The sequence below is a fragment of the Pempheris klunzingeri genome, chromosome 21 (genome assembly GCF_042242105.1).
Source record: "Pempheris klunzingeri isolate RE-2024b chromosome 21, fPemKlu1.hap1, whole genome shotgun sequence".
In the NCBI taxonomy this organism is placed as follows: Eukaryota; Metazoa; Chordata; class Actinopteri; order Acropomatiformes; family Pempheridae; genus Pempheris; species Pempheris klunzingeri.
The window spans coordinates 1,033,648-1,086,805 of NC_092032.1; the positions used below are offsets into that span (position 1 = coordinate 1,033,648).

Here is a 53,158-nt window from a genome sequence, read left to right on the forward strand (position 1 = left end):
CAGTCAATAGAGTTTTTTGCACCGTGGAAGAATCAGGCAGTAATACTCTATCAATGTGTCAGCTGACATCCACACAGGCTTTCTGACTTATTACCAAAGAGCATTTTTTTCCTTTTCCTGTCAATTAAATAGTGACAGGAAACAGGGGGGGGGACATGCAGCAAAGGTCCCAGGCCCCACTGAGACTCGATGGGACAGGCTCCACCAGGTGAACTACTGGACATTAGACCAGTGGAAATCTGTAGTTTGGTCTGATCAGTCCAAATTTGAGATTTTTTGTTTCCACCCTTAAATGTCTATGTTAGACAGAGAAAAGGTGAGCGGATGGTTGTATATTTGCACTATTCACCTGTGTACATTTTGTATATTTGCATTATATTTTGTAATTTGTATTTATTTTCTTTTTTTATTTCTTTTTCTTTTCACCGGCATTTCTCATTGTACATTGTCTGATGTAGCTGTTGTGGACATGCGAATTTCCCCTTTGGGGGATGAATGCATCTTAAATCTTAAATGGTTTCTACATGTGTGGGTCCACCGTGAAGCATGGAGGGGGAGGTGTGATCGTATGGGGAGGGGGCTTCGCTGATGACACTGTTGGTGATTTATTCATAATGACAGGCACATTTAACCAGCAGGGCTACCACAGTGTTCTACAGGAACATGCCATCCTATCTGGTTTGAGCTTAGTGGGACCATCATTAGTTTTCCTACAGGACCATGAGCCCAAACTTTCCTCCATCGCTCTCCTCTTTGACCAAGAAGGAGAGTGATGGAGTGCTTATGCTCCGCCCAGTGATATAACCATTATAAATCAGTACCCTTTCCCCCTGATCTCTTCCGCATTTGGGAAACTCCAGCACGCAAAGATTTTCACCAAATTGGACCTCAGAAACACCTATCATTTGGTCAGAATGCAAGAGGAATGGAAGGTGGGTTTCAACACTCCTACAGGTCATTATTAATACCTTGTCCTTGTTTGGCCTCACAAACACACCTGGCTGTCTTTCAGGCATTTATGAATGATATTTTAAGGCACTTCTTAAATCACCTTGTGTTCCTGGATGACATTTTGATTTACTCACCTGACAGAGTTTCTCACAAACAACGGTTCCTTCAGGTAATTCAGGGCCTCCATGAGAACCATCTTTATGTCAAGGCGGAGAAGTGTGAATTTCCCACTAGCACAGCCTCTTTTTGGGGGGTAGCCAAAGGTCAGGTACAGATGGACCCTGCTGAGGTTAGTGCAGTGGCTAATTGGCCAACCCCAGACAGCCGTAGTCTGCTAATTTCTACAGGCACTTTATAAGAAACTAAAGTGCCACGGCAGCCCAATTATATGCCCTCACGTCCCCCATGGTGCCTTTTGAGTGGTCCCTTCAGGCCAAGAAGACTTTTCCTGACTGAACAAAATGTTCAGGTCCGCCCCCATTCTCACCATTCCAGTTCCTAGTAGGCAGTTTGTGGTGGAGATGGGTGCCTCCAATGAAGGGGCGGGGGCCGTCCTCTCCCAACACTCCGAGAAAGACTCCAAGCTCCATCCCTGCACCCCCCTGTCAAGGAAACTGTCTCCAGCTGAATGCAATTACATTTACGGGTTTAGACTGATCATAAGAACCTTGAGTATATCTCTAAAGCTAAAAGATTCAATTAGAATAAAGTCTCACTAGGCCAGGTGGCTCATGTTTTGTATTTGCTTTAATTTCATTTTGTCTTACAGGCCAGGGTCCCAGAATGCAAAGCCCGATGCCCTGTCCCGCCTGTTTGACCCTGACCCTGTTGCCAAGGTAGCAGCGATAACTTGGCAAGCAGTGAGAGTCCTGCACCAGGTGGCTGTCTGCCAAATGGGCTGTTTGTGCCTGCAGATAGGATAGATAGGTGATCCTCTGGGCTCGTACCTCACTGCTCTCCTGTCATTCAGGGGTCAGCCCTGTTGTCCTTTGTGTCAGAGAGCCAGCGTTTAGTCATATCCCTGAGCTTTGAGCCATATTTTCCTTTGTACTTTGTGTTTTTTGGATTCTTGTGTTTTAGTTAAACTTTTACTCTTTTGAGAGTGAATCTTTCTTATTTGTGTTTTCTCCTCACAAGAGTGATTTGCTGTTGTACTTTCTGACAAGAACTTTTCATTTGGGTTCATGCGTCAAGAGTCTGGTCATGACAGTCATGTTGTGAGCAGGAATGTGTTGAGACGTGCACATCAATGTTACAAAGTTTACATGTGTTAGGGTGGTGTCAGAAGAAAGGTGTGTTATGGCATGTTATGCCTCTTTTATGGTATCACATGTAGTGAGCTGAGAGGTGAAATAGTAGTCTTTATTTTGTCTGAACATTTGCTACTGCTAATAATATGTAGTACTTAACATTTTTGTTCATGTGTTTTCATCAGTGCAGAACAGCAGGAAACACAAAGTACAGCTGAGCTGATGGGAATGTCATTAGTTTTGCAGGTATTTTGGACAAGTGAAAATGTAACCTGATGATGGCGCTACATTAGAAGTCAGATGATCACCAAAGTTATACCCTCTGAGGACGATTAATGTTTGTACCAAATGTTCTGCTGATCCATCTGACAGCTGTTCAGATATTTCAGTCTGGTGGTGGACTCACCGACTGATCCGCGCTGCTGAACATAAATGGTGAACTGCAGCAGGGTCTGGTGTGTTGGATGTTATTTTGATGTACAATCTTTCATCCAATGTTCATCTAAATGTGAAAGAAAATTAATAACAATATTGACAATACTCCACACCGTATCTGAAACCTTCAGTTTGTACAAGCCAGGGTAAAGCTAAGGAAGGACTTTGTATAAAGACCTCAAAGGTTCCTAAAAGGCCAGATTGTGGGAAACTGACTGGGTTGAAAGAGAAGGAAGGGGGATTTAAAGTGGGACGGCAGTTCAGTGAAAGAGACGTTCTATAGTTCTTCTCATCAGAATAAATACTCCTCCAATGCAAAAGTCAGAACTGTATACAACACATTACTGTGATGTGCTGGGTGTCTCTCCACTGAGCTCCTGACGCAAGGCCCCCACCTCAGCCAGCGCAGCCCGTAGCTCTGGATGATCAGCAGCCTGTCAGTTACCGGAAATCATAAGTCCGCCTCCGCCCTCTCATGGTCTCAGCCACCCATGTGTCTGCCAGAGGACTGCCTCCCTCCTCCCTCCTCCCTCCTCCCTCCTCCCTCCTCCCTCCTCCCTCCTCCCTCTCCCTGTGCTGAGGTGCATTCAATTACAGCCTGAAGAGGGGGATGGCTGGAACTCCCATGCTAATAAAGTCCAGGCCTTCCAGGCTAAGAGCGTTTCCACAGCCTGCAACACTCCTCCTCTTCCAGGACGGGAGGCATTTGTCATGGTTCACTGGATTCTACAGTTATTTCTGTCCAGCTGAAAACAGGACACACCAAAGCAACAAAAAAACACTTGATGAGTTCAAGCAGGATGGTGACATGGGAGACATAAATAAGGGCACTGATTAGAGCGTCTCTCATGAGGAGGAAACACAATCAGCTGTCAGCTGCAGTGGCTGGACACAGTGGAAGCCCAGAGCTCTTCGGTTCTGGGGAGAGGCCAGTGTTAAGTGTTCAGGTCTGAAGCAGTGGAGGGGTGCTGGAACTGTGGAACTGAGGAAAGGATACTGTGCACCATTTATTTACAGTATTTGGCACAAAAGCTCTCTGACATGTTTCTGGCCCCTAGCAGCATGTGAGCAGTGGGAGGGTACCCCTGGGTTGGTTTCTGCTTGCAGCAGGCCAAGCCTGCAGGCCTGCTTGTGTTTTTATGCCTTCCCTTTAAGGGCCCTCTGTGGTTGCTGTGGTTACCATGCTTTTCTGGACTCTCTCCCTATAATTGAGTCTTGCGTTTTCACCCTGGATTCCGTAGTCCTGCACAAAGCAGTGATTATTCCTGAGCAGCAGATTGGTCCGGGGGGGGGGGGGGGGGGGCTCTTTGAATGCATGCCATTACAGTCCCATTGGCTGCTCACTCTTTGTCTTCATCACTGGGTGCCTGACTGAAGCCACAGCACAGACACGAGCTTGTTTGATCAGCCCATCACAGCGACAGATGACTAAATGTAACCAGGAGGACACAGGGTGCCACTGCTCACCACACATCACTAAAAAAATCCTCATTTCATTAGTCAGCGAACAGGATTAACAGCATGAAAACTACTCAGATCAGTGAAAGCACTGAAGACACCAGTGTACTAAGAGCTTCTACATATACACTACTCAGAAAAAGTCAGGGATATTTGGCTTTCAGGTGAAATTTCAGGATGAACCTAAAATGCATTCTAACCTTTCCAGGTGAACTTAATGTGACCTTCTCTAAACCTTTGAATGCACATGTCCAACTGTTCAGTGTCTCAGTACTTTCTGCACAAGTTGCTGTTCTCTAACAAGAAGCTTAACAGCAACATTCACAACAGGTTTGATCCATGAATCGACCAATACATTTCCTGCTTCAGTTAGAATTGGTATTTAAACAGTCCTCCTCATCAAGCTGTTCACATTCTGACATCATGAGACCAAGACGACACCTAACAGTTGATCAGCAGCACCTCAACACTGGAGGCTTCAAACAGGAAGTCCTCAGACGGAGGTGTTCACTGAGCTTAGAGGGTCACAGAGTGTCATCAGGAGGTTGGAACAGTGATACAGAGACTGGAAGAGTCACAGAAAGGAGAGGAGTGGACGTCCTTTGGCCACATCCCAATTTATTGAGACACTGAAAATGTTTTGTTGTGGTTTACCTACCACTGTTGGTAGATTTTCTTTCAATAAATTAAGATGAAGAAATTACCATTGCATGCTTCTACTTAAATGCCCTGCTTTCATGATATAATATCACTGTAGCATTCACTTTTTACATTTTCCATATATTTCACCTGAAAGTCAAATATCCCTAACTTTTTGTGAGTAGTGTATATATGTAGAAGCTATATACATATACAGTGGGGCAAAAAAGTATTTAGTCAGCCACCAAGGAATGGGCCAAAATACCAGCAACAGTGTGTGAAAACCTTGTGAAGACTTACAGAAAACGTTTGACCTCTGTCATTGCCAACAAAGGGTATATAACTAAGTATTGAGATGAACTTTTGTTATTGACCAAATACTTATTTTCCACCATAATTTGCAAATAAATTCTTTAAAAATAAATTCTGGATTTTTTTCTCATTTTGTCTCTCATAGTTGAAGTGTACCTATGATGAAAATTACAGGCCTCTCTCATCTTTTTAAGTGGGAGAACTTGCACAATTGGTGGCTGAGTAAATACTTTTTTGCCCCACTGTATATATGAAGCTATATATAAATGAATCTGTCTCTTTTGTTCTGTTTTGAAGTAACAATCGGTGCAGGAGAGTGATATATGTGTCCTGCTGATGCCATCTGTAGTCCATAGGCTGAAAGCTGTGATAGCAGTTGCTGGTATGACATTTTTCTCCATGATGGAAGAACAATGCTGACTCAGATCAGCCGATTGTTTCTCCATCCCGTGGAAAAGGTTATCAGTGTAGAGCAGAAGACCAATAAGAATCACTGAACAATGTGGAAATGTGGGTGGTGAGTCAAACTTTGAGCTGCTCAACTTTATGAAAGTTGTATTATAATATATTGTAGCTCCTTAAATCCCTTCTGATTGAGACCATTGTCGGTGTCCTAGCACTGGTTCATCTGCATCGGTGTGTCACTTTAACCCGGCCTGCGCAGCTCTCTTCGCTGTGTTGTTCATCTCAGCTGCACCACTGTGGTAACATGAAAATACATCAAGAAACAGTAAAAAAAAAAAAAGTTCAAACAATGTAATGGACAATACATTTGCACTTGAATAATATCAATGACTCCTATCTGTAAATTTGGGCTGAGCTTGACACATGTGAGTAATTGTCAACAGTGTTTCCACTGCGAGCTGCCATGTTGACGGCATGATGCTCCGCTAACTGCTTCGTGGAAAATTCTGGACTGAAATCTGAGCCGTGTGTCTACTTGGCCAGCCCACTGAGCTTTCCGAGCAGACAGTTAGCTTGTCTGACTTTCCGACATGTCTGGAAACCAGCATGTGTTGGATTGATCTTTTGTTGAGTCTTTTCAACTTCCTTTAGTTCAGTGTAAATTCATGCATTTTACAGTTCCCCTCTCAGCTACTCTTAAAGCCTGTGAACAGCAGCCTCCTGCTGTAATGTTTGTTTTGCTGAGTACTTGGACCTCATTCTTCTCTCGGTGAGCTTTTGTCCAGAAAACCCTGGGAAAGAGGTTCACCCAGCTGCTCTCCAAAGTTCTGAGGGAAGACTTGAAACAAAAAGGATCCAGCAACACTGAGTCGCTTCATAGCAGCTCAGATATCATCAATACATTATCAGTTGTTTCCTCATGACCTCCTCACAGTGTGGCGCACAAATGGATTTTACTGAGGAGCACCGACAGAAAAGAAACGACCTGATCCACATCTCATAAAATCCTACACACACACACACACACACACACAGATCAAACCCGGTGGTTTGAAGCTTCAAGCTTTCCACTCCATAAAATGCAGCATGACCTTCTCGTATGTTCTCATACATGCTGAAGCTGTAGCCATGAATGTAGCACCCTCTTCTAATATGGCTGGACATGTGACGTGTTTGTGCAGAAAGGCTTTGAAGAATTGAAGAAATTAAGGCTTTATTTATAACATACCATTGTCTTTACAAACCATAAAAGAGTGGACTGTTTACAATGAGTCATTGCAATAAATACAGTTTGGGAATAGAAAGGGAACAATATGAAAATATACGTCATGTGATGGAATGAGGAAGCCTGGCAGTAAAATAGAGTCAGCGTGGGTTTGGTCCTCTGCACTACCTGAGCAGCCATCATGCTCATTACAGGAAACAAAGCTATCTAGTGATTACATGTAGCAAAGAAATCAAGGAAAACCAGTATCACAAACTGTGGCTGGGTCTATGAATACAAACAGAACGCAGACACATCGGCCTATTGTTGAGGACTACATGTGGGAATTCCTTTGACATGGGTCATCAGCACAGTTTCAGTCCAGGAAAACAAAGAGGAATGCAGCAGCTTCACCTGACGCTGCCTCACCGATCCACAAAGTTACCACTACTTCAGTGATCCATCACTACGACATCTTTTAAAACGTGGCTATTAAAAAGAATGCTCTTAAACTTACAAAAAAGAAAAAACATTTTCATCACCGTTTCTCATTATTCTATGATACTACAACTTCTTACAACCTTTGCTGCTCAGAGCAAAGAGTTGAGGTGAAGAAGGAAAGCACTCAAGGCAACATTTCATGTTATGCTTCAATAGTAGACGACTAGTGAGGAAAGCAAAAGACTTGCTCTGTTGTTAAAATACACTCATTAATACTGCTCTGAGGGTGGGCGTCTCCACTAATAGTCAATGCCCTGATCGTTGTAATGGGAGCTGTAGTCGTCATGGTAACCTCCGTGGAACTCGTCCTCCTGGAACTCGACCTGATAGTCACTGTCGCTGATCTCGGAGCCGTTGGTGCCGGTGCCCTGGCTGCCGTTGGTGTGGATGACCGGCTCTGTTGGGGGGGCGCAGTACTTGGGGTCGTAGACCTGTCGACCCAGACCGTACACACTCATACCCCTCTGGGATGCCACCTTGTTGGTGCCCATCTGGAGGGAGATGGTGGAGTTGTCCAGTGGTTGCTGCGCCACCTTCTGGTCAAAGATGTCCCTGCGGGTACCAGGGGCTGACATGCCCGCCTGCAGGAGAGCCCAGAGCAGCAGAGGCTTAGCAACATGATAGCACAATGGATTACCAAGGTTATACAAGGTTTTGTTCCACGACTAGGCAGCGTGAATATAGAACTGTGTCTCCAGGCTTTGTCAGGCCTTGGGTGTAGAGAAAAAACTTGTTGGTATTACATTGTTGGTTTTGGTCTCCTTGGAGTTTTTCATTTACAACAAATGAGTCTCCAGAGAAGAGCGGACTAAAAGAGGAGTGTGTCTTAACCTGGCTGGCTCCTTTGTTGGTTCCCATCTGCAGGCTGATGGTGGTCTGGTCATAGGGTTTGTCAGTCTGGGTCTTTGGATCGTACAGATGTCTTCTGGTTCCATAAGCAGTCATTCCCGCCTGACTTGCACACTTGTTTGTTCCCATCTGAGGACAAAAGCCCAGAGATATGATCTCACCAAATCAATCAGGCTTATTTTAAACCAGTGGGACTATCAACATTTTAAATGGAGGCTGTTCAAACCCCACTGTCCATCCTGTTTAAAGAGCTCCTAGTTTTACCCTCGTCAGACAGGACCCCAGGATTGCTTGCTCTGTGGCAGAAATAAAACTCTCCAGGGAAAAGGCTGAATCTATGAATTTCTCTGGCACTAAAGTGGTTATATCTAAAGCTACAAAACATCATCTAAATATCATTTGATCACCAGCCATAGTTACCTGCAGACCAATGACACACTGACCAGCCTTGATCTTCTCATCATCAAAATGTCGAGCTTGTTTGTCTGCATATTTCACTCCGATGTCAATCTTTGTGTCCATACCTTTGGTCTTTGCCTAACAGAGAGGACATGCTGGTCAAAGGACTGATGGGGCATTACATTTATTTCCAGAAACAATAGAGCATGCATGTGTCCGTAGGCTGTGGCCCTCTGTGCTGTGTTCTCTCACCATGCTGGCCAGTGCGAGCAGTGTGGTCTGGACTTGAGTCATGTTCCCATTTTCAAACAGGTCATTGGCCTCAAAGATGTCATTGGGTTTTAGGCCATAGGCCAGGATCGCTTTGATGAAATTCCCAAGGTTTTCCAGCTGTAGAAAACAACAAGAAAAAAAGGAAAGAAGGGGTGAGTGGGGGCTGGGACTCCAGCAAAATGAGGAGGAGCCAATAAGAGCACAAATAAAGGCGGCAGTGAAAAGCAATGAAAGCTCCTGAATGGGTTCACTCAGAGCCTGACGTGCTGTGACTCTTTATGCTGCTGACTTCTGAGCTGCTGTCATGAAGTGACTTTTTACTATCAGCAGACACTGAAAGCCCTCAGTTAGAACAGGTCTCACCTTGTGCCAGTTCAGCTGTGAGAGGTTGATTTTCTTTACTGAACCAGGCTGCAGCTTATTAATCAGCCTGAGAGGAAGGAAAACACACCATGTGTTAGAACAGAAAGAGAACTACCACACACACACACACACACACACACACACACACACACACACACACACACACACACACACACACACACACACACACACACACACACACACACACACACACACACACACACACACACACACACACACACACACACACACACACACACACACACACACACACACACACACACACACACACACACACACACACACACACACACACTTAAACTTACTCGCAGAGGATGACTCCATCCTTCAAGCCTTTCTGGAAGTTCTCTCCAATAGACATTCCCGTTACCTCTTCAATCCAGAAGCGGAGCTCCTCCTCCTTTTGTGGATCATATTTCTGAGCGATCTGAAAGATAAAACATGATGCTGTGTCTGCATTCCATTTTGGAATAAAATCAATTAGAGCTACTACGTTCAAGGATCACGAGGCTACCTCACCAGTCAGCAGCACTACGGGATAATAACAGGCAGGGGAATTTGGAGTTCTGCTTTGGAGTCTCTTTGTCCTTTCATGTGACACCAGTAAACTGAAGAGAGAGTAAAATGAGAATCCACAAGAGCACAGGAGAGGCACCACCTGATACAGAGGCCAGAGGCTGGCAGCAGCAGCACCGAGACCCTAACAGACCTGATCAGACCAACTGCAATGCAGACCTGACCAAAGCAGCGGCCAATATTCCGAACAGGAAAGGAACATGAGGTGGACAGTGGCTCAGGAGGTAGAGCAGGGCGTCCACCGATCACAGGAAAGGAGACACTTTGGATAAAAGCACTTAGAAATGTAGGCGTTTACCATGAACATGACAGACAGCCCCCCAACCCAAATGCTTCACATCATTGGATGCAAAGGGTTAGGAGCAAGGACCAGAGCCTGGAGGGGTCTGTTTCATGGTCCTGAACCTCAAGATCAGACACCGACCTCATCACCCATCGTTCCCACAGCAGTGTTCACTTCACCGCACACCGACCTGCCCCGCCCTCTCCCATGAGGCTCTACAGGGGGTGCTGGAAACTGCACAGCACATCACCAGGACAGGCTACCATTCATAAAGCACCTCTACACCCAGCAGGGCAGGACGGAGGCCAACAGGATCATCAGAGCACCCCAGCCCCCCAGCCACAGTCTGCGTAGGCAGACGGGACTACAGCATCTGGTCCAGCACCGCCAGGATCGGGGAGCTTCAACCCACAGGCCGTGAGACTGTTGAGCTCCTGAGTTTGTTCCTATGTTACTTCACTCAGAGTGTTTCTGCTACTTAACACCACCTCCACACTTATTGGTCCTGTACATCCATGTTCTGCTGCCCTGGGTCTGCCTGCTAACTTACCTGGTCTGTTGACTTGTTTACATCACAGCATAAGAATTCATTTTACTCTCAGTGTATTTATCAATCACATAGATGTATTCATATACATAACTATCTCCAATCAGTCTTACTCACAGGCTGCCACAGTATCATATTTTACGACATTGTATTCCTTTATTTTAGCTGCTGCACTGAGAGATCAAAACCACATTTTTATTCATACTGGTCACTAAAAGATCTCCCCGTAATGTGATTTCAATCCTCATTCTGTGCGATATGCATTCAAAGTTCATCTGCAGCTAGCAGGAGGCTTCAAGTGCATCAGCATCGTCAGCAGCTACTGTCAAAGAAAAGCTCAGCTGACAAACCCCAAGCTGAGTACCAGCCTGTCACAGAGCCACAGTTCACCTCATCAATACAAGTACTGCAAAGTGGAATATGAAGGAGGACTGTCACAAGGGGAAAACACCACAAACAGTTAATTATTCTAATTTCTTTATCATTAGTGAGTTATTATTTCACTTCATCATTCAGTCTTCCATAAAATGTCAGAGCACAGAGAAACACGACCATTAGAATCCCTCAGAGCCCGAGGTGACCTCTTCAAACGTCCTGTATTGTCTGACCTAACAGTAGATACCAGAAGATATTCGGTTTACAATCATTGCTTGAAAAATGACTCAAAACTAGTGTTTTTGGTCATTGACAATTTGATTCACTCACTAACTGCCTCAACTCAACCCAAACAAACACTTGTACCATTTCGTCCAAACTATGTGACATGAAGACTCATTTCCAACATTTCACACTTCTTAAAACTTCTCTCCTTCACGTCAAAGAAGAGTTTTTCATTTCAGCTACAGTCCATTAGTGGTGCATCAGTGGTCCTCCTCTACAGAATCAGCCTGTCCATCAGTGGTCCTCCTCTACAGAATCAGTCCGTCCATCAGTGGTCCTCCTCTACAGAATCAGTCCGTCCATCAGTGGTCCTCCTCTACAGAATCAGTCCTTCCATCAGTGGTCCTCCTCTACAGAATCAGTCCTTCCATCAGTGGTCCTCCTCTACAGAATCAGTCCGTCCATCAGTGGTCCTCCTCTACAGAATCAGTCCTTCCATCAGTGGTCCTCCTCTACAGAATCAGTCCGTCCATCAGTGGTCCATCAGTGGTCCTCCTCTACAGAATCAGTCCATCCATCAGTGGTCCTCCTCTACAGAATCAGTCCGTCCATCAGTGGTCCTCCTCTACAGAATCAGTCCTTCCATCAGTGGTCCTCCTCTACAGAATCAGTCCATCCATCAGTGGTCCTCCTCTACAGAATCAGTCCGTCCATCAGTGGTCCATCAGTGGTCCTCCTCTACAGAATCAGTCCGTCCATCAGTGGTCCTCCTCTACAGAATCAGTCCTTCCATCAGTGGTCCTCCTCTACAGAATCAGTCCGTCCATCAGTGGTCCATCAGTGGTCCTCCTCTACAGAATCAGTCCGTCCATCAGTGGTCCTCCTCTACAGAATCAGTCCGTCCATCAGTGGTCCATCAGTGGTCCTCCTCTACAGAATCAGTCCGTCCATCAGTGGTCCTCCTCTACAGAATCAGTCCTTCCATCAGTGGTCCTCCTCTACAGAATCAGTCCGTCCATCAGTGGTCCATCAGTGGTCCTCCTCTACAGAATCAGTCCATCCATCAGTGGTCCTCCTCTACAGAATCAGTCCGTCCATCAGTGGTCCATCAGTGGTCCTCCTCTACAGAATCAGTCCGTCCATCAGTGGTCCATCAGTGGTCCTCCTCTACAGAATCAGTCTGTCCATCAGTGGTCCTCCTCTACAGAATCAGTCTGTCCATCAGTGGTCCTCCTCTACAGAATCAGTCTGTCCATCAGTGGTCCTCCTCTACTGTAGCCTGTCAACAGTCACGGTTCCTTCAGTGTGATGCTCAGTTAAAACAAGGCGTGCTGTTGTGTAATGAATAGATGAAGAGTGGGACCTTCATATGCCCTCCCCCACCCTCAGTCCTTTGTGTTCCAGACTCAGTGGAAAAGTGGAGTTAAAGGTTAGATCTTCTCTGGTCACAGCATCATCGCCAAAGGCGGTGTCATTTAGGAATTAATGTGGGGCATTTTGTGCCTGTGGAGCCTGACAGCACAGAGGAACTCACTGAGAGGCCACAGCGCTGGAATGATTACAGGGAAGGGTTTTTCTCTCTTCACTTCTTGCAGAAGTTATTTTCGAGGAAGATTGCCAAAAACTCTTAGAAAAAAAGTCAGGCATTGGAAAAAGGGATCTAATTCTCTTGGTGGAACCATTAAACTGAGCTTCTAAGGGAAAAATCTGGAAGGTAACAATCTGAGCCTGCTGGAAGTGAAAACCAGACAAACCCCCTCCCCATTTCATCTCTGTACCCAAAAGCATTTCCTGATGACAGCACAAAACTGCACACATTTGGAAAATAGGTTCTGTGAAGTCAGTGCTACTGGCCAATGCACTCAGAATGCACAACCGGAGTTCATGTAGTCTGAACTGGGTGCAGTCAGGAATTCAGCCACACATGAAGGGACCTGAACCACTGAGAGCGATAACAAATCATCCAACCACAGAGCTTAATCAGCATGAGGCTGATTGGCATTTGTCACATCATACACATGACCAAGTACTGAGCCGTGGCTGAGCAAACAGAGAGGCTGCTTTTCATTAATGTATAACCAACTGTGAGCTTCAGAAACATGCAACATACCACATCCTGCGCTGAGAGGATCCATGTCATCAACTAGGAGGACAAAAGTCCGACTTTCAGCAGAGACCAAGAACAGATTCAGGGTTTAAACTGATCACTATTTCTTTACCTGCTTAATCTGTCAGTGAACAATGTGTTCATCAACGGTTTAGTCTATGAAATACTACGACCACAACGACTTATCAAATCACACTACAACATCTCAACGTCATCTTGTTTCAGCCCAAAGCTTAGAAACAATCACATGACAGAATGGAGCAGAAACTCCTTGGTGGAACCATAGTCTTCAGTATTTGCTTGATAAATAACATGAATGATGAATCTTTTTTTTTTTCAAATGCTACTATTAATTCAGTGCTTAAACGACTGAACAGTTAATCACCAAATTCAAAACAGAGGCTGTCAGAGGAGACTAGCCGAAGCCTGACCAGCTGTCAAACAGGATTACGGTCTGAAAATATCTGAAAAGCTTTGAGCCAGCAAACAGAAACCTGATACGCTGTACAACTGGAGCACAACTTAAAGTTGCTGATTTGATGCTGGTCCCTCTGCTAATGACAATAACTCATTAAACATGTTCAACAGCTACAAAGCACTCGTCACTGAGCAGCGTTGTGACAGGTGGCGTCACGCTGTGCTGTGACAAAAGCTGAGCCTGAGTGATTCTTGCTGGGTAACCACAGGCAGCACTCTCAACAAACTGGTCACTCTGGTGAGAAAGAAAAGAGAGGTAGAGAGGTTCAGACCACCTCCACACAGCTGGCTGAACACTGCATGACGTGGGCGGGAATGTCAATTTTTGACACAGCACCACTTCTAGTCTGACATCAGAGAGGTGTGTGTGTGTGGGGGGGTTCTCTATAATGATTAAAGCCTCAGTCATGCAAGTCTCTGGTTGGTAATAGACTGTAAAGAAGTGGACGTGGCCTCTGGTCTAAACATTGAAGCCTTCAACCTGCATTCTTTCTAACGGCCAGTTGGAGGCGACTCCACTGGATACATAAGGAGGTCTGATTGGATGGAAGTCTCTCTCTTCATGGAGCTTTGCATTTCCAACTAATTTAATTCACTTTAAAATGCAGATTTCCTGTAGGAAAGGGAGTAACAGAGGGGAGTAACAGAGGGGGTATGCCTCCCAGGTCCTAACTCATGGATCAACTCAGTTAATAGATGACAGTCTACAAAATGGCCACACTCAGTAAACATACTGCTGTTTGCTATGTGAGGGCGTGCGTCTACCCCTCTACCCTGAGGGCTCATGTTTTTAGTGATATCCCGTTTTGGCGGAATATCACTGAGAGACGATTCTTTTTTTAAACAATGAACAATGGGACAGAAGCAGAGTGGAAATCCTTGGATCTTCTGGGCGCTTCCTCCACTGAGCCTGAGAGAGAGAGCTGCTCCTAACACATGAAACATGAAACATCCTCAGTCTCCATTTTCACTGTACAACTGTCTCTAGAGCTTAGTTAAGCTTCATTCTAACAAGTCTGACATGTCCACACTGTCCACTGTCCACAGTCCACTGTCCACACTGTCCACAGTCCACAGTCCACACTGCCCACACAGTCCACACTGTCTAGAGTCCACAGTCCACACTGTCCCACAGTCCACACTGTCCACAGTCCACTGTCCACACAGTCCACACTGTCCAGAGTCCACAGTCCACACTGTCCAGAGTCCACAGTCCACACTGTCCAGAGTCCACAGTCCACACTGTCCCACAGTCCACACTGTCCACAGTCCACTGTCCTCACAGTCCACACTGTCTAGAGTCCACAGTCCACACTGTCCACAGTCCACACAGTCCACAGTCCACTGTCCTCACAGTCCACACTGTCTAGAGTCCACAGTCCACACTGTCCACAGTCCACACAGTCCCACACTCCACACTGTCCACACAGTCCCACACTCCACACTGTCCACACTGTCCACACTGTCCCACACAGTCCCACAGTCCACACTGTCCCACAGTCCCACAGCAGTCCACAGTGTCCACACAGCGTCATCTGACTCCATAGTCAGATGGACTCTGGGATCTGTCAGGAGTGTGTGTGTGTGTGTGTGTGTGTGTGTGTGTGTGTGTGTGTGTGTGTGTGTGTGTGTGTGTGTGTGTGTGTGTGTACACTTTGCAGTGATGCACAAGTCCACCTTGAGACAGATGAAAATAAGACTTGGATGAGTCAGAGATGTGATGCTGTGAGCACTGAGGAGGCCTTGACGAGCTGTCAGGAGCCTCTGTGCTGTTCTGCTGCCGTCAGTAACAGCACAGCTGTTTGACTTCACCTCTCCTGCAGCTCTGCACACACTAACACAATGCTCCATATGACAGGGGGCTAAAAACCAAACAGACGTTGGGACGGGGCTTTACAGACGCTGAAGATGTCAGTCAGTACTGTGTGCTGGAGTTAGTATTTCAAGTCATGTTTAACATAGAAATGTTGAAATCTTATGTCCTGCTGAAGAGAACAGCACTGAGAAGATGGAAACTGTGAACTAAACTGTATGAAGCAAAACTGCTTCATTCACATTGACTAAAATGTCCAAAACCTCCACTAGTAACAGAAATAGCAGCCGAACAAAGCAAAGTAAACGAGGCTGTCAGTCATGTGAGCCGTCTGTAAGCAGTGCTCCCAGATCTCCTATCGGCCGGATCATGTGGATCATAAGGATCTATTTATGAGATCACTGGTGGCTGAAGGCCAGGAATAGATTGATAGATATTCAGATATTTAGCTAACACTTCATCCACAAGTCAAGTGTGACCTCTTGAAAAAAGAGACAAGTTGGACGACTGGGATACAAACAGGAGGATGTGTCCTTTAAAATGTTCCCCTTTCTTCTTATTTCAAACATTAGGAATAGAGCTGCTCTGCATTCCCTCTGTCTGAAAATACTGAATGTGACCTGTCCTGTGAAAGCCCGGGGGCCGGACCTACAAACAATGTGTAGCACAAAACCCCTGCGTTCGCCTTTTCCCACACGTGAACTGGTGTTTAGAAAAGAATGTGCAGTGACAATGTGCACACACTCCTTCAAACCAGCGTGCACACATCACGCATACTTAGCGAGAGAGCTTCAGAGGGAGACGTCACATTACAGTAAAACTCTGTGAAATGTCCCTCAGATGCATTTCTAAACTTCATTTAAAGCATTGCTGTGACAGTTTTCCTTTACAGATGAGCCATTATTATTATTATTTCTGATCTACATCCTGTTCTGCAGATGTAAAGTCTGTTTTATTATGGCTGCTGTAAGTTACTCCATGATCGTCCTCTGACTCTGTTTGACAGGGACCATTGGCACGTGATCAGCATGATGGCCGACAGGTAGCCGTGAAGAATCAGTGGAATGGTAGTGATAAATAGCCGCAGCGGTGCATAAAGATGTTCTGGTGCTCTTTACTTACTTTACACTTGTTCTTCTCTGTCATTCTTCACACTGAGGTCTAATGAACGATGCATCACTGTGCCAGCGGGTGTGTAACACTCTTTCTACGTCCGTTCATGGCCGACTGTGGGAGTGGAAATGCTTGTGCACGAGCATCCAGTGTCACAATGTTAGGCCCAGCGAACACACAGCTCTCTAAACCTGATGTCCACACGTTTCTATCTGTGCGTGCACACACACACACACACACACACACACACACACACTGTTTAGTCGTGAACCTCCACAGTTTTAACATCTGGCCCCTGATGTTTCCAGCCACCACAGAAATGAACATCTGATATCATCACTGACAGACTTCATTCTTTTCACCATGACAACGGACTATTTTCAGATTATTTAGACGTCCTTAGAGGTCTACACACTCTCGCTTCTTTGCACCCACATTAAACATGGACCACACACTGAACCACAGCAGGGTCACAATCTCAACATCCTGAAATGAGTTTTCTGTGTGCATTTCTGCTGAAACAGGGACAAAGACCTGTGGAGGTGTAATGGTGGGTGGAGAGAAGAGGGCACAGAGCCTGAGCCGGAGGTGAGCGACCTCTGTGTCAGACAGGTGTGACTGACCTGATGGATGGACTGAATAATAAAACACACCTCCACGGTACACTGCACTGCTTTCTGTCCTCCTTCTACAGCTCACGTGTTGACTCCAGCAGTAACATTCAAACATGTCTGTCAGTGACACACAAACTTTTTCTGTCCAGCACAGTTTCCAATACCTCAACTCAGAACATCTGCTGATACCAGCCCCCAGTCGTTCACAGCTGTGCTGTTGCTTAATGTCCATTTCAGTAACAAACCCAGGCCGACTCTGTCCAGAGCTTTTATTTCTGCTCACCTGCGTTAGAACTAGAATCAGTATTGAAGCAGCGGTCACATGGGGCCTCATGCATAAGTCTTGAGTCTTGTCACCAGATCTAGAGAGCCACGTGCACACCTGGCTGTTTTAGAAGTCATTGTGGCACCGGGCACAAGCTTCACTTCCACTCCCAGTTAGCCAGAAATGGACGTGGAAACGGCCTCGAACAGCCGTTTGTATATTCATACCTGTGTCCACTGCACCACTCATGACACCTGCCCATCAGAAGAACAGCGTAGAAGAAGAAGTGCACTTTCACCTATTGTGCTGCATCATTGAAGCACCAGGACGGCTGTCATTACACACAGCGGGGGCCATCTATAACCATACCACTGATTCATCCCCTGCACCTGTACGCCACCATGGTGCCACCTGAGCCATCACTGTTAAACATCAGAGGGATGATCCATGATGAAGAGCCTCACAGTTCAGGATCAAATGAACAGTTCATCACTGTGGGGGAACAGTGGCTCAAATGGACATAAAGAGAAAATAGAGAAATGTGGATCTGATTTTACACAACAGCCTCTTCCTTCAGGAACACGTGCTCCTGGTGGGGAACACTGTTGCACACTTTACACATCCGTCCCCAGGCGGTCTTCTCCTACACTGCTACCAGGGCTGAGCCATGAATCAAAGTCAAACCCACACTGCCATGTCATTTTCAAATCACTAAAGCAGCAATGGAAAAAAAGAAGATGTTTTTTTTTTAATGGTGACAGTTGGAAAACCTGTTGGTTAGAGCTGCAGTCACACGTTAGAGCCAAAGTCAGGGAGCGCTGAGGTTTGTGGGATTTGTTGTACTGTTACTGACAGTACATTCATATTTAGGTTTTAATATTCAAATTCAAAGTCACACGGGGCCCCTGGGGTGTCGGGGAGGGCTCAGAAGTTAAATCTGCATGTTGCCACGTTACCACTGAGCTCGAAGTTATCAGAGCATGTGAACTGAGGCAGAGTCCGCTGTGGACATTTGTGTTGCTGTATTTCTGCACTGAGGATCAGATCCACCCTTCATGTGTTAATGTCCACAGCAGGTCTGTTGTTGTGCACCTGCACCTGAACATATGTCTCCTACACAGGAATCCACACAGCAGAATGAGCAGTGAAATGCAGCGAGCAGAGGGCCTGGTGGATGGGGTCCTCGTCAAGGGGGTTTTGCTGAAACATTTTAGGAATGTGATGTATGCAGCTCGGAGAGGAGCACGGACTACTGATCACACTTCATGCAATGGAACCCAGATGGGCCCCCGCTTGTCCTCCTCCCTTTGTTTATGTGCACTCTGACGGAGGAGATTTTACCGCCATGAACAGGACGACAGTTGTGGAAGAAAGCCAGAGTCATTACCCTCTACGGACATGTTCAGGGTACAGAACTGTATGAGGTGAATGCATCAGCGCTGCTGTCCTTCTGTATAGAGGGGACGCCCCCACACCTTCCACTGTATATCCACTGAATATCTAATATAAGGCATGCCCTGTGGAACACGTTTCACTGTGTTTGGAGTGATTTGTTTCCACTTCTCTCCATTTTCTCCTAAAGCACTGATCTGTTTAGACTCCTCTGGGTGTCTGCCACAGTGGGGGTGTTAACCCGCGGTGCCATCAGGCCATTCAGCGCTGCATGCTGAGGGTTCGGCTGTGAGAACAAGGGCAGGCGTGGCAGGAGCCCACGGTGGAGACACAGAGGTGGACCGGACCCACAGGGACTGAGCTCACGAGCCTTCAGAAGCAGCTTCTCCCCCCCATCAGCACACCATCACGTTCAAAGTCCACTCTGGACCAACAGATGAGAAAACACTCCAAACAAAGTCCATTAAGCAGCTGGTCTGGAGCTTTCACATGGACTTCACCAGTACATGTTACACAATCGTCATCAAATTGTAGATGTTCCTACAGAACAGCCACTAAACTGACCTTGTGGTGTTTTCTGCTGCTGTTTTCAACATCAAGAATGAACCTGGAGCGTCAGATTTTAGGCCAACACAGACAAGAGGTCCTTAAAATAATCAGCCACATAAAAGGGACATTTACACACCTTCAATTCACTGAGATTCTTTTCTCAGTCAGCAGAAATGTCTCGATTATACAAAAAATTCAAATAACCATTTAGAACAAGGACAGGCTACCCACTGGTCCCAGTGGCTACTGTAGCATGTTGTGGACCACATACAGGGATACAAAGGCAGAGTCCTCTTTCCAGTCTTTCCAGCACTGATTCAGATCCACAGAACGTCGGGCAGACTAATGAGACCAGGAGTCTGTTACCAAAGAGACTGGGTCTCTGTAGGTGTGTGACTGTAAAGTGAGGGATGCTGAGCAGCAGACAGGATCCTCTTCTGCTGGGTCCAGTCCCTTTAATGAGCTTTGAAAGGTGTTCTCACAGTCCAACTAAACGAGCCCTGCTGCTCCTCACGGCTGGCTCACTGTTCATCGTCTTTAGTGATCACTTCTCACACTAGTTGGAACAAAGACACAGTAAGGCAGACTATTTCATTACTAGAGATAAAGATAATAAGTCCAAATAATGAGATCATCTGTTCTCTGGGTTTTCTGAATTCTCTTTTCCTCTTTACGATGATCTCTGATGACTTGCGCTGCTGTTCACATGATTCTGGATGTTTGTCTTTCTGTTTGTGCTTCGGCAACAACACGTGTTAAATGTCATGTCAGTAAAGCACGAGAGAGGGGGGGAGGGAGGGAGAGAGGGGGGGAGGGGGGGAGACGGAGAGAGGGGACGGGGGATGGAGGGAGGGAGAGAGAGAGAGAAAAAGAGAGACAGACAGAGGGGGGGGGCAGAGAGAGAGAGGGAGGGAGAGGGGGGGAGAGATAGAAAGAGACACACAGAGAAGGGAGGGCAGAGAGAGAGAGAGGGGAGAGATGGAGAGAGAGAGGGGGGAAGGGGCAGAGAGAGACAGACAGAGACAGAGAGAGCAGCCAATCCCCAGAGAGCAAACTTCACAAAACACCAGTCTGACTCCTGAAAGTTCAGATGAGTCACTTCCTGTTGGAGAATATTTTCCACAGTAACAGAGCTTCAGGTTGAACAGGATGGACAGACAGACAGACAGACAGACAGACAGACAGACAGACAGACAGACAGACAGACAGACAGACAGACAGACAGACAGACAGACAGACAGACAGACAGACAGACTGACTCTGGCTGCAGAGGTGGACCTGTGGAGGCCTTCAGCTAGAGGACTAGACTGGCCTGCCTACATTTCATGTGTTCAAAGATGGAGAGTTTATGGATCCGTGTGCTTCATCAGGTCACCTCAGCAGTGAGGCGGAGCAGGACGCCACGGTGAGGTCAGAGAGGTCAGAGAGGTCAGAGAGATCAGAGAGGTCAGAGAGATCAGAGAGGATCTGCTGCTGAGGTGAAACACTCAGAGACTACAGAGAGCCTGAAAACACACTCCAACTCTTCCAGCTCCTCTCCGCCGCCCCGCCTGCCTGTGATGGACTAAAGTCAGAGTGCAAAAGGATGCAGCGAGCAGACGGTGGGAACTTTGGGGGGGGGGGGCTGAGCTACAGATGATGTCACCCTTTAGACATTTCCTATAACCCCACAGTCAGCATCTCTCTATGGTGGCTCACACCTTTCACCTGCTCAACCCCCCCCCCGAACAGAAAGCGTCCATAACCAACCTGCTGCTACGTGGCAGAACAAATCAATAGTTACCACTCACACACACACACACACACACACTCTCTCACACACACACACACACTCCCACTCTCTCTCTCTCTCTCTCTCTCTCCCACACACACACACACACACACACACACACACACACACACACACTCACACATACACACACACACACACACTCACTCTCTCTCTCTCTCTCTCCCCCCCCCCACACACACACTCACTCTCTCTCTCACACACACACTCTCTCTCTCTCACACACACTCACTCTCACACACTCTCTCTCTCTCTCTCTCTCACACACTCACACACACACACACACACACACTCTCTCTCTCTCTCTCTCTCCCACACACACACACACACACACACACACACACACACACACACACACACACACACACACACACACACACACACACACAGGCTCCTCCCTTCACCAAAAGACAAACTTTTGTTGCTCCGCAGCTTTTCCACCATCACACCCCCTCACGTGATCCGGACGATCGACGGGCAGCTTTAGCTATGTCTGTGGGTACAACCCCCCCAGGTAGATCCTACCTCTGACCCTGAAACCCCACCGGTAAACCCGGTGCCCCCCCACCAGTAGACGGAGGCTCCTCGGTAAAGTTGGCGCAGCCTTTGGTGGGAGCAGCGGACGTGATAGAGGCCCTGAGATTGGGGGGGTCAGTCAGAGGGAGGGGGACTTACCTTGCTCCTGACCTCCGCGGACAGTCCGTAGGCCGGGCCCTTGTTGAAGTGACTCATCTTCCCGTTCGGCTCCACAGCGGCTCTCACACTGCTCGGCGGCCCCCGTCTACACCCGGACCAGCAGCTCTGCTCCCTCACACAGGACCGTCGGAGGGACTCCTCTCCCTCCCCTCTCTCCCCTCTCCGTGCCTCACTCCCACCCCGCGTCACACGGCTGACGTAGCCACTGCAGCCAATCAGAGCGGCCGCTCTGCGTGGGGCCCCTCCCCCTTTGACGCGTTCAGGCTCGCGTTGGAGCAGGACAGGTACTGGGGGAGCACAGGTAGTCAGTCCCAGTACCCGTGGCCCCCAAATCACTGTCTGCTTACTCTGCTCAGACTGATGTCTCCAGCTGTGGCTCCAGCACACAACCACTGGATCCACTGAAACCACTGGATCCACTGAAACCACTGGATCCACTGAAACCAGCAGGGCTTTGGCTGGATTACATGATTCACTTGATCTTTTGATCATCTGAGGGGGAGATAAAAAGTCAACATTGTTTAGCTCACACTCAACGGAAATCACTTTCCTCAAGTCTCCAAAGAAGATTACGGCTGTGAGCAGTGGAGTGGGGGCAGGCAGAGGCTCAGAGCAGTGGAGTGGGGGCAGGCAGAGGCTCAGAGCAGTGGAGTGGGGGCAGGCAGAGGCTCAGAGTCAGGTCTACCTCAGTGCTCACACTCAGTCCAGGGGGGGGGGGACACTGTGACTCAGAGTGGGACGATCAGCTCTCAGCACTGCAACAGAAGGAAACAGGCAAACACACAGAAGAGAAGAGAAGAGAGGTCTGTAAGCTTTGCTGCTCCACTCAGCATTTGGTGCTTCTTGGCCAACAGGTGGCGCTGTGACAGCATCATCTGATATAAAGGGAGGAATCTCAGTGTGTGTGTGTGTGTGTGCCTGTCCTTCACACATCTCCAGGACTGTCCATGTAATTGACTCCCCCCCCCCCAGTCCAGCAGACCGTGGGGGCTCTGATCGCCCTCAGTGTGACGGGCTCACTGTGAACACGGAGGAGAACCCTTCTGTATCACTCCGTCAAGCAGCTGTGCTTGTTTTCTACAGATGCTGAGTAATCTAGTCTGGATCAGACCCCCCCTCCTCCTCAGTACAACAGATCCCCTCAGAGCTCTTCCTGTCCGCTGCTCCATCCAGGAACAGGAAACAGAGCAGTGAATGTTTTCATATCATTTCTTCTTTCTAGAACAAAAGTTGATGATTGTTGGTGCAACATTAAATATATCCAGTGTGAAACCTGACACTGTGCATGAAACATCACACGACAACACAACCCAGCAATAAAAATACAGCCTTTATTCATGAGCATACACTGGAACCTGTATGGGATCCCGCATTCACGTGCATCTATTTGCTTGTGCCCACGTGGAGCTGATGTTTTCACACTATTCTTCCAAGGTAAATAGATTTGGGGTATTTGTCTCTCAGGGAGGGCCACTGCACAAAGAAGTAGTCCGATATTGGGTACAAGATCCTCCCGGTGAGCGACAGCTTCTGCACCCGGCAAATGCTTTCAACATAAACTATCAGGACTTTCTTCATTCCCAGAATTCCAAGCAGGAGTCCTACCACACACAGGGGAACACAGGTCCCCGGGCCATTACACAGCACCTGAAACAACAGACAGACAGACAGGAGGGGGGTGAACACATTTCCAGGAAGTGACACACACTGGTTTTTTCATAAGCTTCACAGAAAGCCACGCTGAGGACGGCGTTCTGTGACAGACCTGGCTCATGTCACATGACAGAAACTGGCTGCAGGAACTCCTCGGGGCGATATGTGTTTGTCACTTTAAGATCAGTATCAGTTTAATCCTTGTGTGTCCAGCACAGAGAGCAGACTCGCTCCTCATCATCCAGTTCTTCTTGTTTTCCTTCACAGGAAGTGGGCTGTCTAAGCCACGGAGGAACACTGATGTCCAGGCACCGTCGGCTCCACAGACAGGAGACAGACGGCACTGTACACACACCTCAATATACATATCCCCTTTTTATACTTTACACTTTGTTCTATTGTGGAAATCACCGGTTCCCAGAGGAGATTTTGGTTTGCGTAGAAAATGTTCAAAGTAAAATATCAATTATACAAATCCACAACTTGTTGCTGAAACTGAAGTATTTGTGTTACACAGAGAGTTTTCTCAGTGACCTCCTCACACCTCCTAAAAACCTCCACTGAAATGATCCGATGAGACAAAAAGCCCTCTTTGGTCCAGCTGCTCACAGCTGGTGTCCACAACCTGTGATGAAGGGTCTGAAGGGCTGTGTGTGTGTGTGTGTGTGTGTGTGTGTGTGTGTGTGTGTGTGTTGTTTAGACCTTGGGAGAGATGTGTGTTTTGCTTGAAGCTAAACATGACTGAGCTGAACTGTCGGTCAACAGTGAGGAAACATGAATGTGTGAAGATGAGAAAAGACAAAGAGAGCAGGAAGTGAAGGCAGCTGAGATGATAAGTCATCCACCCCCCACAGCAGCTCCACCCCCCTACAACCCCACAGCAGCTCCACTCCCTAAGATAGGATAAGATAAGATGGACTTGAGCAGTGTGATACCCCAATAATTGAAGCACACCCCCTGGTCCCCTTTTTTGAAAATGGGAACCACGACCCCAGTCTGCCAATCCACAGGTACTGTCCCCGCTTGACGGCCTCCCTCACTGCAGGTGTCGACCAGCGGGTTCTTAGGTTGCCCCCCCTACCAGCACCGACAGGCTTCTGGCCACAGCTCCCAGCAGAACGTGGCCCACTCAGAATCCATGTTGCCAGCCTCCCCTGGGATGTACAAGAAATTCTTCTGGAGGTGGGAATTGAAGACCCCCCATACAGGGTCCTCCACCAGACGCTCCCAGCACACCCTCACTGCACATTTGGGTTTACCAGGTCTGACACGACCACAAAGTCGATCATAGATCTTTGGCCTAAGGTGGTTTGGTACCACCCTATGCTCAACATGGCGTTGTTGTGGCCAATCAGAACTTCAATAACAAAGCACCACTCTGGTTCCAATCAGGCATCCTCCCAATCACCCCCCTCCAGGTTTCTCCATCATTACCCACGTGAGCATTGAAGTCTCCCAGACGGAGCCCCTTCCAGGATACCATCCAGAGACACTCTGAACTGATGTTTGGTGGTAAACACACACAGTCACAGTCACAGCCTTCCCCACAGTAACCCGTAGTCGCATGGAGCCGGCCCTCTGATCAAGGAGAACTGGGGCTGCAGGAACATGGTCTTTAAGAAACGCTGTGCAGCTGAAGTCTGTCATGCTGTGAGCATAACAAATGTATTTCCATTCACATCCATTGTTCTGGGTGGACGCAGAAATCTCATCATACGACTTGGACAATTAACACAGAACTATCTGCATGGATACCACAGAGAAAATGTCTCTTTGTAATGTAGGTAAACCAGCTCTTAAAGTAACAGACCACTTAATATTTACAAGAATGTTTTAAGTACTACAACAGTAGCACACGCTTACCCTCCTACGGACACCAGTGTCATTCTTTGTTACTTTGAAATGAACAATAAATGGCCTTTAGGACTGATGAACTTTTCTGGTTCAAAGTTAGATAGTTAAATGGGTCCTTGGAAAGAAAATAGATTTTAAGTCTATTAAAGAGACAGGTTGGGTAATCCAATGACCATGATCTTGATAAGAAGTCCAAGTTAAATGTCAGCACTGTATATTTCATGGGGAGGAATTCTTCAGTGTTGGTATCATTGTATTATCACAGTATCTGCATGTGGACCCTGTAAGTGCAGGAAGGGTTTGTGTTCTCATATCTTAAAGAACTCATAGTACCGTACTACCCCACTAGAGCCCTGTGCTCCCAGACTGCAGGCCTACTGGTGGTTCCTAAAGTCCTCTAAAGTAGTGATGGAGCCAGAGCTTTCAGCTATCAGGCTCCTCTCCTGTGGAACCTCCTTCCAGTTTGGGTTCGGGGGGCAGACACCCTCTCTACATTTAAGAGGGGGCTAAAAACCTTCCTTAGTGATAAAGCCTATAGTTTAGGGCTGGATCAGGCCTTGGACCAGCCCCTAGTTATGCTGCTATAGGATCCTGGTCCTGGTTCTCCTGCTGTGGTTCTCAGGTTTCTGTGGATCCTGGTCCTGGTTCTCCTGCTGTGGTTCTCAGGTTCCTGTGGATCCTGGTCCTGGTTCTCCTGCTGTGGTTCTCTGGCTTCATGAATCACTGCTGCAGATCGTCAGCCACTCATCATGTTTTTCAGTGCTACCATATTGCTAATTTATTATACACATTCTTATTGTCAGTGCTATAGTTGCTGTTAGTATATTGTATATAGAGTATATTCTCTCTCTCTCTCCAACCTCCACCCAGCACAGACCCCGACAGAAAGCCCCCCCCACACCTCTGAGCCTGGGTCTGTTCCAGGTTTCTTCCCTTTAAAGGGGAGTTCTTCCTCCACTGTTTCCTAATATAATATCTGATGCTGCTCATGTGAGGATTCTTGAATCCTTAATGTTGAATTCCTGAATCATTGGGTCTCTCACTGATTAAAGAGTTTGGTCTAGACCTGCTCTTCATGGGAAGAGTCTGGAGATAACGCTGTTATGAATTGGTGCTATATAAAAAAAGATTGATTGTTCTTCCAGAGTGAATCCGTCTGTAAGGGGTACTTAAACAGTTTACCACTGTGCTTCTATAAAGATGGAGGATATACAGATGGAGGACACGCACACGCACACAGACACAGACACAGACACAGACACAGACACAGACACAGACACAGACACAGCCACAGACACAGCTACAGACACAGCTACAGACACAGACACAGACACAGACACAGACACAGACACGTCTATGGGCCCACTCACCATGTCCGGCCTGAGTCTGAACACCAGAGGGAAGGAGTATCGCAGGGCGTTCAAGGTGCTGATGACAGAGGAGCTCCAAGACTGATGCACCTCCCGGCTGCGTGGAATCCGACAGATGGTGAACTGGGGAACATGAACACGATGACATGTCATCAGAGGTGCTTGGAGACATGTGAAACACAGCAAAGTGTCTGTAAGTGTAATCCACAGATCCCACTAGATCATCAGTAAAAAGCAGATCCTGAAACCTCCGGCCTCTGGATCGATTTAGGCTGGGTACCTTTGACACTTGTCATCAAGTCATCATGTCATCCAGTCATCATGCCATCAAGTCATCATGCCATCATGTTATCATGTCATCAAGTCATCATGCCATCAAGTCATCATGCCATCATGTCATCATGTCATCCAGTCATCATGTCATCCAGTCATCATGTCATCATGTCATCATGTCATCAAGTCATCCAGTCATCATGTCATCCAGTCGTCATGTCATCAAGTCATCCAGTCATCAAGTCACCCAGTCATCAAGTCATCATGTCATCCAGTCATCAAGTCATCATGTCACCCAGTCACCATGTCATCCAGTCACCCAGTCATCATAATGTCCAGTCACTCAGTCATCATTTCACCCAGTCACCATGTCACCCAGTCATCATGTCATCCAGTCATCATGTCATCAAGTCATCATGTCATCAAGTCACCCAGTCATCAAGTCATCATGTCATCCAGTCATCCAGTCATCAAGTCATCATGTCACCCAGTCATCATGTCATCCAGTCACCCAGTCATCATAATGTCCAGTCACCCAGTCATCATTTCACCCAGTCACCATGTCACCCAGTCATCATGTCACCCAGTCACCATAATGTCCAGTCACTCAGTCACCCAGTCACCATGTCACCCAGTCATCATAATGTCCAGTCACCCAGTCACCATGTCACCCACTCATCATGTCAAGTCACCCAGTCATCATGTCGTCCAGTCGCCCAGTCACCAGTCACCATGTCACGCAGTCATCATAATGTCAAGTCACCCAGTCATCATGTCGTCATGTCATCATGTCGTCCAGTCACCCAGTCATCATAATGTCCAGTCACCCAGTCACCATGCCATCATGTCATCATGTCATCAAGTCATCATGTCATCATGTCATCCAGTCATCAAGTCATTATGTCATCCAGTCATCATGTCATCATGTCATGTCATCAAGTCATCATGTCATCATGTCATCATGTCATCAAGTCATCCAGTCATCATGTCATCCAGTCATCATGTCATCAAGTCACCCAGTCATCATGTCACCCAGTCATCAAGTCATCATGTCATCCAGTCATCAAGTCACCCAGTCATCATGTCATCCAGTCACCCAGTCATCATAATGTCCAGTCACTCAGTCATCATTTCACCCAGTCACCATGTCACCCAGTCATCCAGTCATCATGTCATCAAGTCACCCAGTCACCCAGTCATCATTTCACCCAGTCACCATGTCACCCAGTCATCATGTCACCCAGTCACCATAATGTCCAGTCACCCAGTCATCATAATGTCCAGTCACCCAGTCATCATTTCACCCAGTCACCATGTCACCCAGTCATCATGTCACCCAGTCACCATAATGTCCAGTCACCCAGTCACCCAGTCACCATGTCACCCAGTCATCATAATGTCCAGTCACCCAGTCACCATGTCACCCAGTCACCATGTCACCCAGTCATCATAATGTCCAGTCACCCAGTCACCATGTCACCCAGTCATCATGTCAAGTCACCCAGTCATCATGTCGTCCAGTCGCCCAGTCATCATAATGTCCAGTCGCCCAGTCACCATGTCACGCAGTTATCATAATGTCAAGTCACCCAGTCATCATGTCGTCATGTCATCATGTCGTCCAGTCACCCAGTCATCATAATGTCCAGTCACCCAGTCACCATGCCATCATGTCATCATGTCATCAAGTCATCATGTCATCCAGTCATCATGTCGTCCAGTCATCATGTCGTCCAGTCACCCAGTCATCATAATGTCCAGTCACCCAGTCACCATGTCACCCAGTCATCATGTCGTCCAGTCACCCAGTCATCATGTCGTCCAGTCACCCAGTCACCATGTCACCCAGTCATCACGTCACCCAGTCACCATAATGTCCAGTCACCCAGTCACCATGTCACCCAGTCACCATAATGTCCAGTCACCCAGTCATCATTTCACCCAGTCACCATGTCACCCAGTCATCATGTCACCCAGTCACCATAATGTCCAGTCACCCAGTCATCATGTCAAGTCACCCAGTCATCATGTCGTCCAGTCGCCCAGTCATCATAATGTCCAGTCACCATGTCACGCAGTCATCATAATGTCAAGTCACCCAGTCATCATGTCGTCCAGTCACCCAGTCATCATAATGTCCAGTCACCCAGTCACCATGTGACCCAGTCATCATGTCGTCCAGTCACCCAGTCATCATAATGTCCAGTCACCATGTCACCCAGTCATCATGTCACCCAGTCATCATGTCGTCCAGTCACCCAGTCACCATGTCACCCAGTCATCATGATGTCCAGTCACCCAGTCATCACGTCACCCAGTCATCATAATGTCCAGTCACCCAGTCATCATGTCACACAGTCATCATGTCACCCAGTCATCATTTCACCCAGTCATCATGTCAAGTCACCCAGTCATCATGTCGTCCAGTCGCCCAGTCATCATAATGTCCAGTCACCCAGTCACCATGTCACGCAGTCATCATAATGTCAAGTCACCCAGTCATCATGTCGTCCAGTCACCCAGTCATCATAATGTCCAGTCACCCAGTCACCATGTCACCCAGTCATCATGTCGTCCAGTCACCATAATGTCCAGTCACCCAGTCACCATGTCACCCAGTCATCATGTCACCCAGTCATCATGTCGTCCAGTCACCCAGTCACCATGTCACCCAGTCATCATAATGTCCAGTCACCCAGTCATCACGTCACCCAGTCATCATAATGTCCAGTCACCCAGTCATCATTTCACACAGTCATCATGTCACCCAGTCACCATGTCACCCAGTCACCATGTCACCCAGTCATCATTTCACACAGTCATCATGTCACCCAGTCACCATGTCACCCAGTCATCATGTCGTCCAGTCACCATGTCACCCAGTCATCATGTCGTCCAGTCACCCAGTCATCATGTCGTCCAGTCACCATGTCACCCAGTCATCATGTCGTCCAGTCACCCAGTCATCATAATGTCCAGTCATCCAGTCACCCAGTCATCCAGTCGTCCATCTCTCCCACAGTGGTGAGAAGTGCACTGATGCCTCCTGCTGGTGAAGACCAGTTACTGTCCATCCTCTGTGGGGTGAATGTTTCACACTACAGACACCTTCTTTTCTTTATTAGTCCCTTTTCTGTCGACTCCTACAAACGTTCAGCCGCTGGAATGTCAAACCTCTTTACTGACATTCATGGTTGTATTTAGCTTGTTTCTACCTCCTCTACAACTTTACAGTACTAACCTTTGTTCAACACTTACTATAGAAACGAACTGGAGTCCACATGACAGTAACCATCACTCTGAATACTGCTGTAGTCTTAACCAGTACTAACTACTACTAACTACTACCACTGCTGCTGCTGCTCTAGTGTTTACCAGTACTACTACTACTACTAATACTGCTGCTGCCCTAGTGTTTACCACTATTACTACTACTACTACTACTACTGGCTGATGCCTCAGGAGCTTTTTGGGAGGGTATTTTCATTCAATCATGTCTCACTAATATTTCCATGGATCCGCATGACGCTTACATTTCAATAAGGTATGAGTTGTTTGAACCCTGAAAGCTTAATACTGAGCTACGTTGTCATCCATCCATCACTACTAGTATCCAGGCTGCTGCCCCCCCCCAGCAGGCAGCCTGCTCTCTAACCTCCCTTCACCTTTCACAGGAAGCACACACAGCTGGCAGCTCTCCTTAGCTCCTACTGACACTGTGAGGAGGTGTGCAGGCAGTGGAAATGAAACGTTTTGGTGGTGCCTTGGCACAGGTGGAGTCCCTCCGCCTGCAGACAGCTGCGTACCTGGGCCTCGCGCTCTGAGTGCTGCTTAGACATTTCAAAGGTGCAGATTTTCTCCTCGCTCATCCTGTCAGTGTCAGCTACAACATAGTGGCGAGGTGTGTAGGCTGCAGACAGACTCTCCATCAGCCGCAGGATCTCTGAGGTGTGACCACCTGGCAAACACATAACACACACCGTCAGCCAGGCGCCACAAACACAGCACGACGAGTTTCTGGAAGCTCTGCGAGCTCTCATGACAATGACGTCAACTTTTGGCCCTTAGATGGAGGACACCGGCCTGCAGCTCATTTCATATCCAGTCACAGTGGACTCTTCAGCTTCTCTTTTAAAGTCATCTCCACACTGACTTGGATGACCCACATGTGAAAGAGTCCTGAGCTCTCATCTAAACACATTTAGATTGGAGGGCTGAAGGTGTGTGTGTGTGTGTGTGTGTGTGTGTGTGTGTGTGGGTGTGTGTGTGTGCGTGTGTGTGTGTGTGGGGGGGGGGGGGGGTTCTGGCCTCAATTATTCTGCTGGGAGCTCTTAAGCATGTGAACTACTACTGGATATGTTCACTTCTTCTACTTCTACACCCAGGACTGTTACAGCTTGTCACAGCTGAGGGAGAACATGTCTGTAAATTAGTAAACAATGAGTAAAGGTGTTATTAAAAAGTGCCACCCCCGCCCTCACTGATACTTTGGTATAGTCCAGTCCAAGTAGCCTCGAAGCTAAGGAAGTCCGTTACTGGAAAACTGTCACTGAGATCTGTTTGACCGTCCTCGGTGTGCTCCAGTATGAAATACTACCTAAGAACACCTGACGGTGGTGGTGGTGGTGGTGGGGTCACCACAGTCTGACTGAGGTAGCAGCGTCTCTGAGTGCGGGGAGCAGCACACACTGTATCACAGGATTACTGTCAGTAACATGAACGTTACCTGATCCCGCCACCACCAGGACAGCGACCCGGCCTTTGGCTCCAGGTTTATACTTTGACCCAGTCTTCAAAACGATGTATAGTCGAGTAATAAATAACAAACACGGAAATAAGACCGCCAACACAACTGCTACCAGGACCGCCATGACGGCTACGGATGCGCCGAAGGACCAAACTCGACGCGACTCTTTGGTCGACTTATGGCTTTTATCCCTGAGTTTCGACTAGCAGGCAGTTCCAGCTCTCAGGCCGAGTACAAACTCTTCATCGGCTCAAACCAAACTGTGCTGCCCTCCACAGACAGCTCAGACACCACGGTGTGGTCTGTATGTTCGGTCAGTGACTGACAGTGACTGACATGCCAGGGTTTGTCACAGTAGCCCTGCACAGAAACACTGAATACTGAAACCATAGGATGGTGGCCGACACCTTTAAGGCAGATTCAGGGTGTTTTATTCGTGTGTAGACATCAGCCTGGTCCCATCATCACTCTGTAGTCTCCCACTTCTGAACATGGGATGAACCCCAGGGCTTATTTTTTCCTATAGAAAATAAAAGACATGCTACTTTGGTCTTGTTTTGGACCCCACCAGTCCTCTCCCCTCCTCTCCTCTCCCCTCCCCTCCTCTCCCTTCCTCTCCTCTCCTCTCCTCTCCCCTCCCCTCCTCTCCCTTCCTCTCCTCTCCTCTCCTCTCCCCTCCTCTCCTCTCCTCTCCGCTCCCCTCCCCTCCCCTCCTCTCCTCTCCCCTCCTCTCCCCTCCCCTCCCCTCCCCTCCTCTCCTCTCCCCTCCTCTCCTCTCCCCTCCCCTCCTCTCCCTTCCTCTCCTCTCCTCTCCTCTCCCCTCCTCTCCTCTCCTCTCCCCTCCTCTCCCCTCCCCTCCTCTCCTCTCCCCTCCCCTCCCCTCCCCTCCTCTCCTATCCTCTCCCCTCCCCTCCCCTCCTCTCCTCTCCTCTCCTCTCCCCTCCTCTCCCCTCCTCTCCTCTCCTCTCCCCTCCTCTCCTCTCCTCTCCTCTCCTCTCCTCTCCTCTCCTCTCCTCTCCTCTCTAGTGATGGTTAAAGGCTCCAGTCATGTCTCTCATGTCTTCACGCTCCCCAGAGGATTTCCAAAGGGACTTTTTTGTTCTGATCTGGGTTTGCATGATTTGTTAAGTGCATACCTCACCTCAGACTGGCGTTCTTTCACACAAATGACATTTTCTTTGGTTTCCTTTGTCTGTGTTTTGTTGTTTTGCTTTTTTAAAATATTGTTGGTTCATTCAAAACAAGAAGTATTCGGCACCGGCTCTGAGAAAACCACAGACAGTTATTTAACAGACCAAAGCTGGTATATCCGACCTTCCGTACAGCACGTGAACGCAGCGTGTGAAGCGGAGGCTGAGCAGCATCAGGACCAGGACCAAGATCAGGATCAGGACCGGGACCAGGACTAGGTACAAGATCAGGACCAAGATCAGGACCCGGACTAGGAGTAAGATCAGGACCAGGATTAGGACCAAGATCAGGACCAGGACCAGGACCAGGACCGGGACCAGGATGGGCAGCTAACAGCTGGTCTGCGTGTCTAACAGCAGCATCCCTGCTGACAGGTGGGTAACACACCGACACTCTACAGCGTGTTTAGGATCACGGTGGACCCCCATCCCTCCCCTCCCCCATCGGTGTCTGTGTGTGTGTGTTGCCATGAGCTTGCATGTCGTGTGTGCGGCTCCATGGCGGAGCAGCAGCGGCCGTGCTGCAGCGCTACAGGTGCACACAGGCTGCGGCGTCCTGCACCAGAGCGCTGTCTGTCTGTCTGACTGTCTGTCTGACTGTCTGTTTGTCTGTCTGCCCGCGTGTCTGTCTGTGTGTCTGTCTGCCTGCGTGTCTGTCTGTGTGTCTGTCTGTGTGTCTGTCTGTGCAGACACAAGGACACCAGGACAGTCTCTGAAGCTGTGGCACATAAGGACACACACACACACACGCACACACACATGCTAAGCTAATAAAGAAATAGCGCACGTTGCAGGGGCGTGTAAAAGAGCCCGTTGTCATGGTGACCCATCAAGGCGTCCAGCCTGTGAGCAGCAGAGGACACCAGGGGAGCCTGAGACCAGTTCAGGTGCAGCTGTCCAGTCAGGCCAGTCAGCCTCCAGAGAGCAGCCCAGAGCTGAGAGCCCAGCCAAGGTCATTCTCCAGCACAGGGTCTGTTCCCGCTGCACACACACAGAGCACGTATGTCATATGACATGATTACATGATTAAATGATGTTGTAGAGCAGTTTTAAGCCATCCATAAGAACAAAAGAACATCAGCCATTATTAACATTTGGGTTGGCAGCTAGCTTGTGAAAATCTGCCTGGCTGTTGCGTCCAGTCATTATTACTCTGCATTCAAAATAATCTTTCTGTGGTGCTTTAGTTTCAAATGGCACACACACACACACACACACACACACACACACACACATCATCATATGAAAAGAACCAGCTGAGGACTGATGTATTTGTATTATGTATATGATGGAGGCCTGATCACGTTCAGTGTGACACGTGTGTGTGTGTGTGTGTGTGCAGCAGTCTGCTGTCAAAGATCTTGTATCATGTTTCTAGACAGACATGGGGGGGTACACAACAAACAACCATAATAATAGTAACTATAGTACTGACAATAGGAATAGTTAATATATGAATAATAATAACAGGTCTAATATCTTTTATTTAGAAAATGACACAGCTGATTGGTTACTAAACTTAATACACCTGAATCCAGAGTGGGTTTTTTTCAGGAGAGGTTTAATTATTGCTACTTTAAAGGACTGTGGTACGTAGCCTGTTAGTAAAGACTGATTGATCATATCCAGTAAGGACGTGTTAATTACGGGCAGGACTTCCTTAAGTAGCCCAGTAGGAATGGGGTCTAGGAGACCATCAGCAGCTTTCAAACTCCACACCTCCTCTGGCGTCTGTTTTCTATGATGTCTAATTTCATCTTAGAGAACAGCTCCCAGCCCATGCTGATGTGTACTAATGCTGCCTGTGATCGTATGGACAACAAGAATAAAGTCCCAGAAAACTCATTCAGTTAATAATGCTTTAACTCAGGCCCTCTTCTCCTCCCCTCTCCTCTCACCCCCCACAGACCCACTGAAATCCTCTAAGCAGAACACCACAGAAGAAGAAGCGACAGGGAGGAAGCATGGACTCCATGGCTCTGATGGGCAGCAGGAGCCCTGTGTTCCTCACAGCCTCCTCCTCCCACCACCTCCACCAGGCCTGCTTCCTGCCCAACGGCGTGAAGAACGGAGTGGGAGACGCAGGCCCCTCCTGTCTGCCCCCCCAGCTCACAGTGGCAATCTTGGGCTCAGGTGACTTCTCCAAGTGCCTGACCATACGCCTGCTGCGCTGTGGCTTCCATGTGGTGGTGGGAAGTCGCCATCCCAAACTGGCAGCCCAGTCATTTCCCCATGTGGTAGATGTGACCCACCATGAAGACGCCGTGGGGAAGGCCAGCATCGTGTTCCTGGCCATCCGCCGTGAGCACTACTCTGTCCTGTGGGACCTCAAGCATCTACTGGAAGGTACACAACAACACACACACACACACACACACACACTCAGACCACTAACTTAAAGGAAGAAACCGTTTTAACACTTTCACTTGTACACTCTTGTCAAGTGGGGTGGAGTAGTGGAGTAGTGGATAAAGGGGCACAACAGTGTAGTCTGATGGTCCAACAGGCTGCGGTGCTCCTTGATGCCACTGAAGCATGGCTACACTAGGATGACTGTGCTCCACATCAAGTGACCAGTTCAGACTTTTTACTTTAGTTTGTTACATTTGTTAATCAGGGACTGTATACGATGGCGCACTGATGCATTTTATCACATTTAGCCGCCAGCTGACTCTTACCTACAGTCCCAGAGCAAGTGAACACCAACACTAATACAGCCAATGCAATGAATACATGCTGTCTTGGTACAGTACTCACATGCCACTGGAATCACTCAACCAGCAGCCTGAGTCACATAAATCAGCGAGGATCTTCCAAAGCTAATTTTTTTCTTTAGAACGCTCTTTTATGTTTCCCCAGACAGTGTTTTGTTGCTGAGCTGCAGTGGAGCGATGGAAACACAAAGAGGACGTAACACTATCTGGAGGATGCCCATCTCTTCCAAAGTAGATGCACTACAAAAGGATCTCCTCTGAATGTCTTCAACCACTGATGTCATGTTTGTTCATCTTTTTGTCCTGCAGGCAAGATCCTTGTAGACGTGAGTAACAACAGGAGGGTGAACCAGTATCCAGAGTCCAACGCAAAGTATCTGGCTTCACTGCTGCCAGACTCCATCGTGGTCAAAGGCTTCAATGTCATCTCAGCCTGGGCCATGCAGCAGAGCTGCCCCAGAGACGCCAGCACACAGGTACCATCAAACAAAGGCTACAAACTTGAGCTTTTTCTGGAGATGTCAGTGGCTTTTCACTGTTTTCAGCGATGAATGGAGTTGTTTTCTGTGTCACAGAGATGGCTAAGTCACCTTCAGTCACATGATAGCAGGTGGTTGTGTGGGGGGGCAAAGATGGTCTCTGTTGCTGGATGTGAACGTCCTCTCTGATCTTCCCTATCTGGAAGACAGTAAGGACCCGACAGAACATAGACATCATCCGCTGTCTGTGAACACCACACCAAAACCTGGGAAGAGGTCAAATGTCACCCTTAATTCTCTTAGAATTTAGGCATGAATAAAAAAGCCCTGTGAGCTGTGACTTTCAGAACAAATCCATTCCGATAGAGGACACTCACATCAGCAGAACTCCTGACAGGAGGACAAATCCTGAAAAAAGAAAACATTTCTGCTGCACTGTTGTTCCTGACTTTTCTAAAATCTTTTCTTGTGAAATGCTGGTATTCTACCTCTTCAGAACCCTTAAGTCTGTCTCTCCTATTGTTGAACTGGTCACAGCTCACTGACAGCCTGTGACAAAGCGTGTAAATGGGCATGAATCAGCCATACTGGCTCACAAGACAAAAAGAATGGGCACCAGTGCTTTGGATCATAACAGCATATATGACAGAAGTAAAATGATATAAAAGTATGACTGAGTTTTGACTGAATAAGCAACATGATTTCAGATGGAGTTGAAAATGTGCTAATAATCTGCATCTGAAGACAACGGTCGGTACTCAAGCAGCAGAAATAGCACATTTACAGTGGGGACTATTTTCAGCAGTGTATTAATCCACATTTGGTGCCTTGTGGGGGGTTGTGCTCACAGTGATGAAGGAGCATGTCAGCAGTGCCACAGTGTGGCCCACTGATGTGTTTTTGCTAGTTAACAGTGGAGCTCTGTGGCTCAGAGGAAAACGTTAAATGCTGTATGTTGTACTGTTCGTCATGTGTTGTCCCCTCCCTGTGGCCTTCTCTGCACCTCTAACCTCCTCCTCCTTCTCCTCTCTCTCATCCTGGCTCTGTGTAGGTGTTCATCTGCAGTGACTCAGTGGAGGCTAGACTGCAGATTATGGAACTTGCCCGCCAGCTAAACTTCCAGCCGGTGGACATGGGCACCCTGTCTTCTTCACGGGACATTGAGAACATGCCCATACAGTTATTTCCTGGCTGGAAGGGCCCCGTCCTTGCTGCCGTGGCCCTCTCCATCTTCTTTTTTGCCTATTCTTTTGTCCGAGATATCATCCACCCGTACGTGAAGTACAAGCAGAGTGACTTCTACAAGATCCCCATAGAGATGGTGAACCGAACGCTGCCCACTGTGGCTATCACTCTTTTGGCCCTGGTGTACCTGGCAGGCCAGCTGGCAGCCGCCCACCAGCTCTACTACGGGACCAAGTACAGACATTTCCCCCACTGGCTGGAGGGCTGGCTGCAGAGCCGGAAACAGCTCGGCCTCCTCAGCTTCTTCCTGGCTGCCGTCCATGTTCTCTACAGCCTCTGTCTGCCCATGAGGAGGTCTGAGAGGTACCTGCTGCTCAACACCGCCTACCAGCAGGTCAGTGGGACGGACGGCTCTGACGCCATGTCCACACCCATCTCATCCTCCAGCCCACACAAAGCAATTTAAAGTTAAAGGTAGTTCAACATTGTGAGGAAAATGATTATTTGCTCCAGAGACAATAAGATAACTATCCATCTCTTGTCAGTGTTTCTAGTGCAGTGTTGAGGCTAGCTTAGCATAAAGACTGCCAGCAAGGAGAAAGTCCACCATTCAAAAATATACCCACCAAAACCTCCTGGAGCCTGGCTGTCTCAGTGAGGTGGCCAGTTTGGCATCGCGGAGCTGGTTCATCAAGAAATAGTTCCAGGATAAAGATGTTAGTGACGTGTTCATCAGTGGGCTCAGAGGTGCTGCTTGGTGTATTTTTGAACTTTGGACAGAACCAGGTCTAAATACACACACACACAAGACTGATATCCATTTTCTCATCTCACTCAGAAAGAAAGCAAATATGTACTTATTGAGCAAAATAGTTGAGCCATTCTTTCCATCCATCTGACAGACAGTGCAGTCCAACAGTCTCATATTTTCTTGTCGGCATTGAATTTGACCTTTTTTCTGACTGATGTTTGCGGCAGCAGCGTGAAGACGCTCTGACCGTCGCTGTGGTCGCTCACCTTCCTCACAGTAGAGCTGATCATTACTGTTGAACAGTGACAGGGTATCAGTCATCATTCTTATTAACAATATAGTATACAGACTTCATCAAAAAGATGGAGTACAGTTCATGAGTTAAACATGGCTGCATACGTGGACATGTTTCTCCCATGTGGGTGTGTACAGTGCGCACCATATCGTAAGTTCTGGTCATGTCGAGGTACATAAAACAGGAAGGGAAAGAAGATAACTGTGGTGAACTCCATCTTGAGCATCCTGTGCGTTGGCAGGTCCATGCTAATGTGGAGAATGCCTGGAATGAGGAGGAGGTGTGGAGGGTGGAGATGTACGTTTCCTTTGGGATCATGAGTCTCGGGCTCCTGTCGCTCCTGGCCATCACCTCCATCCCCTCGGTCCACAGCACTCTGAACTGGAGGGAGTTCAGCTTCATACAGGTACAAACACAGAAACCACTGGCAACCTGGATTACTGTGACACTGAAGAAAAGTTAAAAACACGACTCTCAGGTAAATTCTAGACTTTCCTATGATTTCTACGCAGATTCGTGGATGTTTATTAGTGATGAGAGAGAGGAGGGATGCACACCTGTGTTGTGGGAAACACAGATGTAGGGGAAGGCAGTCACACATCTACAGCCGTGATGCAGCATTTCAACATGAAAGACTTCCTTCCACTCAGTACCCTGAGGAAGGCTTTGGCTGAGTGTGCAACTTGCTTCTCCTACACCTGTGTGTGTGTGTGTGTGTGTGTGTGTGTGTGTGTGTGTGTGTGTGTGTGTGTGTTCAGTAATGGCTCAGAGAAAAATGAGAACAGCTTCTTATGCAGATAGCAATAATTGTCTGCTAAAGCCCTGATACAGACAGCTCAGACTGAGAGAGCAGCAGGAGTAGCTGTAACAGTGGTGAGCAGCGAAGGGCGCCCTGGGTGTGTGTCACACGGGGGTGTTACAGTGTGTGTCTGTTACTGAATGTACCGTGATGAGTCTTCCTGTCTTTGCTCCAGTCCACTCTGGGCTACATCGCCCTGCTCATCGCTACCTTCCACGGCCTGCTGTTTGGCTGGAAACGGGCCTTTGAGGAGGAAGCCTACCGTTTCTACCTGCCCCCCAGCTTTGTGGTGGCCCTGGCCCTGCCCGTGTGCGTTATACTGGGAAAGGTGCTGATGCTGCTCCCCTGCGTGGCCCACAAGCTCCACCAGATCCGCCGGGGCCTGGACGGCAGTCAGTACCGGTGCCAGCGCCTGGAGCCGGTGGGCTCAGCCGTCCAGGTCTCGCCTGAGAGAGTGACCATCATGTGACCACACACAGGGCCACGTGCCCCTTCACTTTTACTGTCATAGATAATGCAGATGAACACTCTTCATTGTCGTGCTTCTCTGTGAAGGGTGCACTAGTCTTCCTTTGTTACTGTGAACAGTTTTTGCTGACATGTGACTTGTGTAACTGTGACCATCTAACATACCTGCTGACCTTTATGACTAGTACGATACAGTGTGTCCACGAAAGCTTTAAATGAATGTTGTTGTCTTGACGGTATCTTGCTCCCAGTACTTGTCCAGTGTGGCTCCAACACTTTGGTCCTGTCGTGTGTCTGTCTGGCAGCCGTCTCTCTTCCTCCACGGCCGTCACACAGGAAGGTCATTTTACTAGTTGTCCTCGGCGTGTGAAAAGTGTGTGTGTAACGTCTTCTGTGAGCTTTGTCGTGTCCAGGAAAATAACCCAGATGATGTCATAATGATGTCAAGGAGAAATGTGTGTTTATCAGGCAAGGGTGGTAAAATGAATAGGCAGCTTTTTCTATCCATACTGGAAAAAAAGTTCGTCCCCAACTTCGTAGAGGTGTAATATTAAATTGCTGTAGTGCCCTTTCCATTACGTAAAGTCCTTCTGTTTGTAGGTTGGCAAGTGTATATAACACAAAATGATTCTTACGTGTCACAACAAAAGAACATTTAACAATTGTCAAATGTGTAAGTGACATGAAAATAAGTCATTTATTTATCAGGTTATAGAATATTACTAGTTACTTTTATTTCTGGTGACAGTGCCACACTGTAAACTGTCCAGACTCGCGCTGAGGTGTTTGTCCATTCTGTGATGTCACTGTGTTGTGACGTCTGTCTGTCTGCCTGTGCCTCTGAATATTCTGTCTGTCTGCCATGCTCTAACGAGTGAGATCCACGGCTTTGATGAAGACTTTAGCAGAGCTTCTGTTTCACACACTGCTGCTAGTCTGCAGCCTTAATGTCACAGACATGTTAGTGAAGGCAGGCGGTGCAGGAGCTGATGCAGCCAGTGAACCTCACTGTGTGTGAAGCTTCATCAAATCAGTCATTAGTCATACATGTCAGAGGATCTGGTCCATCCCACCGTAGTAGTGTGTGTGTACCATTTCCATCATACCTTCCCTGCCGTCTTCTATACACTGTAGTAAACTGCTGCTGTTTCCTACAGCAGGACGGTGATCACTTTACTGAGCTCACCAGGGAGGGGACTTACCTTACCCTCCTTCCATGGACTCAGTCAGTCCATCCTTTCTCTCGTAAAACCATGCAGAGGTTGTGTAACTGTAACAGGAAATAAAGCAAAATGTGATGCTAAAGAGTGTTTTAAGGTTTGGTTTATTCTCAGGCTGTGGTGGAGTGTGTGTCAGGCCTGCTAAACCCACTGCACTGGTACGATCATCATTCACACACACCAATGGCAGCTGAACAGCTATGTGCTGGTCTGTCTATTGGGAGCAACTTGGGGTTCAGTGCTCAAAGACTCTTGGGCATGTGGGCGGGGGCGGATCAAACCCCCCACCTTTAGATTGATGGACAACCTGCTCTGCCTGGCTTTAATACAGAGGCAGTTATTTCAGAGTGTGTGTGTGTGTGTTACCAGGTAAGTCACAGGCTCCTGCACTTTACATCACTGATGAACTCCAGCAAGGAGAGAACAGTATTCACTACGCAGCTCATTTGTAGACGGGAGGTGGGACAGAACCCCCCAGAGCCCAGAGCTTGATAAAGGGCAGTCTCAGCTGGGTGTCCATGGACTCCCAGTCAGAGGGATCGTGAACTCATCAAGGACCGGAGGTGGGGAAGTGATGGATGTTAAGGTTAGGATGGAGGGGACCGGAGCAAACCATTTATAGTAGTACGTTTACAGAAAAGTGATTACTTTACTTCCCATGATGCCATCGTCCACCACCATCACACAGCGATGTGCAGGAAGTTTGATTGGGCCCAACTTTGATGATGATGATGATGGCTTTAAAGACAACATGTGTAGCGTACTCAGCCATGACGGCTACGTGTGGGGCACAGCTCTCATGTCTGCCTGATTGGACTGGAGGAGCAGCACTGACCTGTCTGTCTGACTGTCTGACTGTCTGTGTGGAAGGGTTATGAAGCAGTTTTATGTTGGATATCAGATGAAGGCTCTTTGAGGGGCTGCTGCTCCATCTAGTGCTCCTTGTGAACTGACGACTTTTAGAAGCTTAAAGTAACTCAGATTCTGAGTTAACCAAGAAAAAGGCCTAAGTAGCAACACAACATGAAAGGACGTGAACTATGTCGATACAGCATCAGGTCTAAAGTCTGTCTTTAAGCTGCTTCTAAATATGGAGACATTTTAGTGAAATGTTCAATTTCAGGCTGAAGTTTGTTAAATAGCAGCCAAAGCCTGTGACTACCAGGTGTGTTCCAAAGAACAGGTTCTCTGAAAGGCTTACCAGCTGGGGTCTCTGTTTTTCTGTATGTTAGTCTGCTCCTGATCTCCTGTGTGGGTGTCCTCCTGCTGTCGGGCCAGCTCTGACCTGTCCTGCATGGCTGTAAATGTATCCTCCAGTCTGGACATGTTAGACACCTGCTCACTAGCAAAATGCATACATAGTATAAAAATAATTTTAATGAAAACCCATCACACTTACATCTCATCTTACAGTCTCATCGTGGCAAATAAAACTCAGGTCACAACAGGTTTCGATTCAATAGTTAAAGAAACATTGCTAAAAGAGTGGGGGGAACCTTCACAGTAACAAAGTGAGGACAGTTGGACAGGTTATTGGTGCAGGACTGAAGGAACCAGCAGACTTCTGCAGTGATTTAGGAGGGACTGTTAGACATTGTACCAGCCCAACAGGAAATCTGCATTGGAAATACATCAGCCTGTGGGTTGACTGCCTCACTTGGTTTCACACAAGGAATATTTTAAAAGTAAAAGTGAGAATAAAGGAAGATTTCAACGTGTAGCTGAGCAGTGACACCTTTTAGCAGGGCTTCTTAAAGACGCTGAGAGAGGACTCCAGGGTCTCTGCTGGACACACACCTCGGTCTGCTGCAGACTAGCTCACTGCCAAGTAAGGTGGATCATTCCAAGCTGCTCTGGTCACTCAGCTTCGTCAGCTACATTATATTTTCGCCAATAAACAAGAAGGCACTTAATTGTAGAACTGTTTCAACGGGGTTCGGCATGGAGCTGTCCCTGAACGTCTCCTGCAGCACTCACACCTGGGAGCGCAGCAGCTCCAGGTGAGGCAGCAGCTCGTCGGCACTCGGCCTGCAGCGGCCCTCTGCGCTCCAGCAGCGGCTCAGCAGAGCCCCGCAGCGCCGCCCCCGCTCCGAGCCGAAGCCCGGCTGCTCCTGAACACGTGGCCGCAGGTTGTGCGCCACCACCGCGTAGAGCACGTGCTGCCGGTCTCCGGTGTAGGGCTGCTCCCTGGTGACCAGCTGCCACAGCGTGATCCCGAAGGAGAAGATGTCCGCTTTAGGGGACAGCCCCTCCCCTTTCAGCAGCTCCGGGGCCCTGTGCGTGTACGTGCCGCCTACGTGGCTCAGATGGGGGCTGATGGCGCTGCCTTCACACCCACGGTCCAGCTTCACCGAACAGCCGAAATCCGCTATTTTGCAGACGTCCTGGGCGGACACGAGCACGTTGGCCGGTTTGATGTCCAGATGCACGACGCGGTGGGAGTGAAGGAACCGCAGGCCGCGAGCCATGTCTGTGGCGTACCGGAGCCACCTGTCCTCCCCCAGCGGCTCTGTGCACCCATAGATGACGTGCTGCAGATTCCTGCTGCCCACGAACTCCATCAGTATCGTCCCGATGCTGCTTTCGTCTCCAAAATCCGCGGGCACGCAGGTGGTGGCCGCGATGACGCGCACGATGTTGGAGTGGCGCAGGTGTGCCGCGTTCAGCTCTGCCCAGAAGCTCTGCCGGGACGCCAGCTTGTTCTTGGTGCACTTCTTGACTCTCTTCAGTGCGACCGTCTCCCCGAGGTACTCCGCCCTGTAGACGGAGCCAAACCCCCCGGAGCCCACCGGCTCCACGGAGCGCAGCTCCTTCCAGTGGATCACGGAGGACCAGAGCCGACTGGCGACTCTGCCGTGGGGCCGCTGCACCGGGACTTGTAGGGTGGAGCCGTGGGGGGGTTTGGCCAGCGGGCTGCTGCATGTCCCGATGTCCACAGAGGGGTAGATGTCTCTGGGCAGCAGGCGGCTCACGGGGATCGGAGACGGCATCCTGCAGGGGGGGGGCTGGGGGCTGTGTACGCAGCCTGAAACCTGCTGCAGACTGAAGAGCAGCTCTGCAGGGTCACAGCTTTTCTACACACACACACACACAGTCTACAGTCAGCCACACCGCCACTTAGTGTTGTGGAGTGTGTAATGCGCTCTGTTTGGGTTCAACGGGTTCATCCGATGGTTCAAGTCTGCAGTAGGGAGGGGAGGGGAGGGGAGGGGGGAGGGTGTAAAATGAGACACTTTTTGCATTCTGTGGTAGTAAAGCACCATAATATTTATGTGCATGCCATGGGAATCAGCCAGAGCTCAGCCTGCAGCTGGAGAAGTGCACAGCGTGAGGCAGACTGGGGGGGTCAGGGTGGGAGCCTGTGTTTGTCCTCTTCAGACTCTTCAGTGTCAGAAGGACACCTGTTGATGGGAAACTACATCGCTCTTTTCCTCCGACCCCCTGTGAGCAGTCAGGTCGACCCTCTGGCTTCTGATGCCATGTGTGCCGTCTGTCCACAACAACACAGACAGACATGATGGACAGACAGACAGACATGATGGACAGACAGGAGCGTGAATGACAGCGGGAGGAGCAGGCCAAAGATGACTGCCCCCCCCCACCAAACGGAGTTAAGGATGCTCTGCTCACTCAGGATGTGAACTATATTTCACTCCAGTACTTCTGGACTCTACAATCATCTATCAGTTATCACTTCTCAAACAAGATGAGCATGTTGTCAGTTGTGCCGGGTGACATTAAATAGAATGATCATATGGGTGTAGGTGGATTATGGCTGAAAGAAACAGACCTGCAGTCTCCTCTGGTAACTTCAGTGAGAAAACTGGTGCTATTCACTGCATTTTTCCATATGAACCAACAAAGCCTGTGTGCAGACGGATCTTATCCCTGTGTGTGTGTGTGTGTGTGTGTGTGTGTCCAGAGCTGAGCTGATGTTCCTCCTCTGAGCTCCATCGTTGTTGTCCCCCCCCCCCCACACACACACACACACACACCGACCTGCTGCCCCACATCCTCACTAGAGCACCACATGTGGACCACTGAAGATAGTGCTGCACTGATGTGTGAGCAAAGTGAACCTGAAACGAGCCGTTTGTCCCTCAGCTCACTGTTTCAGTGTTCTGTCCATGGAGCTGTACATTCATGAGACATTACAAGTGTTCAGGGGGCACCAAGGAGTTTGGAGCCGAGAGCAGTAAACAGTGAACACCTCCGTCTGAGGACTTCCTGTTTGAAGCCTCCAGTGTTGAGGTGCTGCTGATCAACTGTTAGGTGTCGTCTTGGTCTCATGATGTCAGAATGTGAACAGCATGATGAGGAGGACTGTTTAAATACCAATTCTAACTGAAGCAGGAAATGTATTGGTGGATTCATGGATCAAACCTGTTGTGAATGTTGCTGTTAAGCTTCTTGTTAGAGAACAGCAGCTGGTGCAGAAAGTACTGAGACACTGAACAGTTGGACATGTGCATTCAAAGGTTTAGAGAAGGTCACATTAAGTTCACCTGGAAAGGTTAGAATGCATTTTAGGTTCATCCTGAAATTTCAGCCGAATATCCCTAACTTTTTGTGAGTAGTGTAGTTGGTCTTGGTCTTTGGATAATGATCAAAGTATTGTTAAATGGTTAAATAGTCTAATAACAACACTTATTTTCAGACTTATCTGGCTCAGCCACCACATCCCAGCTTCGTCCCCCCCCCCCCAGTCAGTGACATTCCAGTTTTTCTCTGAGGGCATATTAAGGTCTGAATTTAACGACCAACCACTTTCAGCTGTGAGTTTTAGCACAGCAGAAGCCACAGTCGTGTTACCGTGTCGAGATGGCTCTGGACACAGGACAGATTCAACACTACGAGCACTTCACGTGTTCACATGTCACTCATGTCTCAGCCCCACTGAAGTAGAAGCAGATCCTCGTGGCCTGACGTGAAAAGGCCTTACAGACGTGTGTTCAGGAGTGAGCAGACAGACAGCAGCTGAATCCTTCTCTTATGTTTATTGAACTTTCATTACATGGAGTAAAAACACTGGAGTTGACGACTGCAGCTCTTCTCTCTCATAGCAGCAAAGTATGTAAATGAACTCAGGTTATTTTGCCAGACAATAAATAATCTGCCTCTTTGGATGATGTCAATGCTTAAAAAACAATGGATAAAAGCTGCAGCATTCATTTTTATTTTACACAACCTATAAACATATATATATTTATTTATATATATATATGTTTATGTGAATTACTTTGCCTATATTTATAAAAATACAACAGTAGTTTGTAAAATAGATTTGAAGTAAAATATCGAGAGTTAGCAATGAGTCCATCATTGTCACAGGATGGCATTGTTGAAATGCAGCGAATAACAAAACCAACATGGCTGGAATGCAGATCGTCTCTGAACTTCCGCAGCTCTTTTTGAATGGCGTCACATGGAGCTGTGTTTCTCAGTGACGGCACGATATCCTCATCTCTGCTGAGTGGCTTCACTCACACAGAGCAGTCTCCCACAACCACTCAGGTTCCCAATATCACAACACACAGGTGGGGGTGTGGGGGGGCGTGTGATGTTACAGGCAAGTCCGTAAAAAGACTACAAAAGTCACAGTACAATAAAAATATATGTAGCTATATAGTACAACCAGGCACACACATGCCAACTGTTCAGCTAAACTGGATACTTTGTTTGTACAAACGATACATTAAAGAACTAGAAAAGAGGTCTGTAGCACCTTCAGGAGCTTTAGAAGTATGTTAGCAGCTTGATCCAATACCAAAATATATTGCAGTATTGCAGTGTTTCTTACATACACATTCAAAGTTCACTGGTACCACTGAAGCTTATAAAGAAGGTTGATGTGGGTTGCTGAGGGTCTGTGCCTCTCACTGAGGGGCATCTCCTGCCTGCTGGTCACCACACCGCTGTGGGACACATCCCCTCAGTCCAGAGTAGCTTTAAGATCACCAACTTGATCTGGTAGCAGACTCCAAAGGTGGATCTACTTTCTCCAACACGTAGAGCTTTTCTTCTTTCAGCTTCCATCCACCGTCTGTTGCTTTTGTTCTCCCTGGATCCTGTCACACAGTCCATACGAGTTCCACACCGAGAGCAAACTCCTCTGGAGAACTGGTGTTGGTGCAACAGCGTTCAGACAGAAGCCACTAAGAAATCAAGGAGCACTTATGACTCATAATGTCATACTGAGGACAAAGTCACCCTGCAGGTGACTGAACATGTATCTGATGTGTCTTTTTACCGACAAATTCAACCACCCATGACAAGAGGATAGAATTAAGTGCTATACAAATGTCCGTTTACGCTTCATTATTGCTTGTTCTCATCATCATCGTCATCATCATCGTCATCATCAAACCAGCGACTGAAAAGTCAGAGAGGGCCTTCTGAACAACAATCCGTGTTTAAGGTACATTATCTGTTAAAAGACCCCTCAATGAGATACACAGAACACTTGTGCAAGTAAAGCAAAAATGACACTTTGATAGGAAAAACACTGTCAAAACTGTACCTGTAAAAATAAAACATTTCATATTGTATTTACATGTTATTGTTCTCTAAAAGAGCTAAATATATCATCTATACATTTGTAATAAAGGTTTTAAACAAAAGGTACTGGAGGAAATAAAGGCATTCAATTTACAAAAAGTGCTATGATTACAAAAAATAAAATAAAATAGCGGCTTGCTAACCTCTCTTGTAAAACCACAGACCTTCACAAGATACAAATAGCAAACTTCCATAAATGCTTTGAAACATTACACATTCAACTCTACTTTTCACACAACCCACAAAAATATTGTCTCCACTCTCGTCTTCTCAAGTCCTGTCGTCCAGGAGGAAAAGAGGAACTTAACACTTCTAGTTCATCGTCATTTTTGAATCTTGGAGCACAAAAACAAGATGAGTATGTGAGGTAAATGATAACACTATTGGGTTAAATACGCACCAAACATTTCATGGAACTAAGACGCACCATGTGTTTGCTGCGCTGGTGGAAGGAAAAGGGGATGTTTGGCTGTTTTTTGCAGGGTGTAAAGTTCAGATTTCATGGTCAGTCAGTATTAGAAGGACAGAATAAAGTCTGCTCGACAGATGAAATGTGTGTCTTCTGTTGTCAACAGACATCAGCTAACATCACCTTTGTGACCTAATGTTGTTGTAGGGCTGACTACTGATTGAAATATGTCTTCAGAGGGTACCAGAGTTGTGACACTTTTTCATTTCACATAAGAAGCTACATTACTTGAATGCATCAAAGTTCATTCTTGGCCTTGGGAACAGTGGTTTGACAGACAGCATCTCACTGCCTTCATCAGCAAACTGCGTTTGTATTCTTCTTATGGAGTTTGTTCACATGTCATCATGTGACCTCAGTACAGAACTTTGGTCACATGATACATTTTCCATGTCAAATGTCCAAACATGAGTAGTCGGACAAGACCCAGTGTGTGTAAACCTGGTGGGCCTTTTCAAACGCCTGTGAGCCAGCAGCTAGAATAGGAGCACATTCCCCGTTTTTAGAAACATGATGAATGTGATTTCAATGAGGAACTAGAAAGGTCAAGTCAACAAGACGCATCTCACCAGACATTTGATGTCAACTCTCTGTAAAGATTTTGGTATTCAGTGCGACACACACATTTCAGTCATTACCCAGCCCTGCCCTGATGCCTACTGATGGGTACTGATGGGTACTGATGCCTACTGATGGCTACTGACGCCTACTGATGGGTACTGACGGGTATTGATGCCTACTGATGAGTACTGATGGGTACTGATGAGTACTGCCGCCTACTAATGGGTACTGATGCCTACTGATGGGTACTGATGGGTACTGATGCCTACTGATGGGTACTGATGGGTACTGATGGGTACTGATGGGTACTGATGGGTACTGACGCCTACTGATGGGTACTGATGGGTACTGATGGGTACTGATGGGTACTGATGCCTACTGACGCCTACTGATGCCTACTGACTGGTACTGACGGGTACTGATGGGTACTGATGCCTACTGATGCCTACTGATGGGTACTGATGCCTACTGATGCCTACTGACGCCTACTGACGGGTAGTGATGGGTACTGATGGGTACTGACGCCTACTGATGGGTACTGATGCCTACTGATGGGTACTGATGCCTACTGATGGGTACTGATGGGTACTGATGCCTACTGATGGGTACTGACGCCTACTGATGGGTACTGATGCCTACTGATGCCTGGCATGGCATTAAATGTATGAGGGAGATTACAAAATTCAAACCCGAGACACCAGGTTTTTAGAGGGAATTTAAACATGTGATGTCTTGTGCATCCTTCCTGCAGATCTCTTTGGAAATGTCTGAATGAGTAAAAGACTTCAGAGGGTTTCAAGTGAAAGGTGGTGTTAGTGGATGTTGCTGTAATGGTTGACATGTGGGGGAAAATGTAGAAAACTTTATGTATGGCATGCATCTATTCCAACGCAGGCATTATTTCTGTCATTCTGTCGTTAAAAAGCCCTTTTTCATATTCTCCTATTTATTCTAAATGAGACCAAACAGCTGATGTGTAAAAGCACTGTATGATGAAACAAGGCACATTCAGCATCTGCTGAATACGATCGTGTCCACACTGATGACTTCCTGCTGACAGAAGACAAGGTGGAAATGTGCATTTGTGTGTGTGTGTGGACTGATGGAGGCACTGGGGGCTCTACACTGACTGTCCGTCTGAGATGAACAGCAAATGGCTTCCTGGGTGGAGCTTCACTACATACAGCTTCGTCTTCACTCTAAATCTCTCAGAGACATCTGAACGGTAGCCCTCCCTGTGTTTGGTTAGAGGAGGAGGTTCTGACTGACTGCACTAAACAGCAAATCTACCGGCTCCTGAATTAAATGACAGAATCGGAGATGTCCCTTACAAAAAGACTGTATCCTAATGTTTGTATTGTTTGAATTCCAGATGTGGTTCACCTAAACCACACACACAATTATTACATTATTAAATTCTTATTTTCTACAATCTCTGTGCAGGGCAACTCAGGTATGGTCAGGTCAGGGAACGATCATGGTCCATGATAGGACACAAACTGCTGTATCCTGCATGAAGGTGGAGGTGCCACAGGCCCATCCACCACCCCCTTACTTCCTGCCTCTCGGCACACCAGGCCCCCTGCTTACAGCATTGGCACTGCTGGTGGAAAGTGAGGTGTGCAATCATCCCATACGGACAGATTCCTGTTCCAGGTCCCAGGGATACTGGGCTGACTTGGGCAGTGCTTTGAGCTCCTCAGCTGTACTGGAGTGGACGCTCAGAGGCAGAAAAACTATCTGAAACTCTGCAAACCAAACCCAAACGCCGTGCATGGGCACTACAACAGTCAGGGGGCAGCTAGGAACACGTCTCTGTGATTTGTTAGAGAGGCTCGGGGGGTGCCACTGCTGTACTGTTCTGAAAGCAGTTGAAACCTTCTCCCATCACATTTGACTGCATCTGAACTCATAGTCCTTTGAAGTTTGAGGGAGGAAGGACTCTGTGGACTAATGATCTGAATCTAACATGCTTTGGCCTAACAAACTGATTCCAGAGAAGTTAGCTGTGAATCTCAGCACATACACATTTACAGCTGAACACTGAAGCAGCACTACAGTCCTCTAGCGTCCATCTGTAAGTATCATCAGCTAAGTGCCTTGCTAGGGGGCACTAGAAGCAGCTACAGAAGAGGACACTGTTGACTGTTATTGACTTAAGACTCTCAGCTGATCCGTGTGCCCCTAAAACAGAGCTCAAGTTTTATTTCTATCATCTTAAACATTTCAGGCAAGGATGAAGAAGGTTTCCCCCCTAAAGGCTCTCCCCTAAAGCTGGCAGCCACAAGTCCTGCAGCGCTGCAGCACTGAAGTAAATCGGTTGTGTTAGCTCCATATCAGCTCTGATCCTCAAAGAACTCCTAAGTACTGAAGATTTGACTGTAATGTTCCTTTACATCTAATTCACCTTGTAATGAAAACAGTGGTCTACAAGCACAGTAACACCCAGACTGTGTGGACAGTCACTTCTGACTGATTTATAATCTCAAATGAACCTGATTAGCTGTAATGTTTTATTACTGAGTATGTGAAGTGACTGTGCTGCTGTTATCATTCAAGAGCAATTATATTCACATTTGCATGAAAACTGGAATACTACCAGCTACCGCCCATCCTCATCAGTAACACAGTAACTGAATGAAATGATTGTACAGGTGTAAACAGAGCCAAGGTGAACGTTACTGATGTTTGAAGAGAACATTTAGAGCTGGCTTTAACAAAGGAATGCCCAGCGAGCTGTGACACTCGTACAAGGTTTCCTTCTTCAACATCACCTTCTTCTGGCCAAATTACCAAAATAGCAGCAACATTTGGCAGCTTCACATCATTTCATTGCTAATTTCAGGGGTCCAGTAAAAATATTAATTCCTCTATGGAGGCTCCTGCTTTTTTAAAAATCAAAGCCTTGGGTCGGCCCTCCTGCCCACCCCAGTCTGCATTTTTTATGGTTCACTGTTGCATACCACCCTAGCAATGACCTTTAATGATACATGAAATACAAAAGGTACTAGATACCACATACAAACGCTTAAAAGGTAATGACTTCCAGATGTAAAATCAGCTTTCTGCATCTTTCACATCTGATCTACCACTAAAAAGTTTAGTTTCAGTCCAACAGTCACAAGCAAAGCACTCTGGCCACACTTGTTAGAAGTCTAAGTCCCACTGAAGGCACAGACAGGAAAGAAACGGTGATACTTCATGTGTGTGTTTGCATTTCTGCAGGAATCACTTCTTTCATCCTCGGTGTAGTGCTTCCTCTCTGAATACAAGAATTTTTAGAATGCTCACAAGAGGAGAGTGGAACAGAACAGATTAGTGGGCAACACCATCAGCAATGACACACTAAGGGTGTAGTACTCCCTCTACCAACAGAAAGCTCTGCTGGGGGGGCTGGTTTACGGACACTGGAGGGTTCTCCTCTCCAAGGAAACTGGTGCCTGTTAATCCAGATACATGGTTGATCTAAACTCCCCAGCTGGGGACGGTGTGTGTGTGTGTGTGTGTGTGTGTGTGTGTGTGTGTGTGTGTGTTTAAGCGGCAAGACTGGAGAATGGAGGACCTTAGTGTCAATTCATTCTCTCTGCTAAAACAGCTGGCAGAGACTTAGCCATGTGAACAGTCTACAGTAATATCCAAGCAGGTAAAAACCAGCTGTGCGTGTGTGTTCGGCTGGCTGGGGACAACTAAGACACTGCAGAAAAGACTTTTACAAAAATGCCCCCACTGCTGGAGAATTGAGACTAATCTTCACCAGGAAACCTAATGACAAGCGGCAAAACTGTTGCTCAGTAGTTCCTCCTCGGTACCTTGTCTATAACTATGTGAATAAAGCTCTGCTTTCTGGTTGATCAAAAGAAACAGACCAATGTTTCTGCATGTCTTAGCCTACTCACTACCAATCACATCAACTTCAACTACACGCTAAAATTCTTCACAGCATGTTTCAGTTGAGTTTTCCCACCTTCCAGGAAGCTGTTGGTTTCCTATGATATCCGTAAATATTAGAAAAACACTTTGGACTGGGTCGTGTGATCTGGCACAGTGAACATTAGGTCTGCCTTCACTGCTCAGCAGATGGCAAAGTGCATTCATTACAGTGGCCTGACTGACAAGCACACATGATCACTGTAATGGATCACCTGTCTCAGGTAAACTGATTTCCATACAGATTGAAAATGAGTGAAACAGAGCAGCTGCCTGGAACGGTTTGGAAAATGGTCAGCAGACATTTATAGTCCACGATGTAAGAAACGGATGTAAATTGGCAAAAACATCCCAAAACTACAGATTGGTCCCTACGACAAACAAAGGTCAGCTGTGACGACGGGGACATCACAAAGGTCAAAGTGCTGCACTGAAAACAGTATACAAATCTGCCTGTTATGGTCAGTCTATTCTAAAGTATGTCACTGCAATCAAATTAACTATTGTCATTCATCTGGGTGAAACTTCTCCAGCTCCTAAAAGACTAATTTCATGTTTAACTGACACTGCTCAGTGTGTCCACACTGTGTCCACTGTGCTACACTGCAGCCTGCAGACGTCTCAACAGTCATTTCTCCTGGTGCGTGATCACGACAGGTTACAGAACGTAGTGAAACAAACTGAGAATGTGGAAATAGTTTTAGTATAAAACAGCCGACACCAGAGAGGATGTTTTCTCTGCTCACATGTGGGAGCATCAGGGA

At 47.5% G+C, this 53,158-nt stretch overlaps 4 protein-coding genes across 4 annotated transcripts; 1 reads left to right on the forward strand and 3 right to left on the reverse strand.

The window, feature by feature from the left end:
• Nucleotides 1-6,646: 6,646 nt before the first annotated feature.
• Nucleotides 6,647-21,988, reverse strand: cnn3a (calponin 3, acidic a). Its single transcript, XM_070853125.1, has 7 exons — nucleotides 21,861-21,988; nucleotides 9,366-9,487; nucleotides 9,040-9,106; nucleotides 8,656-8,793; nucleotides 8,425-8,541; nucleotides 7,987-8,133; nucleotides 6,647-7,736 (listed from the first exon to the last, which is right to left on the reverse strand). Exons 1-7 carry the CDS (start codon nucleotides 21,915-21,917, stop codon nucleotides 7,395-7,397), a joined length of 990 nt encoding a protein of 329 aa, XP_070709226.1. The 5' UTR covers nucleotides 21,918-21,988; the 3' UTR covers nucleotides 6,647-7,394.
• A 1,207-nt stretch (nucleotides 21,989-23,195) lies between these two features.
• Nucleotides 23,196-31,905, reverse strand: alg14 (ALG14 UDP-N-acetylglucosaminyltransferase subunit). Its single transcript, XM_070853126.1, has 4 exons — nucleotides 31,758-31,905; nucleotides 30,838-30,989; nucleotides 26,759-26,881; nucleotides 23,196-23,528 (listed from the first exon to the last, which is right to left on the reverse strand). The coding sequence occupies exons 1-4, from the start codon at nucleotides 31,900-31,902 to the stop codon at nucleotides 23,298-23,300; spliced, it is 651 nt and encodes a 216-aa protein (XP_070709227.1). The 5' UTR covers nucleotides 31,903-31,905; the 3' UTR covers nucleotides 23,196-23,297.
• A 1,357-nt stretch (nucleotides 31,906-33,262) lies between these two features.
• On the forward strand, nucleotides 33,263-39,660 carry steap2 (STEAP family member 2, metalloreductase). Its single transcript, XM_070852943.1, has 6 exons — nucleotides 33,263-33,343; nucleotides 34,876-35,314; nucleotides 35,992-36,158; nucleotides 37,213-37,740; nucleotides 38,634-38,798; nucleotides 39,367-39,660. The coding sequence occupies exons 2-6, from the start codon at nucleotides 34,933-34,935 to the stop codon at nucleotides 39,658-39,660; spliced, it is 1,536 nt and encodes a 511-aa protein (XP_070709044.1). The 5' UTR covers nucleotides 33,263-33,343; nucleotides 34,876-34,932.
• Nucleotides 39,661-42,238: 2,578 nt separating this feature from the next.
• On the reverse strand, nucleotides 42,239-43,885 carry mos (v-mos Moloney murine sarcoma viral oncogene homolog). Its single transcript, XM_070853096.1, has one exon. It carries the CDS (start codon nucleotides 43,867-43,869, stop codon nucleotides 42,853-42,855), a length of 1,017 nt encoding a protein of 338 aa, XP_070709197.1. The 5' UTR covers nucleotides 43,870-43,885; the 3' UTR covers nucleotides 42,239-42,852.
• Nucleotides 43,886-53,158: the final 9,273 nt, after the last annotated feature.

What these genes read in the sequence shown, in the direction of transcription:
- cnn3a (XM_070853125.1), bottom strand. Translation starts at nt 21,917, where the DNA reads ATGAGTCACTTCAACAAGGGCCCGGCCTACGGACTGTCCGCGGAGGTC. An exon ending in CACAGCTGAACTGGCACAAG is followed by an intron (nt 8,794 to 9,039) that starts GTGAGACCTGTT and finishes TGTTTTCTACAG; the next exon opens with CTGGAAAACCTTGGGAATTT. An exon ending in CCAACAAAGGAGCCAGCCAG is followed by an intron (nt 7,737 to 7,986) that starts GTTAAGACACAC and finishes GCTCTCCTGCAG; the next exon opens with GCGGGCATGTCAGCCCCTGG.
- alg14 (XM_070853126.1), bottom strand. Translation starts at nt 31,902, where the DNA reads ATGGCGGTCCTGGTAGCAGTTGTGTTGGCGGTCTTATTTCCGTGTTTG. An exon ending in CCTGGTGGTGGCGGGATCAG is followed by an intron (nt 30,990 to 31,757) that starts GTAACGTTCATG and finishes TGTGTTTGCCAG; the next exon opens with GTGGTCACACCTCAGAGATC. An exon ending in TCAGACTCAGGCCGGACATG is followed by an intron (nt 23,529 to 26,758) that starts GTGAGTGGGCCC and finishes CTGTTGTTTCAG; the next exon opens with GTGCTGTGTAATGGCCCGGG.
- steap2 (XM_070852943.1), top strand. Translation starts at nt 34,933, where the DNA reads ATGGACTCCATGGCTCTGATGGGCAGCAGGAGCCCTGTGTTCCTCACA. An exon ending in CCTCAAGCATCTACTGGAAG is followed by an intron (nt 35,315 to 35,991) that starts GTACACAACAAC and finishes TTTGTCCTGCAG; the next exon opens with GCAAGATCCTTGTAGACGTG. An exon ending in GGGAGTTCAGCTTCATACAG is followed by an intron (nt 38,799 to 39,366) that starts GTACAAACACAG and finishes TCTTTGCTCCAG; the next exon opens with TCCACTCTGGGCTACATCGC.
- mos (XM_070853096.1), bottom strand. Translation starts at nt 43,869, where the DNA reads ATGCCGTCTCCGATCCCCGTGAGCCGCCTGCTGCCCAGAGACATCTAC.